At 36.0% G+C, this 72,089-nt stretch overlaps 1 protein-coding gene and 1 non-coding gene across 3 annotated transcripts; one reads left to right on the top strand and one right to left on the bottom strand.

Moving 5' to 3' along the window:
- Nucleotides 1–24,635: 24,635 nt before the first annotated feature.
- LOC140886473 (leucine-rich repeat receptor protein kinase HPCA1-like) lies at nt 24,636–29,971 on the top strand. Of its 2 annotated transcripts, XM_073293056.1 has the most exons (19): nt 24,636–24,952; nt 25,070–25,190; nt 25,262–25,333; nt 25,506–25,580; nt 25,672–25,743; nt 25,860–26,021; nt 26,098–26,172; nt 26,487–26,558; nt 26,640–26,711; nt 26,808–26,876; nt 26,985–27,059; nt 27,140–27,211; nt 27,315–27,449; nt 27,555–28,033; nt 28,122–28,280; nt 28,361–28,497; nt 28,629–28,848; nt 28,919–29,154; nt 29,287–29,971. In XM_073293056.1, exons 1-19 carry the CDS (start codon nt 24,871–24,873, stop codon nt 29,758–29,760), a joined length of 2,859 nt encoding a protein of 952 aa, XP_073149157.1. In that variant the 5' UTR covers nt 24,636–24,870; the 3' UTR covers nt 29,761–29,971. The 2 variants fall into 2 exon arrangements, with proteins under 2 accessions (XP_073149157.1, XP_073149158.1); XM_073293057.1 differs by lacking the exon at nt 27,315–27,449.
- Nucleotides 29,972–41,055: 11,084 nt separating this feature from the next.
- On the bottom strand, nt 41,056–41,166 carry LOC140894147 (small nucleolar RNA R71). The gene has a single exon (XR_012153695.1). It is a non-coding gene; the product is annotated as a small nucleolar RNA R71 (small nucleolar RNA).
- Between the last annotated feature and the right edge of the window lie 30,923 nt (nt 41,167–72,089).

Raw genomic sequence — 72,089 nt, 5'->3', positions numbered from 1 at the left:
CGCATGTTTAACCAGTGAAGTGTAGCGAGGTATTAGATATCATGGATATCTGTTGGACCATTGCACGATATTAGGTGTTTATGGAACTTGACGGTTCTTAAGTCTTGATAATCTTATTGATAGAGCATTCACTCTCTTATTTTTTTTGGAACAAACTTGTATAACATGCTTTTCAGCAATCGACTCCATCCGGGTTGCGAGCGAGATGTTTGAAATCCTATTCATCTTGTGTTGTGGCTAAGTTTGCAGATAAAATGAGGTTAAGCCTTGAAAAAAAAAATCTAGTAAGGCATCAGTTCCATCCGGGCTATAGACGAGGGGATTGAAATTCGAATCCTATCTAGTTATAGCTAAGTTTGCGGGTAATTATTGGGACTGTCAAAAGATCTAGATAATTGGTGCGTATTTTGCTTGAGAGAGTTTATGTTTTGTTGATGGATTGTTGGGAGGAGAGTTCTTGATTGTGAGGCTTATACTGAATTGTTATAGGTCGGCGAACAGTCTTGAAACTTTGTCTTTTGAAGTTGCATGTAGCTGGGATAACATGACACACACACACGTTTGCATTCGAATGAAGGTGTATCATTGATGATTGAGAGTAGCTATGAACTTGTTTTAAATGTCAGTGGTTTCCTCTGAGGCTATGTTGTGTTGATCATTCTTGCTTGTGTATTTGTTTTGTTTCATTTTGTTTTGCATGACTTACTCGAGGGCGAGTAAGGAGTAAGTGTGGGGGAATTTGATAGTTATGTTTTTAGTGCATTTGTTAGTGTCATTTTGTTGTTGTTTTGCATTTGTTTACGTGTTTTATTTGTGCATTTTGTTCGTATTTCATTTTCCGTGTTTTCATGATTAGTTTCCCGGTTTTGTGGTTAGGTTGTACATTTTGGCGGGACTAGGATAGAACTTTGGAGTCATGGAATTGCTGGAAAATATCTGAAGAATTTGCGCCGCTCGATATGCAGCTTTTAACCGATCGAGCGGGCGCCTATTTGATGAAGACAGTAGCCTTTGGATTTTTGGCCGCTCGATCTGCAACTTCTTACCGATCGAGCGACGCACGTATTTTGAAAACAGAAGGTTGGGAATTTTGGCTCGCTCGATCGGCCAATGTTTACCGATCGAGCGAGCATCGCTATTCGGGAAGAATTTTATAATTTTGGAAATTTTGTTATTTTGGACTCTAGGCTTTATTAGGATTTTAATTCCGTTTTAGGGAGATAATTATCAGAATTTGGAGATCTCTAAGGCGGCTAGGTTTTATTCTTTAAATCTCTCTCTTAAGTTTTCTTCTCTTCTCTTGAATTTTTCTTGAGTTTTCATGAACCGTTGTAGCTAAACTTTTATACTTGGTTGAAGGAGACGAAACCTTGATATAATTTATTCATGAGATTCGAATTGCAGTGTTTAATTCTTGTTAAGTATCAATATTTGATCTGGTTTATTTCATGCTTGTGTGTTTGATTATTAGATTGATCACCTGATAATTCTTTTGTACAATCTATTGCTAAATTAGAATTCAAATCCGTAATTGTTTGAATCAACTAATTTGCGAAGCAACTACGTTTGATATTTTCTGCTGTTGAATTTATTAATTCGTAGGGTCAAGTATTGACTAGGCTAAATACAACCACTGGTGTTTGTGTTGTCTAGGTTCATCAGTTTTACTAGTTTGAATGCTATCGTAAATTTGAATCTAGATCGCTAGAATCCGGGTTAATTTATTGGTAAGGGTTAATCTAGAATGTTGTTTTCTGATTAGCTAAACTTAAGGTAAAACAAGAATTTGATTTTCAATGACGAATATTTAATATGATTAATTATTTTTAGGGAATCAATGATTGAATGAATGAATATCAAGGGTGTAGTTGACCAATACCAAGTCTCGTCTCTTATTGATTTCTCTTGTTTAATTTTCAATCTTGCATGTTAGTGATTATATTTATTTTAATTGCTTAAATTTTCAGTAATTAATCTCAAACCTCAAAACACTACTTTTTATTTTACTTAGGACAAATTAAATTTACCTTTTCTCGTGGGAACGATCCCTACTCGCACTACTACATTTTTCATTGTTTAATCTAAGTTGGGTTAATTTGGGCGCGACACGACTAAGCACTACCAAAAACTGTTGAGTCGGGAAAAATCATTAGAAATAAAGCTAGATTGATAGCTCAAGGGTATACACAGGTTGAGGGGGTGTAATTTGATGAAACCTTTGTTGTTGTTGCCCGCATTAAGTCAGTCCAACTTTTGCTTGCTATTTCATGTAATATGGGAATGAAACTTTTTCAAATGGATGTAAAAAGTGCCTTTTGAATGGGAAACTAAATGAAGAAGTTTATGTGAAACAACCTAAAGGGTTTGAGGATCCAAATCATCTTAATTATGTGTATAAGTTGAAAAAGGCATTGTATGAATTGAAGCAAGCACCACGTGCATGGTATGGAAGATTAACCGAGTACTTGTTTAATATTGGATTCAAAAAAGGTGAAGTTGATAAGACTTTATTTGTGCAAAAGTTTCAAGGTAATATCTTAATTTGCCAAATTTATGTAGATGATATAATTCTTTGTGCTTCAAATGACAAACTTGTTGATGATTTTGTGAAGTGCATGTGTTCTACATTTGAAATGAGCGTGGTTGGGGAGTTAACTTATTTCTTGGGTTTGCAAGTGAAACAAATGCATGATGGTATATTTTTGTGTCAAAGAAAGTATGCTAAAAATTTGGTGAAAAAGTTTCTGAATGACAACACTAAACACATGCGTACACCTATGGGGTCTAATGAAAAACTGTCTAGGGAGGATGTTACCGAAGGTGTTGACAACACCCTCTACAGAAGCATGATTGGCAGTCTTTTGTATTTAAGTGCTACTAGACCTGATATCATGTATAGTGTTATTTGTGCGCTAGATATCAGTGTAACCCAAAAATTACTCACTTAAAGGCCGTGAAACGTATACTGAAATATGTGGCAGGTACCTTGAATTTGGGTTTGTGGTACACTAAAGAAACCAATTCGAATTTGGTAAGGTTTAGTGATGCTGATTGGGCTGGGGATTTAGATGAGAGAAAGATCACTTCGGGAGGATGTTTCTACTTGGGGAATAACCTAGTGTCTTTGTATAGTAAAAAACAAAATTGTGTCTCACTTTCTACTGCCGATTCTGAGTATGTTGCTGTCGGTAGTTGTTGCTCACAACTCCTATGGATGAATCAAATGTTGAATGATTATGGAGTTAAGAGTGATACTCCCATTGTGTACTGTGATAATTCTAGTGCCATTGATATAACCAAAAATCCAGTACAACACTCTCGAACCAAACACATTGACATTAAACATCACTTCGTTTGAGATTTGGTCGATAAAAGCATGATCTTAATTAAGTTTGTTGGAACAAATAACCAATTAGCTGATATATTCACAAAAGCTTTGGATTTCAAGAGATTCTCCAGTCTAAGGAAGTCTCTCAGTATGTGTGCATTATAGACAGAACAAAGATGTTGTCCGAAGTGTTGCCAACACTCTATGACAACACCTTTTCATGCATGTGCATTTTTAGGTTCATTAGGCATATTGCATTCATGCATTCATTCTGTTTTGTGATGTATTGGATACCTTGTAACCATCTACTGTTTTTCACTCAGGATTCTTTGCAAAATGTTTTACAGTTTAATATGGATTAATTGAAGAAGAGTTCTGACTAAGTCACAAAGTAGTGGAGGGATGTTCGTGTATTCCATGATTATGTCCCAAATAAAAAGTGACTTTGCAAAATCAGAATCTCAAAAGAAGAAAAAGATTAAACTTGAATTGAGTCAATCATCAAATTTGATTGAAAATCAGAAGCAAATGGAAAAATCTATTTAAAGGGGTCCATTGAAGATCGTTTTTTTAGTTAGCAGGCTACCACTTCTGTAATAATGAATTGGATACCAAAATTTTTTTGAATCCTGAAGTTTTGCTAGAAGATGTTGCCAACATCGTTGAAAACACCTCATTTTTCAACATATAATTTTGCATGTGATCACTTTTTATTTTTATGTCACACTCTGTTTTAGACATTTTTAGAACATGCATATTTTTATTTGTGAATATCTTTGGCCAAAAGGTTATTAATTCTGATCGAACAATTTTTTGATTTTTGCCCTATCCACTGAATTTTTGAATTTGAATGGGACTGGATTTTGTTTCAGTGGTGTTGTATTCTGATGAGGAGTTAAATTTGGAAATATTTGGTAAAATATTTTTGCCTAGATTATCGGTGAAAATCGAAGAGATTTGTTTCCTAATTCAATTCGATTTGTTACCGTTTTGGAGTGTTACCGTTGGGATTTTTTTATCGTTAGAGGGGCTGTAATTCGAGTGAGAATAGGAAAGGATGTGTGTGTGATATATATTTGGGTTTGTATATGTTTTTGGAAATACAATATTACCTTGTTTCATTCCTCGCACCTCCTTATTCTTATTGTTCCCTGTTTCTAAATTGCCCTAAATTTTCTTTCGAACTTTCACTCTCAGAAATTTAATGGCAAGAAAGAACTTTTATCCTCAAGACATCCGCTCTGAGATGTGATTTTTAGGGAATGCTGCGGAAGGTGTTACAACACCTCCGTCACCACACCCCGTGAATGAGCAAGCCATGATTCCAGTTTCCGAGGAGGCTGTGCCTCTGGATGTTATTTCTCCTGGAGAACCTGGAAACTCTTTTGATGTGGAAAACCTACCATACATGACTGTTTTGAACAAGGTGTTTCCTTCGAAACCCTTGACTCGCCGATCCAAACGTCAAGCCGGATACAATTCTGACTACACTGCCTCCAAAAGATTTTGAGGGAAGGTTCAACCATCTAGACCTTCTCTGGTGGACACTGAATTTGTTGGAGAACGACGATCAGATCAATCAGAATTGATACCCGGTGCAGCGGAAGTTTAAAAATTTTATATGGAACGATTCCATAATGGGTATCAAAACTTTACGATTAAATTGTGTGTGTAAAAATTAAATAACAATTATAAATTTTTACCTCCAATCTCGAATCGAGATTATGGACACCAACAGATTGCTCTGCTCTTGTTGTATATCCCAGGAACTGATGGACGAACTGTTCTTCAATCAGGTCCACGAACAGAGATTTAATCCCTCTGATAGATTGCACTAGAAAATCTATCAGAAGTTTCTACGAAGAGAATTAACGAATTTGATCCGTTAAACCAGACTGTAATTCAAAATTCACAGGCTGGATTTTCCCACAGAGAGAGGGAGGGGGGGCGGCCACTTTTTAATAAAACAACTAGGGTTTTTGAAAAATTGTGAGCCTCTGTTGTGTAATTTCTGTACTGCAATAACTTATTTATAATGTGGGCTGCTAACAGCTTAGGGCCCATTAGTCATAAGTTCAAGCCTGACAAGCAAAGCCCGCATGTTCAGAAATTAATATAAAATTCATCGTGACTCTGATTGATAAACCGATTTTACCAATGTTCACAGAAACCATTTCTGCACCTTTTAAAGTCAAGATAAATTTTTCTGAATCCGAATTCAGTGATTTCCAAAAATGCCCATCCCTATGTCATTTTAGGAAATCTTACTCCTCTACTCTTAAATAAGAAGTCCCACTTCTTTGTTCATTAAATTTAACTCTTTAAATTTAACTATCTCAACGGGGATTAAAAATTCATTACTCTGTGTGACCCTCAATGGTTCAGGGATACAGCTAGCCGTGGGCTCACAACTCCTTGTGACTCGGAACAACAATTTCCGACTTGCCCATCGAATCATGGTAAGAGCGCCTAGCAACATCGCCCCATGATTCCCTAGGTATCACTGATAGTGCCTGCATGAACCAATAGATTTTGGTTAGTGTACAGTACGGTCCCTTCATCTATATATCCCGATCGAATCAACAACCATTGGTAAATCGAGAGTCGTTCGAGATTCGATAACTATGCAACGCATCTTGAAGATCAAATAGTGACATCGCATGTGCTACTAAGAAACCATTTCTTAAAACACATCATGTACTCTGGCCAGAGATTCGTCACACTAATATCTCCTCAGATTGCATAGGTTATCCACACTCGCAAGTATGTGGTGAATCCTTGACAACAAAGCATCGACTCCTATATGTGTTGTAACTGTACCCAATCCCGAAACCTGATGACCCCAATAGAGTCGGTAAACGAGTCAAAGCACAGTACTAACATATAGAGTCTCAATGATGTTTCAAGTAGTAAGGACTAATGGTGTACAACCAAAACCGCGGACTTTATCCACTCGATAAGTGATAACCACTTGGAAAGTACGGATAGGATAGTTCGATCATTCATCATATGAATATCCATTTTCATGCTTCGAACATCTCTATGTTCCCTACCAATGAAACGTGGTACTCTGCATCGCAAATGCTAATCTCAAACTCGAGCGATCCTTATCCTTATTATCGGACGGCTCAATAGACTAGGAACAGTTTTGAATATACAGTGACTATAAGATGTGTTTCATGATAGACATCCCCATGTTCTACCACATCTTATATACACTATAGTATATTCAAGGTCTTTATCAAAACAACAATAGTATATCACAGTATAACAATATGAAGAAAGATAAAGTCATTGCCATTAATAAAAGTGTAAATTATATTAAACAAAAGATTGTTTATACAAAGAGTCATCAAAGCCCTTAGCCACAAGTTGGCTCACCGGGCACCCACTCTTTCAATCTCTCACTTTCCCTAAAGCCAACTAGTCATACTACGTAGACCCATTGCTTCGCGATGTTTGTCAAATAATGGTCCTGACAAGGGCTTAGTAAGTGGATCAGCGATATTGTCTGCAGAGGCCACTCTTTCGACAGTGATGTCTCCTCTTTCCACAATCTCCCGGATGATGTGGTATTTCCTCAGTACGTGTTTGGATCTTTGATGAGACCTTGGTTCCTTTGCCTGAGCAACGGCACCCGTGTTGTCACAGTACACCGGGACTGGACCAACAACTTCCGGAATAACGCCCAACTCTTGGACGAAATTCCTCATCCAAACGGCCTATTTAGCAGCAGCTGATGCTGCAATGTATTCTGCCTCAGTGGTGGAATCCGCTGTGGTGTCCTGCTTGGAACTCTTCCAAGAGACAGCACCGCCATTGAGCATGAACACAAATCTAGAGGTTGACTTCGAGTCATCCACGTCACTTTGGAAGCTAGAGTCGGTATAGCCTTCCAATTTTAGTTCTCTTACTCCATATACCATGAACATATTCTTAGTCCTTCGTAAGTACTTAAGAATGTCCTTCACGGCTTTCCAATGCATTTGACCGGGATTAGCTTGATATCTGCTCGTGACACTCAGAGCAAATGCTACATCTGGTCTGGTAGATATCATCCCATACATGATACTACCAATGGCTGACGCATATGGTACATGTGTCATTTTCTCTATCTCTTCATCAGTCTTGGGACACATAGACCTGGATAGAGAAACTCCATGACACATGGGTAGATGTCCTCTCTTGGACCCATCCATTGAAAACCGTTTCAATATGGTGTCGATGTAGGTTGCTTGAGTGAGTCCTATCATTCTCTTAGATCTATCTCTATAGATCTGTATCTCTAGAATATAGGATGCCTCACCCAAATCCTTCATCGAGAATCTACCTGATAACCATATCTTTGTTGACTGCAAAATCCCTACGTCATTCCCAATGAGTAGGATGTCATCAACATAAAGTACTAAGAATGTCACAGCATCCTTAACTACTTTCTTGTACACGCATGGTTCCTCCGGGTTCTTGATGAAACCAAAATCCTTTATTGTTTCATCAAATTTCTGGTTCCAACTTCTTGATGCTTGTTTTAGACCATAGATTGATCTCTGAAGCTTGCATACCTTATGCTCGCTTCCCATGGATGTGTATCCCTCAGGCTGCGTCATATAGATCTCTTCCTTAATGTTTCCATTAAGAAATGCAGTCTTCACATCCATTTGTCATATCTCATAGTCATACCAAGCAGCTATGGCCATAACGATTCTTATGGACTTGAACATTGCAACTGGTGAAAAGGTTTCATCATAGTCAACTCCTTGTCTTTGAGTATAACCTTTCGCCACCAATCGCGCCTTGTAGGTCAATACCTTACCATCAGGCCCAAGCTTTCTCTTTTAGATCCATTTACACCCTATTGGAACAATTCCATCGGGAGGATCTACTAAAGACCAAACTTGATTTGTATGCATCGAATCTATTTCCGACTGCATAACTTCAAGCCATAAATTTGAATCCGCATCAGAAATTGCTTCCTTGAAGTTTCTTGGATCACATCCAACATCGGGTTCATCTTGATCCCCTTCAAGAAGAAGACCATATCGAATAGGAGGTCTAGAAGTCCTCTCGGATCTTCTAAGTATAGGCGTGTCCATCAATGGTTCCTGAGGTGTAGGATCATTATTTTGTATTTCGGGTTCTTCTCGAATTTCTTCGAGTTCCATCATCTCGCCTTTCTTATCCAATAAGAACTCCTTCTCCAAGAAGGTGGCATTCCTTGAAACAAACACCTTTGTTTCAGCAGGATGATAGAAATAATATCCGATTGAATTCTTTGGATACCCTACAAAATAACATAAGGTGGATCTACTATCCAACTTATCTCCCACTGTCTGCTTCACTTAAGCAGGACATCCCCAAATCCTCAAGTACGAATACTTAGGAGCTTTGTCATTCCATAACTCGTATGGTGTTTTGTCCACTGCTTTGGTGTCGACGTTGTTCAACAACAACACCGCCGTTTCAAGCGCGTAGCCCCAAAACGAATGTGGAAGCTCAGTGAAGCTCATCATGGATCGAACCATGTCCAACAAAGTTCGATTACGACGCTCCGATACACCATTCAGCTGTGGTGTCATAGGAGGAGTCCACTGAGAGAGAATCCCATTCTCTTTCAGATAGTCCAAAAACTCGGTACTTAAGTATTCTCCACCTCGATCCGATCGAAGTGCTTTAATACTTTTACCTAGCTTGTTTTCTACTTCAGCCTTGAATTCTTTGAACTTTTCAAATGCTTCAGACTTATATTTCATTAAATATAAATACCCATACCTTGAATAATCATCAGTAAAGGTAATGAAGTAGGTGTGGCCATATTGAGTACCAATTCTAAATGGACCACAAACATCTGTATGGATCAAATCCAACAGATTTTGACTACGCTCAGGTTTTCCCTTAAAAGGAGATTTAGTCATTTTTCCTTTCAGGCAGGACTCACAAGTAGGTAGAGAGTTAATATCAGACATATCAAACATGCCCTCTCCCACTAGCTTGTTCATCCTCCTTGAGGAAATATGACCTAGCCTAGCATGCCAAAAGTTTGCCGGGTTTTGACTATCGATTTTCCTTTTGTTTGTTGTTACCGGTTTATCAACATAATTTATTGGAACGTCTTTTAATTTTAAGTTATATAGATCGTTTTTAAATTGTCCACTTTAAATCAAACATTCATTCTTGTAAATATTGCAAATCTCATTCACAAAATTACAAGAAAACCCATCTCTATCAAGCATAGAAATAGAAATAATGTTTTAATGAAATCTTTGGCACAAATAAAAATATCTTTCTCATAATACAACTTAAAATTGGTTTGCAAAATTAAACAAATATTTCCCATAGCTATGGATTTAACTCTGGAACCATTCCCGAGCCTTGACTGGGTCTCACCCATCCTTAGCCTATTACTTCTTGTCATCATTTGCAACTCATTGCAAATATGAGATCTACATCTGGTATCCAATACCCAAGAATTAGTATTAAGAAAAACATTTATTTCAATGTAAAACATACCCTTTGCAGTTCGCAACTGCTCGAGGTATTCCTTGCAGTTACGTTTCCAATGACCGGGTTTCTTGCTGTGATGGCAAACTTGTTTAGACTTGTCCAATTTTGCATGTAACATTTGGCCTTGAGATCATGGTCCAACCATTTCTCTAGTTCGGCCAACCTTTCGGCAGTTACATCATCCGGGGCTGTTTTCGGAAAAGCCTTTTCTAACACTTAGAAAATCTTTTCCGAACTTAGGACAATCTTAACTTATGGAATCATTCTGTATTGTTTGCGCCAGTAAGTTTGTTTTGTTGGAGAATTGAAACATGTGGATTACGAAGATTCATCATAATGATATACTGAGATGAAACAGACAATTATCGATGATTGTTTAATTAATTTACTAAGACATAAAATAGGCGAAATTTATTTTATGAATCTCACTCCCACTATTTTAACGATTTCACTACCCTCTAGTGAAAACGGGAAACTGTTTTCCTTAGTGAGAACATGGAGTCCAATTGACAAACTATGGTCCCGAATAATATCAGCCAACCATAATTTTCAAAAGGTAGAGCCCAATTGCTTCCAAAGCAACCTCCACGTTTTTACCTCATGTCCAATAAGGGCCCAATAATATGACGCTGTTTATTGTGACATGTCAAGATGACCCATCAATATTAAGTTGTGATGGAAGGTCGCCATGTGGATCCCCCAATAATATGAGCCGATCCCATGGGAGTTCCACCCAACTTACAACATGTGTCGATCCAATGTACAGCTTTCCGACGAACGGGCCCCCCCAATAATATGAGCCGGACCGTATCCGCGGGTAGCATCTCATACATTGATCGTTGATGGAAGGTAGGAACATTTAAACAATTTTAAATTTCCTTTATTTATTTTGATATCAATTTTAAATCATATTTAAAATGAGGGATTTTAATTTTTGAAAATTTGTCTCATCATTTTAAAATTTTGTATGCTTGCCGGATTCACACAATTTAGTCTAAAACATGCATACAACAATAATATCATATATTATATAGGATGATCGATTCCATTTCTAATCGACCCGTGGTTGCCAATCACGAGTCTTAGTCCAATCCTAGGTAATATGCAGGTATGCAATGCAATCCTATTACATTGAGCTTCCAATTTACATTTCTTCAGTCTTTATTGTCTGTTGGGCCCACCTCCGTCTTCAAATCTTCATCTCCCACTAAGTCTAATGTATTTACAATAAATAACCATGACAAGTAGGGGATACATTTCAAGGGGTGGGAACGGGCCATAAACCAGGCCCACTTTTATTACATAAGACAATTCATATTGGGCCATAAACTAGGCCCATTAATAAATCCAACAACAATAAAAACAAATGTAAATTCCTAACATACACCTACAAAATTGGTCATGGCAATCGATCATCCTTATCCAATAATATTTAATTTAAAATTAATTTATTGGATAACATGCAGTGGAAATTTAAATTAAAAGGATAAAATCATATTCCATATATAAAATCTTATTTTACATACAAAATCATATTTTATCTTTTTATCAAATAAAATCATATTTTACATATAAAATCCAATTTTATACATAAAATCATATTTTACTCAATATATCCATAAGATCATATCTTATCATCAATTGTACCAAAAATAATTAATTTCATAAAAACTGATTTAACGGATAAAATTTATAAATTTTCAAAAAATTCAAATTTATCCAAAAATCAATTTTAAAATTTTTGGACTCGAACAATTCGATCCGACCAAAAAATAGAATTTTAACATATTAAAATTTTAATTTTAAAATTAAAAATTAATTTTTCAGCGGGCCGCCCGGGACGTTCCCGGGCTGCCCGCGCCCCAAAAGGGCTCGGGCCGGGCAGCTCGGCTGCCCCTAGGGCAGCGACGATAGCTGCCCTGGGCAGCGTCGTGCGCTGCGCTGGGCAGCGTCGTACGCTGCCCATGTTTTTGCCCGAAAAATTTTTAATTTAAAAAAATTTATTTTGTTTCAAAAACCGAGGCTTAAAAATTTTTTGTACAATCGATTAATTTAATCGCTTGATCTGAGCAACCTGGCTTTGATACCACTGTTGGAGAACGGCGATCAGATCAATCAGAATTGATACCCGGTGCACCGGAAGTTTAAAAATTTTATATGGAACGATTCCATAATGGGTATCAAAACTTTACGATTAAATTGTGTGTGTAAAAATTAAATAAAAATTATAAATTTTTACCTCCAATCTCGAATCGAGATTATGGACACCAACAGATTGCTCTGCTCTTGTTGTATATCCCAGGAAATGATGGACGAACTGTTATTCAATCAGGTCCACGAACAGAGATTTAATCCCTCTGATAGATTGCACTAGAAAATCTATCAGAATTTTCTACAAAGAGAATTAACGAATTTGATCTATTAAACCAGACTGTAATTCAAAATTCACAGGCTGGATTTTCCCACAGAGAGAGGGAGGGGGGGAGGACACTTTTTAATAAAACAACTAGGGTTTTCGAAAAATTGTGAGCCTCTGTTGTGTAATTTCTATACTGCAATAACTTATTTATAATGTGGGCTGCTAACAGCTTAGGGCCCATTAGTCATAAGTTCAAGCCTGACAAGCAAAGCCCGCATGTTCAGAAATTAATATAAAATTCATCGTGACTCTGATTGATAAACCGATTTTACCAATGTTCACAGAAACCATTTCCGCACCTTTTAAAGTCAAGATAAATTTTTCTGAATCCGAATTCAGTGATTTCCAAAAATGTCCATCCCTATGTCATTTTAGGAAATCTTACTCCTCTACTCTTAAATAAGAAGTCCCACTTCTTTGTTCATTAAATTTAACTCTTTAAATTTAACTATCTCAACGGGGATTAAAAATCCATTACTCTGTGTGACCCTCAATAGTTCAGGGATACAGCTAGCCGTGGGCTCACAACTCCTTGTGACTCGGAACAACAATTTCCGACTTGCCCATCGAATCATGGTAAGAGCGCCTAGCAACATCGCTCCATGATTCCCTAGGTATCACTGATAGTGCCTGCAAGAACCAATAGATTTTGGTTAGCGTACAGTACGGTCCCTTCATCCATATATCCCGATCGAATCAACAACCATTGGTAAATCGAGAGTCGTTCGAGATTCGATAACTATGCAACGCATCTTGAAGATCAAATAGTGACATCGCATGTGCTACTAAGAAACCATTTCTTAAAACACATCATGTACTCTGGGTAGAGATTCGTCACACTAATATCTCCTCAGATTGCATAGGATATCCACACTCGCAAGTATGTGGTGAATCCTTGACAACAAAGCATCGACTCCTATATGTGTTGTAACTGTATCCAATCCCGACACCTGATGACCCCAATAGAGTCGGTAAACGAGTCAAAGCACATTACTAACATATAGAGTCTCAATGATGTTTCAAGTAGTAAGGACTAATGGTGTACAACCAAAACCGCGGACTTTATCCACTCGATAAGTGATAACCACTTGGAAAGTCCGGATAGGGTAGTTCGATCATTCATCATATGAATATCCATTTGCATGCTTCGAACATCTCTATGTTCCCTACCAATGAAACGTGGTACTCTGCATCGCAAATGCTAGTCTCAAACTCGAGCGATCCTTATCCTTATTATCGGACGGCTCAATCGACTAGGAACAGTTTAGAATATACAGTGACTATAAGATGTGTCTCATGATAGACATCCCCATGTTCTACCACATCTTATATACACTATACTATATTCAAGGTCTTTATCAAAACAACAATAGTGTATCACAATATAACAATATGAAGAAAGATAAAGTCATTGCCATTAATAAAAGTGTAAATTATATTAAATAAAAGATTGTTTATACAAAGAGTCATCAAAGCCCTTAGCTACAAGTTGGCTCACCGGGCACCCACTCTTTCAGAATTTTCATCTAGTGATGCAAGCGACGATGAAGATTACAAGCTGGTGCATCGAAAAAGGGGCAAAGATAGTGCCATGGAACCATCTGTTCCGACCATTCCAGTGCCTTTTGAATCTGAGGAACAATCAAAGGTGAATTCCTCTTTTGATGATGAATCCACAGAGTATGAGACTCCATCTATTATTGTTGAGAAGAAAGATGCATCTGCATCTGTTCCTGTTTCTGAGTAGCCACCCACTGCTACTCCTCTTGTTTTCTCGGATGATGAGGAGGCTTCTATAGCCAAATTCTTGGTTGGAATGAAGACTTCCAAAAGCAAGAAGCCTTCTGCTGCTGCTCCTACTCCCATTCATGAATCCGATGATGAACGCGATGAAGAGATGCTTCAAGAGTATGCTGATAACCGTCCTCATTCCTCTGATAGTTCCAGCACCGACTCGAGTAAAGACTCAGATGCTGAAAAAGAATTGGAAGAAGAGTCAGATTCTGATGACTCTGAAAAATATGAAGAGGATGTTGAAGAAGGTGTTGCCGACACCCTGGACAACACCTTGGGTGAAGAATATTGGGTAAATGAGTCTTACTTTTCTACTTTTTACTCTAAGGAGATTGCTGATTGCTGGGATAAGTATGATGACCATGAGTTCTTTGAGGAACACAATATTGATTTGGAGAGCTATGGAGCTCAGAATATGGTTCGATTCTTTGAGGTAAGAAACTTTCTTGTCATTGTCACTACTGATGGTCCGTTGTGAGGACTCGGTTCTAAATATCTAATCTCGGATTAAACAACAATTAAGCATACAATATCCAAGATTAAAAACAATAATTTTTTTAAGGAATAGGGCCTCGCTCGATCGGTAGGATTCAACCGATTAAGCGAGCAAAGAAATGTAAACTCCCTGCCCAGAAGATAATCATGTGCCGCTCGATCGGTAAGATTCAACCGATCGAGCGGGCATGCAATAAAACTTGTCCACAAGTCCATCGCTCGATCGGTCAATCTTTACCGATCAAGCGGTGACAGCTCTGAGCAGAAAAACAGCAGAAAAACTTGCCCAAACTCAATCCAAAACATGCAATTCCAACATCAATCTAGTCTCATACAATACATGGTAGTTCTAGAGTCGTACAATAATCGAACTAGTAGAACATGCATCAATTCTAAGTTCTACAACATAGTACAAAGATGGGTAAAAATACAATCTATGTTCGATTACATAAATGACAATCCAAACCACCAAGTCCCCACTTCTATCAACTCAACCACCTAGCCATGTAATCTCTGACTCGGTCCTGCCCCACCTGTTGCCAAGTACACATACAAACAAAGATAACAGCCGGATAAATCCGGTGAGAATAATATTCCCAGTAAAAGAGACTAAACATTTAATCCATGTAATGTATCAAATCCTGATATATATATATATATATATATATATATATATAGAGTTCTTTTATGGTGCCCAACTCTATATGCCCAACTCTATGCCCACCATGTACAATATGTGATAAGTCAACTCATCAATTGTGTTGGTCAACTCACATATTGTACATGGTGGGCATGGAGTTGGGCATATGAGTTGGGCACCATAAAAGAACTCTATATATATATATATATATATATATATATATATATAAATATATATATCAGCAAGACAAATAGTCCATGCAATCTAAATCAATTCCAATACTCAAATCATAACAACATGATTCAAGATGCAATACAATGCTTTGCATGTCTTTAAAATCGGGTTCTCAAATATGATAATTCCAAGAAACGATTCTCTATTCCGGTTGGGATCCCGAGGACAAAATATCACACAACACACCGACTCTTCCGATCGAGGTGGAAGGTGCATATTTCGATCCTCTAGACTCTGGGGCATTCAATAGAGAGTTGATCGACAAATGGTAGTAAATCTCCCACCAATGCCACTCAACTATAATCCCCAAAACGTCTAAATCTCTTGGGCCTCCATGCCCTCAAAAACAACAAAATAAGCTCAATATGAATGCAAGTGTAATTCAAACAAACAAACAAACAAACATATACTTCAAGTAGCATGCAAGTATGTGATTTTCCCTAGGACACTCGAATCATTTCGGATTTGAGTTAATCGTCATATTCCATTCTGAAGTCATCTTGTACCTTTCTCGATTTGAATTATCTTCCAATCTCGATCAAGCTACAATATAAAGAATTCCAATAAAAATCCAATCGAATAACATTCACACAAAACTATCTTCGAATAAAGAACCATACTATACCGTCTTCAATCCTCCAAAAATCTGAACTACGAACTCTTCTGAGCTTATCGGCCTTCAATCTATCTGTAAAGAAGTAGTCAAAGATCGAGATTAACATGCAACTCAATCGAAGACTTGGCTCAAACAATTCAAACCGATTGACAATCCAAAACTCAAACCGGCGGCATAACGGCTATAAATTTAACTATCCGAAATCACAGACATCAATATATCAATCTTAACAACTAAAATCAACCATAATTCATCCATTTCCATCCAAACCCATCAAATCCCAAAAACACCATTATCGAATTATACTTCCAAAATTCATAACAAATCCGAACGACGCTCTATTTCAAAACCGACTGAGAATAAATGATCAGAACTCGATCAAGAATAACATATCCAAAACTCATTCGATTCTAACAACATCCGAAAAATGAAGTGTATCTGATCGAAGAAAAACTTACGATAGAACGGAGCTCTCGCAGCCGTGATCGCGAATATATCTTCAGAATGAAATTCTATCGGACGGATCGAGCTCGGGAAGAATTCTGGAAGATTGGAATCACGTTTGGAGCGCCTCCAATGGAGTTGAGGCGGTGGGAGGGTTGATGGATGAAGAAGGAATAAGTCAGCACTCCTATAAATATCTAATTAAGTCCAATTTTTCATTTTAGTCCCTGAAAATTCCAAAATTGCACTTTAGTCCCTGATCATAAACAATTAGGCCCTCAACTTCTAAAATATCTGATTATCTCAATTAAGCTCAATTAAGATAATTTTGGAGCGTTACAATTCTCCCCCTCTAAGAAGATATTTCGTCCTCGAAATCAAATACTGTTCAATCTCATAAGCTAAGGGATAAAACCCAAACCTGCAAAAGAATTCAACTCTCAGAATTAAGTCCAGAAAATGTTGTCTCCAATCGAACTCTAATTCCCAAATCTCTTCTTTAAATCGGTAGCAACTTCCCTGCACTAAAACAAATTGAATCGGTTTGTCTCAGAACTGCTTCTAATTCAGGTCGAAACTCTGAATCAGTCGTCTCAAGCAATTTGTCATCTCAACAATCCAGTCTCATCAGCTAAAGAGCAAGAAAAATTTGATCTTGTAATCCAGTAACAAGGATCTGGTGATAATCTGCATCAAAAGACGAAAAAACACCTCGGGAGAACCAGAAAGAGACGGGAATAAAACACGTCTGTAGGCAAGATCGCCCATCGTCTTCAGACTGTAGTGTGATTCAATCAATCTCCGAGATGATTTCTATCTCTCTTCTCATCTCTAACACTCCTCTGAAAATCGAAATCTTCAAAAAACACAGGTCTCACCGAAAATACGAATGTCTGCATCTAAACATCCGTATACTCCGACCGTCTACTCCAAGTCGTCCTCATTCCCAACAGAAATCTTCATATGTTAATCCAAACCTCGAAATCACATCTAGTCTCCGAAGAGGCTTTCGTTATTCCAGTATATTGGAGTACAACTGATATCCTCAGAACGACGGATAGCCAGAACAGATGTGATTTCGAGGTTTGGATTATACTGGCTATCCGTCGTTCTGAGGATATCAGTTGTACTCCAATATACTGGAATAACGAAAGCCTCTTCGGAGACTAAACCATAAGAAAGAGTACCTCAAAGATCTCTGTCTGAAAATAATCCATATCCGACAAACCAAACAATCTGACAAGATTCTTATGGAATATTTATCATTTGAACAGGTCTGAGAATCGCTCTGTATGAAAAATAGTAGCAGATTTCATCAATCGATCAATCAAACTCGAATAACAACTCCAGCTCAGACTGATCATAGTAATCTCATAACGAATCCATCAAACATGATCTCTATCCCATTCTGAACCAGAATAAACTATACGACAGACCGTCAGGTCGTTCTCTTTCTGCTATCAACTGTAGACAGCTCAGAACATCGGAAAAACATATCTCGAACGTTGTTCTTCATCTGCTTCTAACAAAACTGACTCTGATCATAAAAAAATATTTCGATCATCTGAAAGAATACTGAATAGACTGCAATGTGCCAATCTCAAGATACGATGTCTCCATCAGAAACATCTGGCACAACAAATTCTTAAACACCAATAAAGCATCAACACCAACCCGAATCTCAGACTGGTTCAGTTCTGAATTTATTCAATGAATACTGTTAAATCGAATCAAATCTCTGAACGATCTTGATCTTCTCAATCAATTTTGATTTGGCTCAAAAGAAAAAATGCTAATAGAACTCCTATCTGCTTCAAATTCTAAACCGAAAGTGCCGAATTCATCAATCAAGGAGAAAGCCGATAGTAGATAAAATAAAAACAGATCTTTCGGCTCAGAGCATCAGCTGCTGCATTCAATCTCTCCGGATAGAATCAAATTCCCAATCAGAACTTCCTCAGTGTCTCTAATCATTTTCTCTTTCTCATACTCGGTTCGTACGACAAAACAAGCACTACAATCTTCTAAGATAAGGGAAAGATAGCGAAAATCTCCTCATAAGGGAAAAGATGTCAGATCTTCCAATCCATAGGATCGTTGCGAGCTCAAAGTTCAGATTCAGACATTGAGTCTCCAGTGTCTTCAGCTGTCTCGATTCTCAAGCTAATATGTGATCCTTCTAAACATGAATATGCCTCACATCTCAATAAGAAGAAGTGCAAAGCACCGTAGATCATCAATCCGAAAGAATAAAGAATACTGAAGCACTGATTAATCTCTTCTACAATCAATAAGAACTGGTCTCATAAGATTAAGTCCAAATAGAAGAACATAATCTGTGAAGTAATCGACTTCACCAACGATAAGAATCACTCGAAGAATCAGGGATAGAATTCATAATCATCCAATCTCAGATAAGGACGTTGATCTAAATCAATTCATAACGGCTTCAGCCTCGAGGTGATCAGCAAAATTCAATATCCAGATAAAATGATTGAGAAAGACAACTCGATCCCAACAGAAAAAGACGTCGATAGAAAAGCGTAACTACTCGGCACGCAAATCTGTAAACATCTTTCAATGAATCTGAAAGATCAGTACGACTCTTCAAACGGATATGAATTCCACCGATACGAATACTCACTAATTCATCTAACATATCTGGAAGATTCGGCTTCCAAAATTCCTAAATGCTAAAGGAGCGTCTGTCAATTCAAACGGCATTACAAATTCAAAGCGGTCGTACCTCGATCTGAGTGCGGTCTAAGGAACACTTCCTCTCTCTCTCAATTGCGATGTCCTGTCCTCAAGTCAGAGTTATCTCGATCTGGAAATCAAAGTTATCTTGATCTGGATTATCTCATCCGAATCAACTTAGACCCATTCTATAACCACTAGTAATCAACCAATTCGGGTTACAATTCAGAACATCGAATGCGCTTTGAGAATTTCCCCCGCACGATTCTGTAGTAAACAGTTCATCTATAGAATGATATCAAAGAAATCCTTGAATCAAGAATTCTTACCAGAGGATTTCCACTCTTCTAACGATTCAGATCTGAATCTGGAAACTTTTGAACGCATTCCTCAGTTGCTCTGCACTTGGTTAAACAGTTCAACGGATAATAAAATTCAAATCCTATAACCTAAGTACTATATTGTCTAGTTCAATCTTATTCCCATTCAAAAAACAGGAGTTGCAACTAAAGAACCCAAAATCTCAAGAAGTAGGGAATTCATCATCTAGATTCCTCAAAAGAAATAAGGGGACTCACCCAAAATTCATCAGTCATAAAAACAGAGAAACCCAAATTCGAACGGTTACCTGCTAAGTCATCTTCAATTGCAGCTCTAGTCTGCAGATCCTCGATTAAGAGCAAAGACTAAAGTCTGTTGCATCATAGGTTGATTCACATCCTGACTACCTCCTAATAAATTCTGATGAGGTAGTTGAAAAAATGAACCACAGAAGCTTACCGTCTGGCTGAACCATCGGTCTAAAATAACTCCTCGACCGAGATCCAATGGTATTACGCTGAGAAAATATCCTCGCGTAGTGTCCTATCTGATGGCGGATCAAGCAACCACCATAAATCCCCAGAAAATTCTCAGTGAGGTGTCGACCTCCACAGTTATTGCAAAACATTCCAGAAGATTCAGAATTCTATCCTGAACCAAACTCTATCGATCCGTTGGGGCTAGAAGAACTTCTCCCAGACTTCTTGAATCGCTTTCCTCTTGGTTGTAAATGATCCCTAGGGATATTTCCTCTATATCCAATCGATTTCTAGAACGGGATCTGTCGAATAAAATCAGTTGTAAATAAATTCCAAGAAACAACCGTACCTTGATTTCTCCAAGGCTTCCTTCCTCGAAATCTACCAATCTTTGGCCATCCACTGAATTAGGTACACAACTAACCGAATTCGTTGGTCGTCGCTGTATTCTTGAGAATCAAACAATTGATCAAATTCCTCTAACCATCTTTCACACAAGAATGGCATTTCTAGTATTCTTTAGAGCCGACGGTTAAAACGACTGAAATCTCATCAATAAAGCTTCAATCAGTGCGGAAAAGATATCTATCCGATCAGTCGCAGTATCACTCTATCCTGTCTGGATTCTATGCAGTTCGATTCCTGTTCTATATAAATCAAGAACATAAATTCCATGCTCACAAGAGTTAGGACACAATTACCTCGATCTTCAAACATTCGGTGTCCAAAACCTCTTCCTCGAATAATTCAATCATCCCGAGAAAATTCGAACCAAGAATCCAAGCAATTGATATCTCAAGTAAATCATGCTTTAGAAATTTAAATCACATAATCATGTAATTCAAATAATTTTCAATCAATAAAGCATGCTCGCATGGTTTTTAATAAATCAAATAAATAAATCAAACACATGCGAGAATTCAAGTCATGCAGACTCGATCTACCCCGCTCACTCTAATTCAGTCCAAGAATCTTATCGCTCTGATACCACTTAATGTGAGGACTCGGTTCTAAATATCTAATCTCGAATTAAACAATGATTAAGCATACAATATCCAAGATTAAAAAAAATAATTTTTTTTAAGGAATAGGGCCTCGCTCGATCGGTAGGATTCAACCGATTGAGCGAGCAAAGAAATGAAAACTCCCTGCCCAGAAGATAATCCTGCGCCGCTCGATCGGTAAGATTCAACCAATCGAGCGGGCATGCAATTCCAAAAACAGAAACTTGGCCACAAGTCTATCGCTCGATCGGTCAAACTCAATCCAAAACATGCAATTCCAACATCAATATAGTATCATACAATACATGGTAGTTCTAGAGTCAAACAATAATTGAACTAGTAGAACATGCATCAATTCTAAGTTCTACAACATAGTACAAAGACGGGTAAAAATACAATCTAAGTTCGATTACATAAACGACAATCCAAACCACCAAGTCCCCACTTCTATCAAATCAACCACCTAGCCATGTAATCTCTGACTCGGTCCTACCCCACCTGTTGCCAAGTACACATACAAACAAAGATGACCTCTGTCATCATAGGTGGTTAAGTCACAGTGTTTCCAGCTCATCCTAAAAAGCTGCCAGCTGCTAAGCTCACTTTCATGTACTCTGTTCTGCACAAGACTTCGGTGAAGACATGGAATCCATCTGGAAATTCCACAGTTGTCACTAAGCATCAGGCTCCAGTCTTGTACGCCATTGGAACATGAGTCAATTTTAATTATGGCCGACTGGTGTTTGACACAGTCATGGCCTTTCAGACTGCGCACAACCAACTTTGAAGCTGCCTTATCCATCACTCATCTACTCCATGTTGCTGTCTCAAGAGATTGAAAAAGATGATGATGAAGTTCTTATTGAACCCGGAGAGCTACTAAAGATTGCACCTTCTTTGCTACGAGGAAACAGAAAGATAGACCTACCTTGGTCTGAATCAGGTGTTGCTGCAGGTGTTGTGGTAGATGTTGCCAACACCTCCTCTGTCACTGCAGTTTTTGCACCTTCCTCTGCTGCTCAAAACGTAGATACTGGATTTATTCAAGCTCAATTGATGCATGCTGAGCAGAAGATCACACAGGCTAAAGCTGATCTAGCCTATTATGAAGGGTTGAAGGCTCACTGTGAGAATTTGCTTAGTGGAGCTGGCTCTTCTGGACAAAAAGGGGGAGAAGAAAGTGATGCAGCTGAAACTGACAAAGATGTTGTTGATGATGATGGCTCATCTGAGATAAATCAATTCTAGTTTGCTTTTGTTGGTTTAGTTTTTTTAGTTTGTTTTTGTTTGTTGATAAGTTGTTTTTTTTACCTGCTCTTAAATCAAAACTGTGTTTTTTTGTTAAGCTCTGCTATGATGTTTGGTTCTCTTTTTACATTTGCTTATTTATTTGAAGTGTTGTAGCTAGATCTTGCCAACATCTCGTGACAACACCTCTGCTTACATTTAGGGGGAGAATCTAGTTTAGTATTCAGGGGAAGTTTTGAATAAGGGTGAGTTAAGTTGATTTTTTTTAATTAAATGTGTTTTGTTCAGAAAGACAAAAAGAGGGAGATTGAAAGGAATATTTTATTCCTAAAATTTCTCAAGTTTTGAAAAATATTTTATTAAATATCTTTTGTCTTTCTTGGACATGAAGTAACGTTTATATAAGTGATTTATTTCCTTAGGTAAGTTGATTTGAGATATTGTTAAGCTTATTATAATATTTATCATATCATATCTAAAGTATATCTTTCTTTATTTGTGTAGATTTGATATAATCAAATCAAAAAAATCCTACGCCTACAAGGAAACATGTTGAAGAAGTATTCTTGTGCTATTTAAGGAGATGGACGTGCAACAAGGGAAGAGACCGAAAATTAGAGAGACCGACCAATCGAGATTTTATTAATAGCTTCACATACGTACGTTGAGAAGAGAACTGGAGATCTTCTGAAGCTCACATCGGTCGTGAGTACTTGAAGCCTTGAAGAACACTTGAAGATCATTGATTGAGAAGTATGATGCCCACGTGTTTTGGCTTCAATGATTTTTCTCCTTGTCTCGTTTTTATTATTCTATCTTGCATAGAATTTTTAGGACAACTTTTATTGTGTATTTTCTCACGTGTGTTGAGAAAATTGATTTTACAATAATTACTAGTTTTAGGGTTTGTAAAACTCTTTGAATTATCTTTTCTAGTGAAAGTTTTGCCCTGAGGCGCTGCAAGAGTATTTTATACTCTTGCTTAAAACAATTGAGTTTTTTATTTGGTTGCTTGTTTATTTTATTCACGCTTAAATTATATTCCGCTGCAAATTATCTAAGGTGTCATTGAAGGTGTTGTCAGCACCTTGTGACAATATCTAAAACTGTTTATGTGCAACCCTTATTTTCTTACATTTTTAAATTTTTTATATTTTTTTTTTACAATCGGGAATGAATTCATGTTTATTTTTCGAATTTAGGATTTATATTTTCTATCAAATTTTGTTTTGATTACAGATTATGTACGCGATGTTCTTCATCAATTTTTTGGATTTTTTCCATCAAGTAACATTTGCTCCTCACCGTGTGTAGTTTGTGTTCAATCGAACCAAAAACACATTATTTCTGGTTGTTGATTAACCGGTGATTTTTTTTTTAATTTTTTTTTGCTTTATAAATTATTGTTGGATCGAGAACAGAGTATGAGATGAAATTTAATAAATAACCGTCAAAATTGATACGATCCGTTTCCAGTAATTCACACACAAAATATTAAGATAAATGCAGAAATTAAAGAACACAAATATTTCCGTGATTCGGCCACAAAAGTGCCTAAGTCCATGGGCGGAACAAATCATATTGAGAGACTGGAACTGAGATTTATAACCTGAGCTTACAACTCAAGAACACTACACAAATCTCACTGAAATCAAAGTTTAAGACCCATTTGATCCCTCAGTATCTGTATATAACCCCTTTTGAACTCACTCGCGAATTTGCCAAAATTCTCTCTATTTCTACTTCCATCTGACTTATATATTTCTAGGAGACTGGTCCTAACCGCCTAACTGCATCTCTAACAAACTAACAAACTGGAACTGACTCGTTCGGACGACTGAATTGCTACTGGCCAGTTGACCGCCCAAGTTGCACATATATTCAGTTGAGTATACTCGATTGACTTCATACTTGACCGACTTCAGTTTTGGCTTCCTCAACTGCTTCATTTAGTTGAGCTTACGTCTCCATTTGAGATATTCCTTAGCTGATCCCACCAGTTGTCTTGGTGTGCAGTTGAGCTTGTGACTTCAGTTAAACTCGGCATTGAGTTGCCACTTCCAATCTCTGCTCCTCACTTTAGTTTTGGTCCCCTGGACCTAGTCCAGCCATGCAGCTTTACAGACACTTCAGTTTCAATAATTATAATATATTATTGCCTACACTGAACCAAAATCCTAACTCTGATCCTAGCTAATCTCTTGTTGTTACTTGCTACAGCCATATGTAGGGAGCCTCGTGATTCGTGGGGTCAAGATATATATGTCGTATTGTAATAAATAGTAGATGAATGAGTGTTGTTTTAACATACACAATTTACTCGCGAGACCGAAACAGCAGCAAAAGTAATACAAACTGGTGTAATAAATGCAGTGCATAGAGTAATTTTATATATATCTTCATCTTGAATCAGTCCACATGAAGAAGTAAATGGATTGGGCCCTCCCAAATTATTGGACAAAGTGATATAAAATGAAAAGTAACACGGAGCTAGAGCTATCACTGGTCATCTTTGTGTTTCAGATTTATAATTAACAAAATATGCATCTTTAGGCACACTGCAGTTCTTCTTTGTTTTCTTTTCTTCAGACTCGAGGGAGTATTCTTACAAATATGTGAAGTTATATGGTTTTGTTTTGATCACTAAATTATGATGTGGAGAATTCATCTGCATTTGCTGGTTGCTTTAGTTCAAGTTTTAAGAATAGGAGCATTGACAAATCCAGATGACTGTAAGTCTAATATATATAATCATCTTGTGTTCAAGAATTGGAGTCCTTTGGTAATTAGTGTTGATGCCACTTTTTGATTTGAATTTACCAAATATTGCTTACAAATCTGTGACGCAGCTGCTGCTCTAAATGCTCTGAGAGATCAATGGAATAATGTACCACCCAACTGGTCTGGGGCTGATTCTTGTGGAGATGGCTGGGAGGGAATTACTTGCACCGAGGATCGTGTCGTCTCCATGTAAGCCTTTGTTGTTCTTCATTAGGAGACCAATAGCATATCATATGTTTCATCCGAATATCCAATTTCAGCACATTGGCAAGCATCAATTTGAGTGGTGGGCTAACATCAGACATCCTCGGACTATCTGAGTTGCAGATCCTGTAGGTTTCTTTCTTTAACTTCATTTTACAAATTTGTTTTGAACATAGACATCTTGTGGTTATCAATGTTCATGAATATGAGATTCATGGCACGTCATTAATATAGATTTGGAACGACTATCAGTATCCTGATGCCGGTTCGATTAACTTCATATCCTGATTTTATATATAGGGATCTGTCATACAACAAAGAACTGACTGGACCACTTCCTTCATCATTAGAGAACTTGAAGAACTTGACGAGCTTGTAAGGAAGATCTTTCAGACATTTTAGCCACCAGCTGATGCACATATATATTACTCCCATTTTAAGAAATTTGTCACATGCATTAATGCAGAATGCTAGTTGGCTGTGGATTTTCTGGTCCTATACCACCATCCATCGGATCTCTACAAAAGCTGGTTTACCTGTAAGGATTCTAGGATCTTCGGAAGTCTTGGTCAAGCAATATTCACTTATAAAGTTCAAACAATTTGTTTCTTTGCTAGATTCCTAGTCTAAATTTTTTCTTCATGTTATTTGAAGGTCTCTGAATTCGAACAACTTCATTGGCGATATACCACCTACTATTGGATATTTATCACGTCTACTTTGGCTGGATATAGCTGATAACATGATTACTGGAACTATCCCTGTCTCCAACGGAAGCACACCTGGTCTTGATATGCTCGTTCACACGAAACACTTGTACGCAAATTCTCTAAATTTCTTTTACCCAGTTTGATATGGATTACCTTAAGTCGAATTGTGCCATTTTCTGCAGTCATTTTGGGAATAATAAGCTGTCTGGTGAAATACCTCCTCAGCTGTTTAGCTCGAATTCGAGTCTTATACATTTGTAAGTACTTCTAACTATCTCTAAACTGATTATATACAGTGAAACTTGTGTATTTACTGCTACCAATTTTATCTTTAATTTGCGCATGATTTTAATCCAATATAGGGATTACATGCTTACCAAAGAGGGATATATCAATTCTATTTAGCATGCTTTGCCAGAAGATTGCTTTAGCTAGCTAGCTAGCTGTTCTAGACTCCATGGTTTCTTTAAATAGAGTAGCCTAATGCCACTCAACTGGAGTTTTTATGTGAAAAATGAAATTTAATCAAACATTTATGTGACTTTTGTTCTCATAATGTTTATTTTAATAGGCTTCTTGAAAACAATCGATTAACTGGAAGCATCCCTTCCACTCTTGCGCTTACAACGTCTCTGGAGGTGGTGTAAGTACCACTAACCAATCTATTGAAGTAGCATTTTATAGGTGCCGTTTGAATTAATGTTCTTTTCTTTGTTTTTCACAGACGGCTCGATAGGAACAGTCTAGGTGGTTCCGTTCCAGACAACTTGAACAACCTCGCCAATGTCCAGACGCTGTAAGTAGTAAAGAAATTAGTACTGTTTGATGTTTGTCCCTTTTCCAATGAATGGAACATATGCTGTAGCATCAACATGTTCTGTTCACATTTCAGGTTTCTGTCAAACAATCAATTGACTGGACCTTTACCCGATCTCAGTGGCATGGTAGTGCTCAACGCCGTGTAAGTCAAACTCCGGTTAACGAGCTTATAAATCAGTCCATCTTGAGTTCGATATACATGATGTAGAATGCAGTGATTAAATATACATGATTAATCATGTCATCGCAGGGACTTGAGCAATAACTCCTTTGATGCAACAGACATTCCACCATGGTTCTCTTCATTACCGTCCTTAATGACACTGTACTTCTCTCACTTATCTCTTTCTGCTGAGAGGTTTTCGCAACGATACCACGAGCTTGATGTAGTAACCGAACTTGCAGGATTATGGACAACACACGAATTCAAGGGCAAATTCCCATTTCCATGTTTAGCATTCCGCAGTTGCAAACTATGTAAGTGAATTCTGGTCATTTTGATGTCTTATTTCATCTGAACGGCTCTAGTTTCTACATTCCTCAGTAATGATCTTGTGCAATAATTTTTTACTTACATCAGTTCGTTGAAGAACAATCGGGTCAACGGTACCTTGAATATTGGCTCAAATTATAGCAGCCAACTACAGCTGATTGATTTAAGAAACAACTTTGTTGATGCCTTCACTCTACGACCTGGTTACAGTATTCAAATCATGTAACAATGCACGTCCATTCGTTATATGAAGCAATGCGAAAATCAGGAGAACATTCACTCTCCCTTTAACGAGGTTTTTGTGTGCGTGTTTTAATTAATATACAGACTTTTAGGTAACCCAGTATGTGATGAAGGCGGAACCGAGACTTACTGCACCACCACTAGGCAGCCGAGCGCTCCATACTCAACACCGACAGAAAATTGTTTACCTTATAGCTGCAGCTGGGCTCAAATTTCAAGCCCAAAGTGTAAATGTGCATATCCATATTCAGGGGAAATGGTTTTTAGAGGTCCTTCCTTCTACGGCTTTGGAAACACATCACTTTATGAACTTCTCTACAAGAAACTGATGCTTACATTCGGGACTGAAGGTCTTCCGGTGGATTCAGTTTCTTTAAGTAATCCAACAAAGACTATAGATGACTACCTTATGTTGAATCTGCAAGTTTTTCCATCCAACCAAGAATATTTCAATAGAACAGGGATTTCCAGAATTGGATTTGCACTAAGTAATCAAACTTTCAAGCCACCACATGGATTTGGACCGTTTTATTTCACTGCCAACAAGTATGAATACTTTGCAGGTAAAATGGTGAACAACATTCAGAATTGTAAAATATGAGGAAAATTACAAAATTATGTTTTTATGTGGATTTTCTTTTCATCCTTCAGGATTGACCACGGGGTCGCATAACTCATCAAGCAATATAATTATCATTGCAGCAGCCGTCGGTGGCTCGGTCCTCTTTTTCCTATTACTTCTTGCAGGAATTTATGCTTTTTTCCAGAAGAGTAGGGCTGAAAAGGCAGCCAAAAAGAGTGATCCTTTTGGTATGTTTCAAATCATCTTGCCTTAATTTCTGCTACTTTTATATGTCCCAGAAGTGTGATCATCTTTTTCATCAATGCAGCATCCTGGGACCCGAATACAGACAGTGGTGGAGTCCCTCAGATCAAAGGAGCAAAATATTTCTCATTTGAAGAACTTAAGAAATGCACAAATAACTTCTCAGAAACCAATGATATAGGAACTGGTGGATATGGGAAGGTTAATTTTAGGACATTCCTCCCCCTAGTATAAATTATAATCATTTGGGAATCTTTTTTATTTGAAAATCATGCTCCGTCGAATCTTGTTTTCGGCATCATTTTAAATTTTAATTTTCATTCACTTCTCAGGTATATAGAGGAACTCTTCCTCATGGACAGTTGGTTGCTGTTAAAAGAGCTCGGCAAGGATCGATGCAAGGTGGTTTGGAGTTCAAAACGGAGATCGAGCTTCTCTCCAGGGTCCATCACAAGAATGTTGTGTCTCTCGTGGGATTTTGTTTCGAGCAAGGCGAACAGTTGCTAGTGTATGAATACATCTCAAACGGCTCGCTGAAGGAAAGTCTCTCAGGTACTTCTAAAGGAAAATAACTCTTGGTGTCACATCCCTAGTGGTTGTTGATTAATGCAACTCATTGCAGGGAAGACAGGGATCAGATTAGATTGGATGAGGAGACTTCGAATAGCTCTTGGAGCAGCACGCGGGTTGCAATATCTGCACGACCTCGCGAATCCACCCATCATACACAGGGATATCAAATCAAACAATATATTACTAGACGAACGAATGAATGCTAAAGTAGCAGATTTTGGTCTCTCTAAACCAATGAGTGATCCTGAAAAGGGTCACGTATCCACTCAAGTTAAAGGCACAATGGTTAGTAAACAAATCAATCTCTAGAACTCAAAAATGTCGCATAGATATATGTGAAAGATTACATATTTTGTTTCCAATCCTGTTCTTGTTCCAAAGTTCAATCATAAAAAGTTGTGTTCTTTCTGAAACCAGGGATACTTGGATCCTGAATATTACATGACACAACAATTGACGGAAAAGAGCGATGTATACAGCTTCGGGGTATTGCTACTAGAACTTGTAACTGCAAGAACTCCTATTGAGAAAGGTAAATACATTGTTCGGGAAGTGAAGCAAGGCAAGGACAAAACTAAGGACATGTACAACCTTCATGGCCTTCTCGACCCAATCATTGCTTTGAGCATGCCACCAAGAAGTCTCGAAATGTTTGTTGACCTGGCTTTGAGATGTGTTCACGAGGCAGGCGATAGCAGGCCGCCTATGAGCGAGGTGGTTAAAGAGATGGAGCATGTCATGGAAATATCAGGTTTGAATCCTAATATCGAATCCACATCGTCGTCAACGAGTTATGAAGGGACGAGCAGAGGCTATGATCATCCTTACAGCAATGAGAGTCTCTTCTCTTTCAGTGCCGGTAATCTCCCTTCGAAGTTGGAACCCAAGTAAGGCTGCTCTATGCTGTCAATGAACCTGTAAATTTTGTATTTGGATGATTCATAGTGATACATGCATGCAGCATCTTGCATGGCATGATGTGATGTAGATGTTAGAGGGGAAGAATGGTAGCTACTCATGTAAACATGCAGGAGACAAGAATTGAACATCTGTTATTAATATTGCAGCTTGTATGAGTGAACAAATGAACACTTGTTTGTTATCCTCTGTATTTTATAAATCTGAAACTAAATTCATGAAGTTAATAAACACAGTGGTGGTTGATAAAATGCTACCGTACTTCATTCACACATTTAAGAGTGTGTATTTCAACACACGAACAATTTAATAACAATATTAATGTTAACAGTGTTAATGAGACAAAACATGGGTGATTATTACATAAATTGACAAAACATGCATGGATGATTGTTACGTAACTAGGTAAGAACAATGTGTTGCACGTGAACAGTAAACAAATGTAACCAATTTATTTATGGTGATGTTACAAGTAGTTGTTATCAACTCATGTATCAAACTATCAATTCAGTTCAAAAAAAACTTATGCATCAATTATTATATTAAATAATAGGCTAATTACAATTGTCGCCTTTCAAAGCATTATATCAATTATTTTCGAAAACTTTGAAGACGGAGAAACTATATTAACTAAATTTGTTTGAATTAATTTTTTAACTTACTGTTAGTGTTAAAAAATAATAATAAAAATTCAATTTTCTGGATTAAAATATTTGTTTTATTTATTAAAAAAAACATGTATAATCAAACACGCAATACACTAAATAATCTATTCTTTTTTGTTTTTGGTTTTAAAATTATTCATTGCGTGGTAATAATATTTTGATATCATATTTATTTTTTAATATCTTGAAAGCTGAACTATATCCTTTTAAAACGGTTTAGCAATCGAGAAGTCTTCCTACTTATAAATGTTTTCCAAGGTAATGCGTCGTCTCTTGTTCTAACAATTAACATCATAATTTGATGCTGAGATAATAACTTGTACATCCTGTGAACAAAATTTATTTGATCATATCACCTCATATATTGTTCGGGTACCTTTGGAAGCCCATATTTTAATATTAAAAAACACCAGATTTGGATGTCCGTAGATTAATTAATTGAAACTTAAAATTTTATATTTTTATTGAGACAATGTTAATAGGAGTCGTGACAACCATGACTCTGTGCAACATTAAAGATGAACTACTACTACTACAAATATATGAGTTTTGAATTGCGAATAGCTTTGATTCTCCTTGTTTGTTTTATTTTGTCAAAGATCGCTTGGGGTATTATAGTAGTTGTTAGATAGTGATATAGTAATCTTAATTTTGGTCATGACATCTATATCAGATCAAATTAAAATCAAGAATGATATTCGGTCTGATGTTGAGAACATAACGTATCCCCAATATTATCAAACCACCTAGGTCACTTAACAAACCAGGTCAGACCAAGTTATTTGGACGTCTCCCAATCAGTCTTGGTAGTCGAAGACAAAGACAAATTGGGATAAAGACGTTACATTTCGTACTCGACAACATTCAAATTGTTCCACTATCTTTGGAAAGGATACGAGTAGTATCTGCAGAGATGTCGGATGTTTGATGATCCAATGCCCATCGGATATATTTTTGAACGTTGGACAAATCTTCTATAAATACCCGATGATGTACATCAACAAGGGCACGCACTTCGAGAATCTTAGTTCATTAGCTTTCTAAGCAGTCATATTTCAGATCAAATTTAAGTGTTGTCACAGTTGCTATACTAGATCAATTGGAGTGTTCAATCAAACAAGTGTTTGTAGCATTTACATTCATAAAATGTTCTGAATTTATAGTGTGTTGCTAGGAGTTCCTTTTAGGGGTTGATTGAATTTGATTTGTGCAAATCGTTATATAAATCAAATTCTTCTAGTGAAAATACTTCTAAAAACATAAGAATGAGTGACGTAGAAGTTTTACCTCCGAACATCCATAAAAAATCTTTTGTTCCTTGCTTTTACTTACTGCACTATTTACATTTTGTTTACCTTAAGCTATATAGTTCAATTTGTATGTAAGATTATTTTCGCTTGACCAGATCAGATCTTATGATTGACCAAAATTTTTACAATTAAGTTGGTAACTCCTCTTGATTGAAAACTGAGTATTGAAAAATATTTTTAAGTGTGTAATCACTCTCCCGCTCCCTGTCTACACACATTTCGATCCTAACAGATAGTCTTACTAAGATCAAATTAATTTGTTTCTATTGTAAGTTCTAATTATTTACATGACTATTTTCCTTCTTGCAATGATAATATGTTTAGCGTATGTAATTGTCCATCTCTTGTTTAGATAAAATATTCACGTCATTTCTTCGGATAGTTATTGCCAATATTTTTTCTATATAGTTTTCACATTCTGCTCAAATGTATTATCTTTTAAAAAATTTTCACAAATAAATTATATCTTCAATTTTTGAAAATAACTTTAATAGTCATCTAGCCTTATTAATTCAATTTTAAATTATTTTAGTGAAACAATATATCCTACACGTTAATATATTTTTATTACTTAAATTTTAATATTTTAGAACAAAAAAAAAATTTATTAAATAATTTTTAATAGTTAATTTTAATTGAAAATATTCCCCTTTAATTTTGACATTTTGGGAAATTTTTTCATTGAAAATATAAAAAAAAAGAGTGTAAATAAATTTTTTTAATATTATTTGAAAGTGAGTGTAAGTAACGTTCCAAAAATTTTAGAATAATGCATGTATTTTCTTTTTGTTTAATTGATGGTCGAACATAAACGGCTAAAACATGTAATTTATTTTCTTAAAAATACTGAACATAATTCGTCAACCCAAACGGCATAACCAAAAACTCATAATGCCCATATCGAGTTCTGAGAGCCGTTTTCTAAACATCTCCATCTTTCACCCTCAAATGATATTGGTAGCCTAATCTCAATTCAATCTTCGAGAACACCACTGTCTCTTGCAACTGATCGAACAAATCATCTATTGTAACACCCAGTATTTTTAGTACGTAAATTCGCATGCATAATTAGGGATTTTATTTATTTAGAATTTTAGATTATGGGTTAAATAATTATTTGAAATTATTTATGCATGTTTTAAGTTATTTTTAAGCATTTAACACATAATTAGTGATTTTCACGATTTATGAAAATTTACTTATTTTATCGCGTAGACAGGACCGTGGACGGACGAGATGACAACTTTCTTCCAAAATTATTTTTATGAGTTTTTTAAGAGCCCAAAAATATTATTTTGAGTTTATCTCCTCAAAATTATCAGTAATTAATTTTATATATTTTTAGGAGTCCGTTTTTATCCAAATTTAGCCAAAATATTGACTTTTAATTATCTTTAAAATTCCCTAAAATAAATATTTCGGGATTTTAATTAAATGTTAGTTAGAATTTTTAAAAGTTAGGATTATCTTATTTATGTTATTATCTCCCTATATTAGTTATTAAAATCCTATCTACCCAAATTAAATCCTAAGTCTACCCCAAAACTCACGCTCAATCCCTTTCTCTTCAACCTAGCGGCCTTCTCCACTCTTCTCCTTCCCCATTCAACGACCAAAAAGCCTCAAGGACTCCATTGTTGATCGATTTTTCAAGCTCCAAGGTGGTTGATCATCGCCCCGTCGTCCCGGAATCGTCATCTACGCCTTCTTCTTTTCATTCTACGGTGTAAGGCATGTTTCCTTCCTTTATTTCGCACCTTTTCAGTAAGTATATTTGTATGTGTGTTTGCATCAGGAGAATTTTCGATCAAAGTCTTGCACAAACATGGATTGAATTTTCGAACTTTTGTTTGTAAGCGCATGGTTTGCTTGGGTTTTTTTTTTTCATCATCTCACGTTTTTATTTTAGCATGGGCGTGTATGGCTGCTAGGCCAAGATTCATGGATGTCCTAGGGTCCCTAAACTTGGGCTAGTCGATCGGTTAAGGTTGGAGAAGGGCTGGAATGAAACAAATCGAATTCTGTCATGGGTGGCTCGCGCAGGTTCTGGGGCTGTGGGAGAATGCTTCGTTCTCCCTCCTCCGGGCATGGTTTTGGGTAAGGTTTGTTGCATTGGAAACCCCTAGATGTTGGCTAAGTTTTTCAAGTGGTTTCACGATTTTTGGTGGTTGAAGCGAGTGGCACGATCGAAAACGCTGCCACTGCTCCTACCTGCGCGCGAATAGAGAATAGCCATGGTGTAGAGCTTCATGTGAGGGCTGTAGGTAACGGTTTGGGCTGGTTCTTACCTTGTTGGAAACATCTTGAGGTGGGCTAGGTGTATGGGGTAGTGCTCCGGCCAGGGGCGGCCGGAGCACGGTGGCAACAGCCATGGAAGGCTGCTGCGCGCAAGACCGAACAGAATTGGGAAAAGGAAGTAAGGGTTCGGGTTTATGGTTTTTAAGTTGGGTCCGGGTCGGGTCTTGAGTCCGGGTCGGGTCCAATAAGTCATGGGTCATGTCTAGTGGGTCCGGGTTAAGTTAGTCGGGCTCGGGTATTTTTATTTTTAAGTTATTATTTAGTTTAAGTGTTTAATTGGGCTTAATTAAGTAATTAAATTAAGCGGGCTACCCAGAAATATTTTATTGGGCTTGAATAAATTAATTGGGCTTAGAAATGTATTTTTGGGCTTAAGTTTGTTAATGGGCCAGTCTCAGTGTTAATGGGCCAGAATTTAAGAAAATGGGCTTGAGTGTTAGGGCCAGCAGTTCAGCACAAACCATGAGAAATTGCATGTGTCCTAAATATATATTTAATTATTTTATGCATGAATGTTTTTTAGTATTTATATGTTAGTATAAAAATTAAATTAAATATATATGAAGGACACACATTTTATTTAAGTACATGCATTCATGAAATAATTTTATGGCATGATTTAATGTTTAAGGTTGAGCTAGAAAATAATTTTTATGTTGGAAGTTGAAGTAGTGTGACAATTTAAGGGGGACAAGTCCCCACATGTTAAGGGTAGTTTACTACCAGTAAGAGGTGATTCGTCACCGCCGCGTACGTTGGTTTTAAGAGACTGATCAGTCGAACCTTTTAAGTTTAAGGTTACACTACGGATATGACCATGCGATGTTAGAAAAATGATATGCTCAACAATGTTATGTATGTATTATATGATTATATTTAAGTTCAAGTTTAAGTAAGATTTTAAGTCATAATTCATGATTTTTTTAAGCATGTTCATTCATGTATTCGTTATGTATTAGTATTCCAGTGATTTAAATTATTTTAAACCCTTGTTATGTTAGCATGTTGGGCCTCTAGGCTCACTACACTCACCTCAAGATGACACACTTGGTCTGATGAATCCCTTGTCTAATTGTTCCTGCAACTGGTCCTTCAGCTCCTTCATCTCAGTCGGTGCTAACCTTTATGACACCTTAGAAACTGGCGTGATACAAGGTACCAAATCAATCCCAAACTCCACTTCTCTGGATGGAGGAAATCCCACAACATCATCAGGGAACACCTATGTAAAGTCTCTCACCACTGCTACTTCCTCCAATTTTGGTCGAGACAACTCCTGATCCCCAGAGATCCTTTCTAAATAACCCAAACATCCTCTGCTCAATAATTGTCATGCTTTACATGCAGGAATCACATGAGGCAAACTCAGCCTTGGTGTAGCATAGAACACAAACCATTCCCCGTTCCGTGATTTAAAAGAAATCTTTCATTGCTTATAGTCTATGGTAGCCTCATGCTAAGAAAATCAATCCATCCCAAAGATTACATCGCAGTTTGCCATACCCAACAACAAAATCTATATACAACTCATGATCCTTCAGAAGAATATTGCAATTCTTCAGTATATTGTCATTGTTCATTTCCTCCCCTGAAGGCAAAACACCTTATAACCCGAAACCAACCTATCTGGTACAAACCCTACTTAGCAACAAAACTTGCAGATATGAAAGAATGTGTAGCACTCGAATCAATCAGAACATAAGCAGGAAAACCGGGAATATTATTCATACCTGTGACAATCGCAGAGTCTGTATCCACCTGTTCCTATTTCATTGCAAAAACTCATCCCTTAACTGGCTCCTTGGATTGGTTACAATCCTTCACGAAATGTCTCGGCTGCTTGCAGAGAAAGCAGACACCCGATCCCATCATACACTGGCTTGGGTGAAACCTTCTTTACTTTTGACACGTAGCTCTGTTGCCGATCTTAGGGGCATTTTCGGCTGGTGGTCGTGGCCCTTGAGGCTTAGACTGAATTTCCAATTGTTGTTGCTGCTGCTGTTGTGGCCTCCCTTGGGATGGAACATGATACGGTCTCTTCATGTTAGGCCCGTGCTGGTCACGACCCTACTAGCTAGCCCTCTTGCTCTGTGCCTCCTTAATAATGTCATTTTTATCCTTCTTCGCTAGCATCGCTTGATTCATAGCCTCTCTATAAGTGGCAGCCCCACTCAATCAGACATCACAACGGTTGCTGGATTTAGCCCCTCCATGAAGTGCTTCAACTCTTCTTTTGGTTTCTCCAAAATCAAGGGCACAAAGTACCGTCCCCTCTCAAATTTTTTGAAATACTCGGCAATACTCATGCTTCCCTGACGAAGCTCCAAGAACTCTTGTAACGCCCCAAAATTATCTTAATTGAGCTTATTTGAGTTAATCGGATATTACAGAGTTCAAGAGCCGACTTGATTTTGATCAGGGCCAATTTTGCAAATTTAGGAAATTTCAGGGACTAAAGTGCAAATTTGGGATTTTATATATTATCTACACTTGGTTTGACTTTCTTCACTTCCCATCATCTTCTTCCCAACGCCCTCCATCGTTAACGCCCCAAAGCCATTTAAAGCTTTCAGATTTCAGTTTACGGTCGATCCGTCCGTTGGAATTTATTTCTGAAGGCAGTTTAGCGATCACAGCAGCGAGAGCTTTGTTATATCGTAAGTTTTTCTTCGATCAGCTAGACTTCTATTTTCGGATGTTGTTAGAATCGATTGAGTTTCGGTTATGTTGTTCTTAAACGAGTTCATATAGTTTATTCTCATTCGGTTTTGAAATAGAGCGACATTCGGAATTGTTATGATTTTTGGAAGATTATTTCAAAAATTGAGTTTTGAGATTTGAATGGTTTGAGTTGTTTTTTTTGTTTTAGCATTGAATTGAGTTGTTTGAGATACTGTACTACTGTCTGTGTTTCCGGTTTGATCAGTGTATAACCGTTATGCCGCCGGCTTGAGTTTTTGGGATTTTGAACCGTTTTTTAGTTGTAGAACTTTGCTATTGAGTTTTGATCGTCGTTGTTGACTTTCCTTGCCTCCGTACAGATTTTTTTGGATTTTTTTGAGCCCAGAGTTATCAGCAGTCGATCGTCGAAGAGTTGGACAAAGAGCGGTAAAGAGTTTACCTTGAGAGTTTTTGTTGTTTAGGTTGTATAGATTTTGATATAACCTCTTTTGTAGCATATCCAGAGTTGGAGCTACTTGCATTGAAAGGTACAAGCAGTCATCGTTTAGCAAGATTGCATACTCGAGACAGTTGGTTCTTGAGTTTTCCCTTAAAATCACATTCTTGCATCAATACTTGTTCTAGCATGTGAAACTTGTATTTTGTTGTTGATTGAGCTTTTGTTATATGGCTTAATTTTTATGTTTTCCTTATGCATTCATCTTGAGCCAAACCATAGATTTCAGCGGGCAGAACGAACCTTTTTATTTAGACGTTTTGGGGGCTATGTTGTGAGTGGTCTGGGTTGTAGAAGTTCACCTAGTGTCAGCATACTCCTCATAGTCGCACCAAAGTCTAGGGGATTAGGATACGTGGCACCACCTCGATTGGGAGAGTCGGTGAGTCGTTACGTGATAACATTCTCGGGATCCCAAAAGCATAGCAGCAATCCCTTGTTTATCAGAGTTGATATCCCGATTTTAAAGACATGCATTTCATTACATTGATATTGAATATGTTGTTGTCTTGAAAGCATGTTTGTTGTTATATTACTTGTTATTGCATTTTATGTTGCTTTTACTGGGAATATCATTCTCACCGAAGTTATCCGGCTATTTCTTTGTTTTGTATGTGTACTTGGCAACATGTGGGGCAGGATCAAGTCAGCGAATACCTGGTTAGCATCAAGAGTGAGAGATAGAAGTGGGACTCGGTTTAGAAGTCGAATCAGCATGTCAATCTAGTTTATGATTTGAAGCATGTTAGAACTCGAACTTGTTGTTGTTTGTAGTTTCTATTATTCGAATATTATGGATTGAATGTCATCGTTGCATGTACTATAAACCTTGTTATGCATCTTGATGTATTGGACTTGAGCATTTGGCAAGTTTTCTGCTGTTTATTTATCTCTGTTCTGTCACCGCTCGATCGGTAAGATTTAACCGATCGAGCGATGACATTTGTGCCAAGTTTCTATTTTGCATTTGAGTGGCCCGCTCGATCGGTCGAATCTTACAGATCGAGCGGAGCTGGTGTTCTTCGGGCAGTAACTTTAGCATTTGTTGCTCGCTCGATCGGTTGGATCTTACCAACCGAGCGAGACCTTACCTAAAAAAAATTATTGCTTTTAACCTTGGATTATTGTATGCTTAATTATTGTTTAATCCGAGATTAGTTGTTTAGAATCGAGGTCTCACAACTCTGCTGGACCCTTAGTTTTGGTGATCACAAATCCAGGTAAAAGTGCTTGAACTGCTCAACAGGATCTTCGAACTGCTCAGAAAACTATTCGGACTGCTCTAAGTACGAAATGCTCAAAGTTCGAGCTGCTCAAAGTTTGAGCTGCTCAAAGTTTGAACTGATTATTTGAATTACTCAAAACATTAAATATTTCTCGTCAGCTCAAGAAGACACTTCGAAGATTTTCAAGAGAGAATTTATTGAACTAAATTAATAAGCCGCAAGGTTTAAATATCACTCCTCTTGGATCTCGTCTCGCATTTATGAAGACTCTCGGAAATATAAAAAATATAGTTCAGAGAGAGATTTAAGTCATCTAGAAGAATGTTGCAAACGATGAATTTAAATACCAGAGAGAAGCTTCAGTAAAGAAGTTGGTGAAGATTGATGAAACTTAAAATTTGTAATTATTTATATGTTAAAAGTTGTGTTTTAAAATTAAAGTTTCATTAAAATTATGAAGTTGTATTATTTTAGTGTTATGTGCTTATATTTAAATGTTTTACGAAAAATGTTGTATTTTATGGTTTGCGCAGGTTTGGTAAAAATAAAATTACTCAGGCTACAGAGGTCATAATAGAGTAGTCTCAAATCATGTAGAATCACAAAAGAGGCATTTTCAACTTTGTAGAAGACAAGAAATTCCAAAAACCTCATTAAGATGATCAAAATAATCAAACATCAAAATGGAGACAGATTTACTTTTACTATGACCAGCTTAGAGTAAAAATATCATAACTATTTCACCTTTACCCAAAAGAGGTGAATCATATGTTCAAACATATCTACACAGAATTTCCTACATGTTCTATGCTGAATAGAAAGGCTGAATCGGTGGTTTAAGGCATCAAACATTCCAATTAAAGTTGGGTCAAGGTATTGACATTCAAGGAGACAAGCACCCATCAACTTTACTATTCCACATTTAATGAGCCTTGGACTCTTACTCTCATTTGACCTATAAATAGATGTGTTGTATAAGCTTTGAAGTGTGCAAAAGTGTAGAGAAATTCCTCACTTGTAAAATAAATGTTGTGTGTGTAAGAATAAAAATTTGAATGTACATATTTCTCCAAGTTTAAGTATGAAATTTCTTTTATCCTTACTCTTGAGTCTTATGTTCATGGCAAGCTAAATCCTTATATGTCAAGGTGAAAAGGTTTCATTGTTGGTCAAGTAAGATTGTTTATATTTTGTATATTCTTCCCTTTCTATTTTTATTTTGTTTTACTAATTGATCTTTATTTGTAGGTATAATTTGGATGATTTATTGTTATCTATTTACATCAAATACTTGGTACCTTAAATGTGGTCACCTTGATTTGTTGTCTAATATGATACAATAAATACTACAATAATTATATACTATAAATATATGTATCAATTTGTAATAAAGTCATATATATTATTTAGACAATAGCGTGGCTCTGCCGATTGTTCTAAATAATATATTGTGATTTGAACTAACATTTACTTTTATGTAAATTTATATTTATGCATTTATATATATTATGGGTACCATGTATTAAATATCGGTTAATTTGATATTAATATAGTGGAAACTATATTATATGATATACTTGTTTAAATATTTAATTTTTCTTTTATGTTTATATTTATGCATCTATATATATATTATGGGTACCATGTATTAAATATCGGTTAATTGATATTAATGTAGTGAAAACTATATTATATGATATACTTGTTTAAATATTTAATTGTTCTTTTATGTTTATTCTTATTTTAGTTTCTGTTATTTATTTTTGTTAAGCAATCTTAAATAAACCAACAATGAACCTTTGAAACTTTGACAATTTTATTATTTGTGTATTTGAAGTTTTATAATAATATTTCCATCTATAATATATCATTGCTAAAATTAAACTTACAGCATCCTCTCCGTGGATCGATCTCGTACTCTCGAGTATATTACTTGCAGACAACCTACACTTGAATGAATTACAATTTAAGTTGTAGCAAGTTTTTGGCGCCGTTGCCGGAGAGGTATAAATTAAGTTTATTTTTTGTTATTTATGTAAATAGTATGTTGTTTTTAATTGTATGATTGTTTAGAGTCGTAAACAAAGTGGTAGACTTGTTCGAGTATCTGAAAATATTTTAAACATGGCGGATAATTCTAATAATCAAGATGATAATAATAATAATTTTTATTATTATTATTATTATTATTATTATTATTATTATTATTATAATAATAATAATGAAGAACATGAACAACCAAGAACACTTAGGCACCATATGAATTCAATAAGAACTAGTACACTATCTTGTTTAGTTTTTCCTCTTGACGCATCTAATTTCAATTTTAAACCTCAAATTATTCAACTTTTACCAAATTTTCATGGCTTAGATTCTGAAAATCCATATTTTCATTTAAGAGAATTTGAGGAGGTTTGCAACACTTATAATGATCAAAATTGTAGCATGGATATTGTTCGATTAAAGCTTTTTTCTTTTTCCTTAAAAGATAAAGCTAAAACATGGTTGCAAAATTTGAGATCAAGTTCAATAAGATCATGGGAAGAAATGCAACAACAATTTCTAAAAAAGTTTTTTCTTTCCCATAAAAGAAACTCTTTTAAAAGACAAATTACAACTTTTTCTCAAAAACTAGGGGAAACATTTTATCAATGTTGGGATAGATATAAAGAGTTACTTAATACATGTCCACATCATGGTTTTGAAATATGACGGATAGTTTCTCACTTTTATGAAGGTTTAATACCTAAAGATAGGAAAATGATAGAATTCATGTGTAATGGAACTTTTGAAGATAAAAACCCAAATGATGCTATGGAATATTTGGAGTCATTAGCAGAAATGCTCAAAATTGGGATAATATAGGCTCAATTGAACCACCAAGTAAAATCAATAATTCAACAAATGGGGCTGGTATTTATCATCTTAAAGATGATGTAGATATTCAAGCTAAACTTGCATCTTTAGCAAGAAAAATCGAGTCATTAGAAATAAAAAAGAGCGATCAATTAAAAAGTGTTCAAAAAATTCTTTTTCATATATGTGATACACATGATCATCTCACAAAAAATTGTCCAAATTTTCCTTCATTTAAAAAATGTCTCCATGAACAAGCCAATTATGTTAACAATTTTAAAAAACCAACATTAGATCCTTTTTCACAAACATATAATCCTGGTTGGAGAAATCATCCTAATTTTAGTTCGAGGAACAATAATAATGCACAACATTCACAACAACATTTTCAAAATAACCAAAATCATCAAGGTTATGCTCTTTATATCCCACCTCCAAGAAAATATTTTGAGATGAAATTCATGCTTACATTCAAAAGCAAGAGTCTATCAATATTCAAAACATTCAATCTATGAATGATTTGAAAGAAACTCTTGCAAAATTTGCATCTGCACTTAATATTCATGAAAAAAAAAAATTACATCTCAACCACAACCTAATCCTAAAAATAAAGATAAATTTGATCAAGTAAAAGCTGTTATTACTCTTAGAAGTGGTAAAATAGTTAATGATACTTATAGTGATGAAAACAAAGATCAATTAAACTCAAAGATTAAGGATTTAAATCTTGATACTTTTGAGAAAGATGATGCTTTGAGTCCTAAAATTAAGAAAGTTGATGATAAATTATCTGAAGTAATATGTGAGTCAAATAAACATCTTCCTCTTCCTCATGCATTAGTAAATAATAAAAAACAAAAAAATTATTCGGATATTTATGAAGTTTTTAAACAAGTAAAAATAAATATTCCATTATTAGATGCTATTAAACAAGTGCCTTCTTATGCAAAGTATTTAAAAGATTTATGTACTGTGAAAATACAATTCATGTAAAGAAGAAAGCATTTTTAACTGAGCAGGTAAGTTCTATAATTCAAAATAATTTTACTTTGAAATATAAAGATCCTGGTTGTCCAACAATTTCATGTATTATTGAAAAAAATAAAATTAAAAAAGCTTTGTTAGATTTGGGAGCAAATGTGAATTTACTTTCTTATTCAGTTTATGAAAAACATAACTTGGGAGATTTAAAACCTACATCTGTTACTCTTTTACTAGCCGATAGGTCAATTAACATACCTAGAGGTATCGTAGAATATGTGTTAGTTCAAGTCGATAAATTCATATATCCTATGGATTTTATTGTCTTGGATACACAATCAATAGAAGTGCATAATGAAATTCCAGTAATATTAGGACGTTCATTTATCGCAACTTCAAATGCTTTAATTAATTGTCGAAATGAAATAATGAAATTGTCTTTTGAAAATATGACTTTAAAACTTAATATGTTCAATTTAAGTAAACAATCAAGTATCAATGAAGATGAAGATGATAATGCAATAGAAAATATCATGGAAGAATGTATACAAGAATAAAACTTAAATCAACAATCTAATGTTTGTTTGGTGAAAAATTTTGATTCGGAAAATATTTTTGAATCAAAATTATTTGAAAAAAATAGTCAACTTGAAGAAGAAAAAAAATATAGTAGCCGATCATTTATCAAGAATAATTTATGAATCATCTCAAAACGAATTACCAATAAATGAAAAAATTTCGGATGATCAACTATTTTATGCTACTACTATGCCTTGGTTTGCTAATATTGTAAATTTTCTTGTGACAAATAAAATTCCTTCTCATTGGAGTTCACAAGATAAAAATAAATTCTTGAAAGAGGTCAAAAAATTTTATTGGGATTATCCTTATTTGTTTAAGTATTGTCCTGATCAAATTTTTTGATGATGCATACCCGACAATGAAGTAAGTAGTGTCATTAAATTTTGTCATTCTGAGGCATGTGGAGGTCATTTTTCGTCAAAGAAAACAACTGCAAAAATCTTTCAATGTGGATTTTATTGGCCTTCTTTATTCAAAGATACGCATTCATTTTGCAAATCTTGTGAAAATTGTCAAAAAATGGGTTCAGTTTCAAAACGAAACATGATGCTTTTAAATCCAATCATGATTATTGAAATATTTGATAGTTGGAAAATAGATTTTATGGGTCCATTTCCATTATCATTTGGATTTACTTATATTTTAGTGGTTGTCGATTATGTTTCAAAATGGATTGAAACAATTGCATGTAGAACTAATGATCATAAAGTTGTGATAAAATTTTTGAAAGAAAATATTTTTAGTCGATTTGGAATACCTAGAGCTATAATCAGTTATGGGGGAAGTCATTTTATAAATAAATTATTTTCTTCGTTGTTAAGAAAATATGGTATTACACATAAAGCTTTTACTCCATATCACCCTCAAACGAATGGTCAGGTTGAACTTGCAAATAAAGAAATAAAACAAATTTTGGAAAAAAACGGTCAATCCAAATCGAAAAGATTGGTCTTTAAGATTAAGTGATGCATTATGGACATATAGAACTGCATTTAAAACATCATTGGGGATGTCACCATATAGATTAGTTTTTGGAAAGCATTGTCATCAACCTGTTGAAATTGAACATAAGATTATTGGGCAATTAAAGAGTTTAATACTAATTTAGATAATGCATCTAAATTAAGAAAATTGCAATTAAATGAACTAGAAGAATTAATAAATGATGCATATGAAAATGCAAAGATTTATAAAGATAAAACAAAAGTCTTTCATGATAAAAATATTATGAGAAAATCTTTTGAAATCGGACAAAAAGTTTTACTTTATAATTCTCGCTTGCATTTGTTTTCAGGAAAACATAGATCATGATGGTCTGGACCATTTATTTTTAAATTTGTCTATCCTAATGGTGCTGTTGATGTTGAAAATCCTAAAAATAATAATGTATTTAAAGTTAATGGGCAAAGACTTAAACCGATTATAGAAAATGAAATTCTTAATGATGAGTTTATGCCTTTATATTATCCAAATTAATTGTTTCTTATATTTTCATTTTATTTTTGTAGAATTGAGTTCACTTCCCGGTTAAGTGGCGGATACGGTACTCCGTGACTTCTTTTAGTCGGTTTTATTTCAATTTCCTAAAATAATTGAAAAAAAAATTCTTTATTTTCAAAATGAATGAAGCTATCAAAGAACATGGTAAATATTTTCCATCTGTTTCTAAAAAAGTTCTGAGAATGATTTATGAAGGCAGATGTGAAAGATTGAGAATGCTTAAGCAAAAAGGAATTCCGGAGAATATTCGTCTTATAATTGAAGCCAAGGTTCGATTAGGTGGTGAAGTTTCAAAATTCTTGTTCGAGATATTTCTGGACTAGGAAAAAGCATCTATGCGAAGAAAAGGAGGGCCAAGAGGTTAGATGTTTGTCATAAATGTGCCAGATGCACTTATGATAGACGATGCAGATCTTTGGGATATGTTTCCACAAATAGAGAAGATAAAATTGATTTCATTAAGAATGGGCTGAGTAAAGAGTCATTAGATGATATCTCATTGACTCTTGAGACGCATTCTAGTGGAGATGTGCAAGGTCAACTTCTCCATTTAGGAAACTATTCCAAGCGCAGTGTCATGATAATGGTCTTGGAAATCTGACTAAAAAAGACCCTATTTGCCAACTTATAAGACAATTGGATGGTAAGTCAACCCTCAACTCATAAATATTGAATCCCTTTCTGGACGTAAACTAGAGGAACACTGTGAGCCATAATCACATCACTGTTTATACGCATGCATGCTATTATTATATATTATTATTTTTACTGTTTTCATCATTCTGTTCACACCTGTATTACTATTTCTGTCGTATTTCTTGTTTCCCTTATAAAAATCCCTCAATTGTCTCTATATTTTTGTAGAAAAGAAAAAAAACATAGCAGGATATTCTTCACAAAAATTGAAAAATATTTGTGTCTTTTGTTGTTCTAATACTGGAAAGAATGAAATATATGTTGATGCAGCAATTAATCTTGGAAAAAAGTTAGCAGAGAAAAAAATTCACTTGGTATACGAAGGAGGCAATATTGGGTTAATGTGATCTATTTCAACAGCAGCTCATATTGGAGGTATTCAGGTTTTGGGTATTATTCCTACAGCTTTAGTTGAAGGAAATATTACAGGTGTTACGGTTGAGAAAGAGTTGAAAGTTTCATCAATGTACGAGAGAATAACTAAAATGATAGATAATTATGATGCTTTTATTGCCTTACCAGGTGGCTTTGATACTTTAGAAGAAATTTTTCATGTTATTTCTTGGGCACGACTTAATATCCATAATAAACATGTTGGCTTATTGAATATCAATAACTATTATGATGATTTGTTGACTTTTCTTAATGTAGCTGTAGAACAAAATTTCATTTCAGAAAATTCACGAAGGATGCTCATATCTGCTTCGAATAAAGACCAATTAATTGATGATCTCCAAGATTTTGTTCATCAACCTGATTCGGCTATAACAAATATCAATTGGTCTCAACCAACTAATTAGAAAAGAAAACTGGATCATTGATTCAACATGTCACGAAATGGTTTGTGTTTGTTCCTCATCTTCAATAAATTCCAGATGATATCTCTTTCATCATGTACTCTTTACTTTTCTTAAAAAATTAAAAAAACAATGTCATATTCAGGTTTGGGGGAGGATTTATCTTTTAAAAAAAATTTAAAATTTTAAAAATGTAAAAAAAATTCTATAATAATATTTATTTTTTCTTTTTCAATGGCAGAGTAAGGAGTCAAAAAATCCTGACATACATTAGTTTTTATTTATCATATTATCACAATAGATTAGATTTTTATATTCCGTATATATTTAAATTGCAAACTACTAATAAAATGAAGTCTTTTTGTATAGATGTTTATTTATTCTTCTTTTTATCAATTTAATAGAAAATATATAATTGATGGGATATAAGTTATAAATAATATATAATTGTGTGTTTTCAAATAACATATTTTCTAAAACTTTTATGAGTATATAGTTAAACTGATATTGATTGAATGAATAATAACATGTATAATTGAAGGAATAAATTTGTAAAAGTGCAATCTATGCTCACATAAATTTTGTGAGTGAGAGGTGAGAATTGAGAAAAAAACTTATAAGATTTTATTGATTATTAAAAAATGGTTGATTACTAGATTAAATCCATTTAAAAAAAATTGTGCAAATAAAAATTGGCTGCAAAGTTGTTTGAAGTTTGATTGTAAAGATGTAGAATATTAATATCTCTACCATAATTATCAATGTAATAGATTTACCTTATAAAAAAATAAACAAATAAATAAACTTTGAAAAAAAATGTTACTTTTTCAAAGTTTATTGGAGGTATTTGGTTATGTAAAATTTTTTTTGCAGCCAACCAAAAAAAAAGGAAAAAATAAAAAAAATAGAAAAACAAAAAAAACAAAATGGGTGTACTCTTTGTAAATTATCCTATCTTATTTTCAATATTAGGTTATTTGATTTTCTGCTTTACTAGCCATTTTCAATGAGTGTATAATTTTCTTCCAACTTCATGAGTGAAAAACAGCTATATATGAAATATCATAACCCGAGAGAATATGGAGTTGAGATTTTTACATTAATATTCCTGATGATATACATGTTATGAAAATGATTTCTATTATCATTTTAATTATATTATTCTCAAAGTTTTAAGAAAATATTTATATAAAAAATTATATATATTTAATATTTTGATATTGTGTGAAATATATATGTATAACCCATCCAATTATATATTAATATATTAGTTGATAAAAATATTTAAAAATAAACATATAATCACCTTATAAGTGTGTTTTAAAATTTCAAAGTTTGTAAATTTGAATATCTATATTAAGGAATAAAAATCTAAATTGTGATTTTATGATATTTTATTACTAAGGGACTAGTAATTAGCTTGTTTGGGGTTGTAATGAAACTTAAAATTTGTAATTATTTATATGTTAAAAGTTGTGTTTTAAAATTAAAGTTTCATTAAAATTATGAAGTTGTATTATTTTAGTTTTATCTGCTTATATTTAAATGTTTTACTAAAAATGTTGTATTTTATGGTTTGCGCAGGTTTGGTAAAAATACAATTACTCAAGCCACATAAGTCATAATGGAGTAGTCTCAAATCCTGTAGAATCACAAAAGTGGCATCTTCAACTTTGTAGAAGACAAGAAACTCCAAAAACCTCATTAAGATAATCAAAATAATCAAACATCAAAATGGAGACAGATTTACTTTTACTATGACCAGCTTAGAGTAAAAATATCTTAACTATTTTACCTTTTACCCTAAAGAGGTGAATAATATATCCAAACACATCTCCACAAAATTTTCTACGTGTTCTATGTTGAATGGAAAGGTTGAATCGGTGGTATAAGACATCAAACATACCAATTAAAATTGGGTCATGGTATTGACATTCAAGGAGACAAGCACCCACCAACTTTACTATTCCACATTTAATGAGCTCTGGACTCTTATTCTCATTTGGCCTATAAATAGATATGTTGTATAAGTTTTGAAGTGTGCAAAAGTGTAGAGAAATTTCTCACTTGTAAAATAAATATTGTGTGTGTAAGAATAAGAGTTTGAATGTGCATATTTCTCCAAGTTTAAGTATGAAATTTCTTTTATCCTTACTCTTGAGTCTTATGTTCATGGCAAGCTAAATCCTTATATGTCAAGGTGAAAAGGTTTCATTGTTGGTCAAGTAACATTGTTTATATTTTGTATATTCTTCCCTTTTCTATTTTTATTTTGTTTTACTAATTGATCTTTATTTGTAGGTATAATTTGGATGATTTATTGTTATCTATTTACATCAAATACTTGGTACCTTAAATGTGGTTACCTCGATTTGTTGTCTAATATGATACAATAAATATTACAATAATTATATAATATAAATATATGTATCAATTTGTAATAAAGTCATATATATTATTTAGACAATAGCGTGGCTCTGCCGGTTGTTCTAAATAATATATTGTGATTTGAATTAACATTTACTTTCTCGCAACTAACATTTATTTTTTCGTAACTAAAATTTATATTTTCGCAACTAACATTTAATTTTCGCAACAAACATAAAAAATCATATATTTTATTTAGACAATAGCGTGGCTCTGCCGGTTGTTGTAAATAATATATTGTGATTTGATCTAACATTTACTTTTATGTCAATTTATATTTATGCATTTATATATATTATGGGTACCATGTTTTAAATATCGGTTAATCTGATATTAATATAGTGGGAACTATATTATATGATATACTTGTTTAAATATTTAATTTTTCTTTTATGTTTATATATATTTTAGTTTCTTTTATTTATTTTTGTTAAGTAATGTTAAATAAAGCAACAATGAATCTTTGAAGCCTTGAAAATTTTATAATTTGTGTATTTGAAGTTTTATAATAATATTTCCATCTATAATATATCATTGCAAAAATTAAACTTACAGCATCCTCTCCGTGGATCGATCTCGTACTCACGAGCATATTACTTACAGACAACCTAAACTTGGGTGAATTACAATTTAAGTTTTAGTAAAGAACACAAAAAAAATATAAGAAAGCTATCTCTCCGACCATTTTGATTTTACAGATCTTGCTTGCACACAAAGACCACATATTCAAGCTACTTGTTAGATCATCTAAAAGATCATCAAGGGCATCAAGACAACTCTCAAACTGCTCATTACTTGAAGTGTTGAAGCAGATTTGCTCAATAGTTTGAATCTACAGATTCATTCAACCAGGATTTGTTTCACGTGTTGCTGATTAAGACTTAGTGTCTTATTTGTGTTTAGTGATCTTAGAAAAAATTCTTTTAATGAAATTTGTTCAAAATTACACAAGAAATAGCTAAGGAAGGAAAAGAACCAGCAAATATTGGAGATGAATGCTTTAAAAATTGTTGAGAGTTTTGAGAAAATTTAAAACTGCTTTAGGATGTCGATTACTGATAGTAAGGGTATTAGTACAACTTAGTGTTCTATTTGTGTTTAGTGACCACTTATTTGTTTTCAACCAGCAAATTACACAAGGGTTTAGTGATCTTAAAAAAATCTTTAATGAATCGACGATAAAACCCCGCATGACCTAAAAACTTCGAATGCCCTTGATATTTTTCGGTGGTGAAAGCTTCTCAATTGCAACAACTTTAACTCGATCCACCTCTAATCCCTTTGAGGACACTCTATGTCCTAGAACAATGCCTTCTTGGACCATGAAGTGACACTTCTCCTAGTTAAGAACTAAATTCTTCTCTTGACATCTCTGCAACACAAGGGAAAGGTTGTAAACAATGATCAAAGGAGGAGCCAAATACCGAAAAGTCCATAAAAACTTCCATAATTTCATCCACCATATCTATAAAAATAGCCATCATAAACCGCTAAAAAATAGTCGGTGCATTGCAAAGACCAAATGGAATCCTTATGAAAGCAAACGTGCCATAAGGACGCGTAAAAATGGTCTTTTCCTGATTTTCTATTGCTATATCAATTTGGTTATAACCTGAATAACCATCTAAAAAACAGTAATAACAGTAGCCAGCAAGTCTATCAAGCATCTGATCAATGAAAGGAAGTGGAAAATGATCCTTACGAGTAGCCTTATTCAACTTCCTATAATCTATACAGACTCGCCAACCAGTTACTGTGCATGTTGAAATTAACTCATTATTTTCATTCTTGACCATAGTAATCCTACCTTTCTTAGGCACAAATTGGACCAGGAAAACCCAACTACTATCAGAAATAGCATAAATCACACGAGCATTCAACAATTTCAAAACTTCATTTTTAAAGGCCTCTTTCATGGCGGGATTCAACCGCCTATGATGATTCACACAAGGAGTATAAAATTCCTCCATCAAAATTTTATGCATGCATATAGTTGGACTAATACCCTTAATATCAGTAATCGACTATCCTAAAGTAGTTTTAAATTTTCTCAAAACTCTCAACAATTTATCTTTTTTAGCCACAGTGAGATGAGAAGAAATAATTACCGGACAAGTCGACTTTTCACCTAGGAATGCATAGCATAAGTGTGCTGGTAATTCCTTGAGATCATGAGTTTCTACGGTTACCTCATTTACATTATTTTCCAGCACTTAATTTTCCTTAGAACTCACCACCTTTTCTACTAGAGCACCATCAAGAAACGCTTCTTGTTCACAAAGCTCCAATCCTCTTCTTTTTCAGCTTCCTTGTCCGCAACAAAGCACCTCTCCAATGGGTCATTAATTTTTGCACATAATAAAGGATTATAAGAATCAATAACTTCAATGCTTTTACAAGTACTTACCTCGCTTGGCCCTCTCATGGCATAGTAGACGTTAAAAATTACACCTTCTCCATCAGCTCTAAGGGTGAGCTCTCTTTTATGGACATCTATCAAGGCCCTTGCAGTCGCCAAAAAAGGTCTCCCAAAAATTAAAGGAGCTTCTTCATCTTCTTTCATATCTAAAATCACAAAGTCAGCAGGAAATATAAATTTATCCACTTTTACCAAAACATCTTCAACAACTCCCCGTGCATATGTGATGCTTCTGTTAGCTAGCTGTAAGGTGATGGTGGTCGGCTTTACATCTCCAAACTCCAAGCTCATGTAAATAAAAAAAGACAGCAGATTAATACTTGCTCCTAAATCACATAAATCCTTATTTACTTTAACACCACCAATAAAACAAGGGATAGTAAAACTCCCTGGATCCTTAATCTTTTGTGACAGCTTCTTTTGTAGAATAGCATTGCACTCTTCAGTCAAGTTTAAAACCTTGTTCTCTTGCAGCCTTCTCTTCTTAGACATCACATCCTTAATAAACTTGGCAAAATTCGGCATCTTCTCCAAGGCCTCAGCAAAGGGAATACTGATGTGTATCTTCTTAAAAATCTTTAGAAACTTGGATAATTTCTCATCCAAGGCCTTCTTCTTAAACCTTTGTGGATATGGAAGATTTGGATTAAACATTGGTTTATCCTCAACTCCACTCTTCTTTTCCTCAACAATTATCTCTTCAACCTCAGAATTTTCAGCTTCCTTCAACTTTTCACTTTCTTCTTTTCTTCCTTCAACCCCTAATTATTTTCCACTCCTCAAGGTAATAACCTTGCATTGTTCCTTCGGATTTACCTCTATATTGCTAGGAAACTGGCCTCTATTCTGATCCTTCAAAGCATTCGCCAGCTAGCCAATTTGAGTCTCCATGGATTTCATCATGGCACCCATATTACACATGTGCGTCTCCATGCTATCAATACGATTCTATGTTCGCGCCACCTTCTTACTAGATTCAGTGACAAAAGTACTGACCACATCTTATAACGAAGGCTTTTCCCTCACCCTTGTTTGTATTGAACCCCGGAGGAGGATTCAACGCATTTTTATTGTTGGCATAAGAAAAGTTCTCATAATTACGCAAGCCAGGGTGATAAGTATTAGGAACAGGATTACCTCGATAGCCTCCTTAACCTCTTTGATTGATGTATTGAGCTTTTTCAGGAGGAAGTGCCTCTTCAATAGCTACTGATGCGCCTGTTGAATTCGCAATGCTCACTTTGTTCAATGCAGCCACCTGTGTAATTAAAGCAGACATTTGGGCGGAGATAGATGTGATAGGATCAACTGCATACACTCTGACAGACTTCTTGACTCTCATTCATTCAAACGACCATTGAAAACTATTAATAGTCAACTTTTCTAGCATTTCGTAGACCTGAATAGGGTCTTTAGAAAATATGGTACCTCCAGCAGCAGAGTCCACTGACATCCTAGTAGGCGTATTCAAACCATTTTAGAACAACTCAATTTCTTCCCAGTCTGCAAAATTATTATTAGGACAATACCTCAGCAAATCCTTGTATCTCTCCCATGCTTCATATAACTGCTTTGAGTCATGCTGCCTGAAAGTACTAATCTCGATCTTCAGTTGAGTATACTTGGCAGGTGGAAAATACTTCGCTATAAATTTGATAGTCATATCCTCCCAAATGGTTATACTTCCCAACGGAAACGATTGTAACCAACTTCTTGCCTGATCCTTGAGAGAAAAAGGGAACTAAATCAAACGAATAATATCCTCAGACACACCATTCGTCTTTACCGTATCAGTGATCTCCAAAAATGTCCTCAAGTGCAGATGAGGGTCAGCAGTAGCACTCCAATTAAATTGGTTCTGTTGAACCATCTTTGATATGAATTCTTATGAATGAAAGGGAAGTACGATTATAACGAATCGCACCCTCAATTCGAATACAAAAAAAATCAAATATTTTGTCCAGACTTTTGAAACAAGTAACAGATTTGGATCTCCACCTGTAGTTGAACCCGTAACTGGAAACAGAATATCACAATAGAAAATAATCAATAATTTAATTAGACCTTCAAAGGAACCTGTCTTTGACAACCCAAGTAAAAAATCGATTGACAAACGCCACAAAGTTAAAGAACTTTGATAAGTTTGATTTTGAATAAAGCACAAAGCTTCAATAAATTTCTAGAGAGAATTTTATGTATTGAGTAAGCAATAATAAGAAAATCTTAATTGTTATTCAATAATGAATGTTTGTTGTATTTATAATACAACTACAAAATAATAAAAGATATCACAAAATATATCTAAAGATATAATAATATCTCCTAAAAGTTTACTAGTAGGAATAAAAGACTCAAAATAGGCAAAACAATACCAAAATACTAAGATTCCCGAACACACACACAAACACCTTTGATGTGTGTAAAAGTCGATCGCGCGGGCGCGCAGTGTCACGACGCATGCGCGCATTGGTTGCGCAGGCAAGGCGCGGGCACGCAAGGACTAAGGCGCGGGCGCGCTGCAGTTTCGCACAATCTTGTCAATTCAGCACTCGTACGCGCGGGCGCGCATTAGGTTCTCAAAACAAGGCGTAGGCGCGCGGAGAGATAAGCGCGGGCGCACCGTAGCTTCGAATTAGATCTTCAATTTCTTCACTTTCTTGACCTCCTTTGACCTCAATAAGATTATAACATCCCCCAAATTGAATATTAAGAAATCCAACGCCCTCTTGTGACTTTATCATTAAAGATTGAAGTGCTTCCTTGAACCTTTTAACTCGGCCTCTCGTAACTGGTCCTCGTGATATCTCCAATGGATCTTTAGCCACTTGATTAGCATGCGAGTCATCCATGATCGCATCATCCTCCCCTTATTGAAAAGGATTTGTCCTCAAATCTTGATCATCACCTACATCAAACGGAGACAAATCAGAAACATTTATGTATTGAGTAATCAATAATCAGAAAATCTTAATTGTTATTCAATAATGAATGTTTGTTGTATTTATAATACAACTACAAAATAATAAAAGATATCACAAAATATATCTAAAGATATAATAATATCTCCTAAAAGTTTTCTAGTAGGAATAAAAGACTCAAAATAGGCAAAACAATACCAAAATACTAAGATTCCCGAACACACACACAAACACCTTTGGTGTGTGTAAAAGTCGTTCGCGCGGGCGCGCAGTGTCACGGCGCAGGCGCACATTGGTTGCGCAGGCAAGGCGCAGGCACGCAAGGACTAAGGCGCGGGCGCGCTGCAGTTTCGCACAATCTTGTCAATTCAGCAATCGTACGCGCGGGCGCGCGTTAGGTTCGCAAAACAAGGCATAGGCGCGCGGAGAGATAAGCGCGGGCGCGCCGTAGCTTCGAATTTGATCTTCAATTTCTTCACTTTTTTGACCTCCTTTGACCTCAATAAGATTATAACATCCCCCAAATTGAATATCAAGAAATCCAACGCCCTCTTGTGACTTTATCATCAAAGATTGAAGTGCTTCCTTGAACCTTTTAACTCGGCCTCTCATAACTGGTCCTCGTGGTATCTCCAACGGATCTTTAGCCACTTGATTAGCATGCGAGTCATCCATGGTCGCATCATCCTCCCCTTTTTGAAAAGGATTTGTCCTCAAATCTTGATCATCACCTACATCAAACGGAGACAAATCAGAAACATTGAAAGTAGCACTGACATTATACTCACCTGGAAAATCTAATTTGTAAGCATTGTCATTGATCCTCTGAAAGACTTGAAAAGGTCCAATCGCCTCTTGGTAACAATTTAGAACGCCGCTTCTCCGGAAAACGCTATTTCCTCAAGTGAAACCAAACCCAATAACGAGGTTCAAACACGACCTTCTTTTTACCTTTGTTTGCTTACTTCGTGTATTGCAAGTTTTTTTTCTCAATATTTGCTTTCACTTCTCATGCAAATTTCTCACAAACTCAGCCTTTTTCTTTACATCCATGTTAACCCTTTCACTCATAGGCAAAAACATTAAATCCAACGGGGTTAAATGATTAAAACCATATACAATTTCAAATGGAGAAAAATTTGTAGTAGAATGCACACTACGATTATATACAAACTCAACAAATGGAAAACATTCCTCCCAACTTTTCAAATTCTTTTTAATTATAGCACGTAACAAAGTTCCTAATTTCTTATTAACAACCTCAGTTTGAACATCCATTTGAGGATGACATGTAGTCTAAAATAGTAGTTTAGTACAAAGTTTGCACCATAAGGTTTTCCAAAAGTAGCTCAAGAAACGAGTATCTCTATCAGACACAATACTCCTAGGCATGCCATGCAATCTAACAATTTCATTAAAGAACAAGTCTGCAACATGAGATGAATCATCGGATTTATGACATGCAATGAAATGAGCCATCTTAGAAAATCAATCAACTACCACAAACACAGAATCCCTCCCCTTCTTAGACCTTGGTAATCCTAAAACAAAATCCATAGAAATATCGACCCATGGTTTACTAGGAACGGGAAGTGGAGTATACAATCCATGTGGTTGTGTCTTAGACTTAGCTTTCTTACAAGTCACACACCTCTCACAAATATTCTCAACATCATGCATCATTTGTGGCCAATAAAAATGTTCATGCAAAGTGTCATAAGTTTTAGCCACACCAAAATGTCCCATAAAACCACCCCCATGTGATTCCCTAACAAGTAATTCACGAATAGACGCTTTGGGCACACACAAATTATCTTCCTTAAACAAATATCCATCATGCATGAAAAATTTATCCTTTGGACCATGCAAACATGACGCATAAATTTCACCAAAGTCAATATCATTGGCATACAACTCCTTCACATACTCAAATCCCAAAAACTTAGCATCTAGAGTAGATAGAAGCACATACCTTCGTGATAGAGCGTCTGCTATCACGTTTTCCTTCCCTTGTTTGTACTTGATAATGTAGGAAAAAGTCTCTACAAATGCCACCCACTTGGCATGTCTCTTGTTCAGCTTATTTTGTTCTTTGAGATGCTTCAAAGACTCATGATCCTTGTGAATCACAAATTCTTTTGGCCTCAAATAATGCTGCCACATTTCAAGCACACAAACCAAGGCATAGAACTCCTTGTCGTAGGTAGGATAATTCAACGCTGCTCCACTTAGCTTCTCACTGAAGTATGGAATTGGTCGTCCTCCTTGCATCAAAACACCTCCAATTCTTATATCTAACGCATCACATTCAATTTCAAATGTATTAGTAAAATCAGGCAATACAAGTAAAGGAGAATTAAGTAATTTTTGCTTAATAATTTCAAAAGACTTCTCTTGCTACTCGCCCCAATGGAATGTAACGTTCTTCTTGATCACTGCAGTCATAGGAGCTGCCAAAGTGCTGAAATCCTTCACAAATCTCCTATAGAAACTTGCAAGACCATGAAAACTCCGAACTTGACCAGTAGAAGTAGGCGTTGGCCAATCTCGAATTGCACTTACCTTGTCCTCATCAACTTTGACACCTTGAGCACTTACAAGAAAACCAAGAAACACAAGCTCGTTTGTACAAAACACACACTTTTTCAAGTTAACATACAATTTTTCAGCTTTTAGTGTGATTAGCACAATTCTTAAATGTTCAACATGCTCATTCAAACTTTTTCTATATACCAAAATATCATCAAAGTAAACCACCACAAATTTTCCAATGTAAGCACACAAAACATGATTCATCAACCTCATAAAAGTACTAGGTACATTAGTTAACCCAAATGGCATAACCAACCACTCATACAACCCATACTTGGTTTTGAAAGCAGTTTTCCATTCATCACATTCTCTTATCTAAATTTGATGGTAACCACTTTTAAGATCAATTTTACTAAAGATGCTAGAACCATGCAATTCATCCAACATATCATCTAGTCTAGGAATAGGATGTCTATACTTGATGGTAATGTTATTAATGGCTCTACAATCCACACACATTCTTCATGAACCTTCTTTCTTAGGAACCAACAAAACAAGTACAACACAAGGAGATATAGACTCACGCACAAATCCCTTATCAAGAAGTTCACTTACCTGCCTTTGTAGCTCTTTTGTTTCCTCTAGATTACTCCTATAAGCTGGACGATTCAGCAATGCACTTCCGGGAACAAGATCAATTTGATGTTCAATTCCCCTCAAAGGTGGTAATTCTTGAGGTAGATCCCCCGGAAATAATTCTTCAAATTCCTGCAAGAGAGAAATAACACTGCTCGGAAGATTTCCGGCTATATCGCTTGTGTTAAGGAGAATCTCCTTATAGAAAATTAACACAGGTGGAGTATGCACATGTAAAATCTCTCGCAACTCACTCTTTTGGGTCATACATATTTCTTTTCAGCCTCTTTTCTTTCTTTCTTTTTTAATCTTTTTCCCTCTCATTTTTTTTCTAAGGTCACCTCACTTTTTTGTTCACTCTTTCTTTCGGCCTCTTCTCTCTTTATTTTTTTCAAATTGTCTTCCAACACTTGCTTTGGAGTCAAAAGTAACAATACAATAGACTTCTTTCTCAAGGTAAAAGAATAACGATTTTTAAAACCATCATGTATCACCCTCCTATCAAATTGCCACAGTCTATCCAACAAGATATGACAAGCTTGCATAGGCACCACATCACACAACACTTCATCTACATACTTACCAATGGAAAATGGTACAACCACTCGCTTATGCACTCTAACCTCCGAGCTATCATTAAACCATTGTAATTTATATGGTTGAAGATAATTTATAGTAGGCAAACTCAACTTTTCCACAAGCTCATAACTCGCTATATTAGTGCAACTACCACCATCAATAATCACATTACACACTTTATTATTCACAAAGCATCTAGTATGGAATAAATTTTCCCTTTGATTTTCTTCCTCCTCCTTTTGCTGCACATTCAACACTCTTCTAGTCACCAACAACTCTCCAACCACTGCATCATATCCCTCATCATCGGGATCCTCCAACGCAGGAATACCATCAAAAGTTTCCTCCTCACTCTCCGACTCAATCTCACCACCAGCATTCATAATCATAATTTTTTTATTAGGACACTGACTGGAAATATGACCAACACCTTGACATCTAAAGCATTTGATATCTCTAGAACGATTAATAGGAGTTTCAGATTTAACTTGCACTCCTTGCTTTGGTGTTTCTTGCTTGGTGTCAAATTTTGGTTTGGACATTGGCTTGACATCCTCTCGTTTAGCAACGTTTGGATGCCAAGGAGCAGAAGAACCTCCAACAGTAGAATTTTGACCCATGCCCCTTATTTTGAGTTGTTGTTCCACTTTCATGGCAATTTGCACCATCTCTTCAAGATCCATACAATGTCTAATCTCCACTTGGTCTTGAATTTCCCTATTCAAACCACATAAGAACCAAGTCATAGTTGCTTCACGATCCTCTTCAATATTAGCCCGGATCATAGTAACCTCCAACTCTTTGAAATAATCTTCAACACTCTTTGGACCTTGCTTCAAATTTTGCAGCTGCCTAAACATGTCACGATAGTAATAACTCGGCACAAATCTCTTCCGCAAAATTTTCTTCATCTCCTCCCATGTCTCAATAGGACGCTTTTGATTCCGCCTCCTAGAAATAACAAATTGATCCCACCAAATAAGAGCATAATCCACAAACTCAACAACCTCCAATTTTATTTTTTTTTGAATCACTGTAGTTGTGGCAGTAAAATATGGACTCCACTCTCATCTCCCAGTCTAAGTAAGCCTCCGGATCAGATTTCCCATGGAATGAAGGAATCTTCATCTTAATTCCAGTAATATTCCCATCTTCCCTTCCCTCTTCAATGTATCTTCCATGCCTCACTTCCCTTCTATTTCTTACACCCTCTTGATCTCGTCTATTTCTACCCCAATTCTCACCAAAACTCGCATCATCCTCACTACCACCAACTTCAAGTTTACTTATTCTCTCATGCACTGTCTCCAATTCGGCCCTCATTGCTTCCCTCACCATTTTAGACAAATCATCTATTTGGGTCTTGGAAAACCCTTGGCTAGAACTATCCTCTCCTTCTTTATTTGAACTCATTGTACCTGCAAGAAACGGTTATTAATAAAATTACCTCACACAAATTCTCACAAATCACTCCAAAAAAAATTCACTCAATCACTCTTTTCTTTCCACTCAAAATTTATGTTGAAGGGTTTTTTTCTTTATGAATTTGTATCAAACTCACAAATCCAAAACTTGTAGACGCTTGAAAACTGACTCCCACGGGTTGCACAAAAACAAGAAGAAATTTATGGACTTGAATTTCTGACTTGCACCCAAGGATGAACAAGAGAAAAATAATTAATTGACCACAAGCTATCTCGCTTCTTCAATATATTTTTTTTTGAAGCTTTTTCGGTCCTTCAATAATTTTTTTTGACCGATTTTTCCGCTATTTTTTTTGACTTTTTTGATTTTTCTATTTTTTTTGACTTTTTTCGAGATAACTTGTAGCAGAAGACATGAAAAACTTGGGCGACAAGATTGAAACAGAAACGACTTAGAAATTTGAAATAGAATAGACTCAGATGAAGAACGAAAGATGAATAACGAAGAACACGAAGAACGAAAAAATAAGATACTTACTTGATTCAAAATCTGGCTTTGATACCAAATGATATGAATTCTTATGAATGAAAGGCATACACGATTATAACGAATCTCACCCTCAATTCGAATACAAAATAAATAAAATATTTGTCCCGACTTTTGAAACAAGTAACAGATTTGGATCTCCACCTCTAGTTGAACCTGTAACTAGCAACAGAGAATCAAAATAGAAAACAATCAATAATTCAATTAGACCTTCAAAGAAACCTGTCTTTGACAACCAAAGTGAAAAATCTATTGAAAAATGCCACAAAGTTGAAGAACTTTGATAAGTTTGATTTTGAATAAAGCACAAAGTTTCACTAAAATTCTAAAGAGAATTTTATGTATTGAGTAATCAATAATCTGAAAATCTTAATTGTTATTCAATAATAAATGTTTGTTGTATTTATAATACAACTACAAAATAATAAAAAATATCACAAAATATATCTAAAGATATAATAATATCTCCTAAAAGTTTCCTAGTAGGAATAAAAGACTTAAAATAGGCAAAATAATACCAAAATACTAAGATTCCCGAACACACACACAAATACCTTTGATGTGTGTAAAATTCGATCGTGCGGTCGCGCAGTGTCACGACACGGGCGCGCAAGGAGTAAGGCGTGGGCGTGTTGCAGTTTCGCACAATCTTGTCAATTCAGCACTCGTACGCGCGGGCGCGTGTTAGGTTCGCAAAACAAGGCGCGAGCGCGCGGAGAGATATTTGCGGGCGCGCCGTAGCTTCAAATTTGATCTTCAATTTCTTCACTTTCTTGACCTCCTTTGACCTCAATAAGATTATAACATCCCCCAAATTGAATATCAAGAAATCCAACGCCCTCTTGTGACTTTATCATCAAAGATTGAAGTGCTTCCTTGAACCTTTTAACTCGGCCTTTCGTAACTTGTCCTCGTGGTATCTCCAACGGATCTTTAGCCACTTGATCAGCATGCGAGCCATCCATGATTGCATCAATCTTGATCAATGTCGGCTTCAGCTCAAAATTATTGGCATTTATGGTTTCTATAGCAATTCCAGAGTATTGAGCCTGAACAGTAGGCCGGAAGTGATCTCGAATTTGCACCAAGGGAGCCTGTGGTGGATTATTTTCAGCAATCCTATTTAGTTCTTCTCTCCTTGACCTTCGCAAAGCTCGTGCAGTTCGTTCGATCTTCGGATCAAAAATTAGAGAATTAACGCTTTGAGATCTTCGCATACACTGCACTAAAGAAGAATTAAAATAAATCAATTACCAAAAATAAAAATAAAGAAAACTCTAAATTAAAATCTAGACTAATTGGTAACAATACTAAAATAAAATAAAAAATTTACTCCCCGGCAACGGTGCCAAAAACTTGTTGCATATTTTTGTGCCCGCAAGTGCACGGTATCAAGTTTTAATAAAAAAATAAGTAAAGTATCATTCCCACGAGGAGTAGTATGAAAATTATTTAGTACTTGTAATTAAAATAGTCCAAAATTTATTCAAAAAATTAAATTAAGAGTTTTGTCTTTCAAACTTTAATAAATAATAAACTTTAACAAATTTAGAAAACCGAGCACACAAATTCAGATATTAAATTAAAGAGAGAAAATGGTCTAGAGGTTTTGATTTCACCTGGTTTCGACAACAAATACTCTTACTTTTCATGAATTCTATTCAATTAATAGTCAATAACACTTAGATTTTTCTATTTTCATATCCCGAACAACAAATAGAGTGTATCAATTAAACTTCGATTCCAATATCGCTATTAAAAATCTAGACTTAATGATATATGAAAAGCGATGTTCTTCCTAAAGATCCGTTAACATTATACACTCTCCCGAGCTATATAAACATTTAACAGTGTAATTTCTTTGGTCCTATTCAAAATTCCCTCTCCCGAGCAATGATTTTTGAATAAATATATTAATTCAATTATTGATCAATTAATTAAAAAGACAATCAAATCTAGAAAAAAACAATTAATCTAAGAGAATTAAATTCAATAAAAAAATTCATAAAAGTGTGTACACCAGGCTACGTCAACCTCTAGACTAAATGAATTTAGTTCATAATCAAAGATAAATAAACACAAATCATGTTTTTCAATCCAAACATCAGATCAATAATAAAAAATACTTAAGTAAAGAGTAAAAAATCCGAAGATGCAGTGTCGTGTCAGGATGATGCAATCTTTGTCTATGTTGCTGTTGTTCTTCACGTTTGGCTGCTCTTCAAGTCTCTCAAAATCTCTCCTATGCATGTGTTTTGATTTCTGAGTGTTGCGGCCGCTCTCCCCTCAATTTGATCTACAAAAATCCTTTTTATATGTTGCTTGAAAGCCCATCGATGAAGTCCAAGAATCTAGAGTTTTCAGATTTTCAAACTCTGATTTTTTTCCGAAAATACACAGCAGTGCAGATGCTCTAAAAATCAAGAGTAGGTGCGCTTTGCCTTTCTTATTTATGCGCATATGCGCTTCCCTTGTGGCACAGATGCGCTGGATCCTTTCCCAATTGTCTGTCTTTTTGCGCAGACTTCCTTTTCCGTAAGCACAGCTGCTCTTGCTCTTAATTCCTCAGCGCAGACTTGCTTGCTCTTAAGAGCATAAGCGCTTGATTCTTCTTTATCAACGCAGATGCAAATCACCTTAAGCGCAGAGGCGCTTCATGGAATTCCCCTAATCTGTTTTTCTTTGCTTCTTCTATCAAACTTTTTTTTCTTCTTTTCTTCTCATTTCCTCTTTTCTTCACCATCTTACAAACATTCCTACATGCACACAAACAACAACTAAAATGCATAAATCCGCTCGAAACAAAGCAAAGTTCAATTAAAATCATAAACAAATTAAGCGCATAAAATGCACTTATCAATTTTCTAACATAATTGGAGTCGATTTCTTTGTCCGATTAATCATATTAAAATCTCTTAATCACATTTAATATTTTAACCTCATAAAAAAAGGATTCCGGTTACTACACTGAGCATATGAGTTTTTCATGTATTAATATGTTTTTATCCTTTGGTGTATGAATCTTGAATGTATTTGAAAACTTCAGCTCGGTTGATCAAAAAGGTGTTTCTGCTGTTTCCCGTGGATGTAGGTCATCACTTAGCCGAACCACGTAATCTTGATTGTGTTTTTACTTTCTTGATAGCTCCAATGCATGGTGTTGAATTGTGATATGTTTTTGAATCAATTTCTCATTCATAAACACATACTAATATTGTTGTATGTTCTTGCTTGGTCTGTTGAGATAATTAAATTTTTTTACTGTAGAGATAATCCTACATTTACAATACTATTATCATTATCTTTTGTTAAGTTAACTAATTTCGTTTCGAATTTTAATTATTCAAATGTACGTTTCCTATGTGGCGCACGTGTATTAATATTTATAGTATCTATATAATGTATACATGACAACGTGAAAGAAATATTTTATTTCTAAAATTTCTAAAGTCTAAAAAATTTAGAAGTCTTTTGCCTTTCTTGTATATGAAGTAACTTTGAGATAATTCCTTATTTAAGGAGATTGATATATTATTGAGTTTATCATATCTAATTGTTTTGTTTCTCAATCTATGTAGATTTGATATGATCAAGTCTAAGGAATTCTATGCATGCAAGGAAACAATGTAAAGAAGGATTCTTGCCTCTATATTGAAGAAGGCGTGCACAAAGAACCGATATACCAAGAGACGACCGTGAGAGTTTTGTTGGATAACTGGCGGTCAGATCAATCACGATTGATACCCGGTGCAGCGGAAGTTTAAAATTTTTTTATCATGGAACAATTCCATGGTGTGGGTATCAACCATTCAACAATTAAATTATTGTGTGTGTAAAATTCAAATAACAATTAATTAAATTTTACCTCCAATCTCGAAGCGAGATTAATGGACACCACACAGATTTCTCTGCGCTTCTTGTATCTCCCAGGAACTGATGAACTCCTTCAATTAGGTCCACGAATGGGGTTTAAAACCCTCTGATAGATTGTACTAGAAAATCTATCAGAAGTTTTTCTGCGAAGAGATTAAACGAATCTGATTCGTTATTCCTGACTGCAATTCAAAAATCACAGACCGGAATTTTCTCTGACAGAGTTAAAGGGGGGCGGCCGAAAACTTGAGAGGAGGCTAGGGTTTATTTTCGAAAATCCTGTCTCTCAATAATGACCTGTTGTGTGTAATTTCTGTACTGCAATAACTTATTTATAATGCAGGCCACTAACACCTTAGGGCCCATTAGTCATAAGCTAGGGCCCGACAAGCAAAGCCCGCACGTTCAGAAATTAATATAAAATTCATCGTGACTCCGATCGATGAACCAATTTCACCAATGTGCACAGAAACCATTTCTGCACATTTTAAAGTCAAAATAAATTTTCCTGAATCCGAATTCAGTGGTTTCCAAAAATGTCCATCCCTATGTCATTTTAGGAAATCCTACTCCCTTACTCTTATTTAAGAAGTCCAACTCCTTAGTTCATTAAATTTAACTCTTTAAATTTAACTATCTCAACGGGGATTAAAACTCCATTACACTGTGTGACCCTCAATGGTTCAGGGATACAGCTAGCCGTGGGCTCACAACTCCTTGTGACTCGGAACAACACTTTCCGACTTGCCCAACGAATCAAGGTAAAGCGCCTAGCAACATCGCCCCATGATTCCCTAGGTATCACTGATAGTGCCTACAAGAACCAGTAGATTTTGGTTAGCGTACAGTACGGTCCCTTCATCCATATATCCCGATCGAATCAACAACCATTGGTATATCGAGAGTCGCTCAAGATTCGATAACTATGCAATACATCTTGAAGATCAAATTAGTGACATCGCATGTGCTACTAAGAAACCATTTCTTAAATCACATCAAGTACTCTGGCCAGAGATTTGTCACACTAATATCTCCTCAGATCGCATAGGATATCCACACTCGCAAGTATGTGGTGAATCCTTGACAACAATGCATTGACTCCTATATGTGTCGTAACTGTACCCAATCTCGACACCTGATGACCCCCATAGAGTCGGTAAACGAGTCAAAGCACAGCACTAGCATATAGAGTCTCCATGATGTTTCAAGTCGTAAGGACTAATGGTGTACAACCAAAACCGCGGACTTTATCCACTCGATAAGTGATAACCACTTGGAAAGTCCGGATAGGGTAGTTCGATTATTCATCCTATGAATATCCATTTGCATGCTTCGAACATCTCCATGTTCCCTACCAATGAAACGTGGTACTCCGCATCGCAAATGCTAGTCTCAAACTCGAGCGATCCTTATCCTTATTATCGGACGGCTCAATCGACTAGGAACGGTTTTTAGAATATACAGTGACTATAAGATGTATTTCATGATAGACATCTCCATGTTCTACCACATCTTACATACACTATAGTATATTCAAGGTCTTTATCAAAACAACAATAGTATATCACAATATAACAATATGAAGTAATATAAAGTCATTGCCATAAAAGTGTAAATAATATTAAACAAAAGATTGTTTATACAAAGAGTCATCAAAGCCCATAGCCACACAGTTGGCTCACTGGGCACCCACTCTTACAATCTCCCACTTGCCCTATAGCCAACTAGTCATACTACGTAGACCCATTGCTTCGCGATGTTTGTCAAACAATGGTCCTGGCAAGGGCTTAGTAAGCGGATCAGCGATATTGTCTGCAGAGGCCACTCGTTCGACAATGATGTCTCCTCTTTCCACAATCTCCCGGATTATGTGGTATTTCCTCAGTACGTGTTTGGATCTTTGATGAGACCTTGGTTCCTTTGCTTGAGCAACGGCACCCGTGTTGTCACAGTACACCGGGACTGGACCAACAAATTCAGGAATAACGCCCAACTCTTGGACGAACTTCCTCATCCAAACGGCCTCTTTAGCAGCAGCTGATGCTGCAATGTATTCAGCCTCAGTGGTGGAATCCGCTGTGGTGTCCTGCTTGGAACTCTTCCAAGAGACAGCACCGCCATTGAGCATGAACACAAATCCAGAGGTTGACTTCGAGTCATCCACATCACTTTGGAAGCTAGAGTCGGTATAGCCTTCCAATTTGAGATCTCGTCCTCCATACACCATGAACATATTCTTAGTCCTTCGCAAGTACTTAAGAATGTCCTTCACGGCTTTCCAATGCATTTGACCAGGATTAGACTGATATCTGCTCGTGACACTCAGAGCAAATGCTACATCCGGTCTGGTAGATATCATCCCATACATGATACTACCTATAGCTGACGCATATGGTACATGTGTCATATTCTCTATCTCTGCATCAGTCTTGGGACACATAGACTTGGATAGAGAAACTCCATGACACATGGGTAGATGTCCTCTTTTGGACCCATCCATTGGAAACCGTTTCAATATGGTATCGATGTAGGTTGATTGAGTGAGTCCTATCATTCTCTTAGACCTATCTCTATAGATCTGTATCCCAAGAATGTAGGATGCCTCTCCCAAATCCTTCATCGAAAATCTACCTGATAACCATATCTTTGTTGACTGCAACATCCCTACATCATTCCCAATGAGTAGGATGTCATCAACATAAAGTACTAAGAATGACACCGCATCCTTAACTACTTTCTTGTACACGCAAGGTTCCTCCGGGTTCTTGATGAAACCAAAATCTTTTATTGTTTCATCAAATTTCTGGTTCCAACTTCTTGATGCTTGTTTTAGACCATAAATTGATCTCTGAAGCTTGCATACCTTATGCTCGCTTCCCATGGATGTGTACCCCTCAGGCTGCTTCATATAGATTTCCTCCTTAATGTCTCCATTAAGAAAAGCAGTCTTCACATCCATTTGCCATATCTCATAGTCATACCATGCAGCTATGGCAATTAGGATTCTTATGGACTTGAACATTGCAACTGGTGAAAAGGTTTCGTCATAGTCAACTCCTTGCCTTTGAGTATAACCTTTAGCCACCAATCGCGCCTTGTAGGTCAATACCTTACCATCAGGCCCAAGCTTTCTTTTGTAGATCCATTTACACCCTATCGGAACAATTCCATCGGGAGGATCTACTAAAGACCAAACTTGGTTTGTATGCATCGAATCCAATTCTGACTGCATAGCTTCAAGCCATAAATTCGAATCCGCATCAGAAATTGCTTCCTTGAAGTTTCTTGGATCACATCCAATGTCGGGTTCATCTTGATCCCCTTCAAGAAGAAGACCATATCGAACTGGAGGTCTAGAAGTCCTTTCGGATCTTCTAGGTGCAGGCGTGTCCAGCAATGGTTCCTGAGGTGTAGGATCGTTATTTTGTATTTCGGGTTCTTCTCGAACTTCTTCGAGTTCCATCATCTCGCCTTTCTTATCCAATAAGAATTCCTTCTCCAAGAAGGTGGCATTCCTAGAAACAAACACCTTTGTTTCAGCAGGATAATAGAAATAATATCCGATTGAATTCTTCGGATACCCTACAAAATAACATAAGCTGGATCGACTATCCAACTTATCTCCCACTGTCCGCTTCACGTAAGCAGGACATCCCCAAATCCTCAAGTACGAATACTTAGGAGCTTTGCCATTCCATAACTCGTATGGTGTTTTGTCCACTGCTTTAGTGTGGACGTTGTTCAACAACAATACCGCCGTTTCAAGCGCATAGCCCCAAAACGAAGGTGGAAGCTCAGTGAAGCTCATCATAGATCGAACCATGTCCAACAAAGTTCGATTACGACGCTCCGATACACCATTAAGCTGTGGTGTCATAGGAGGAGTCCACTGAGAGAGAATCCCATTCTCTTTCAGATAGTCCAAAAACTCGGTACTCAAGTATTCTCCACCTCGATCCGATCGAAGTGCTTTAATACTTTTACCTAGCTTGTTTTCTACTTCAGCCTTGAATTCTTTGAACTTTTCAAATGCTTCAGACTTATATTTCATTAAATATAAATACCCATACCTTGAATAATCATCAGTAAAGGTAATGAAGTAGGTGTGGCCATGTTGAGTCCCTACTCTAAATGGACCACAAACATCTGTATGGATCAAATCCAACAGATTCTGACTACGCTCAGGTTTCCCCTTAAAAGGAGATTTAGTCATTTTTCCTTTTAGGCAGGATTCACAAGTAGGTAGAGAATTAATATCAGACATATCAAACATGCCCTCTCCCACTAGCTTGTTCATCCTCCTTGACGAAATATGACCTAGCCTAGCATGCCAAAGGTTTGCCGGGTTTTGACTATCGATTTTCCTTTTGTTTGTTGTCGCCGGTTTATCAACATAATTCACTGGAACGTCTTTTAGTTTTAAGTTGTATAGATCGTTTTCAAGTTGTCCATTTCCAATTAAACATTCATTCTTGTAAATATTGCAAATCTCATTCACAAAATTGCAAGAATAACCATCTCTATCAAGCATAGAAATAGAAATAATGTTTTTAATTAAATCTGGCACAAATAAAACATCTCTTAACAATAATTTAAAACCGTTCTGCAAAGTCAAACAAACATCTCCAATGGCCATAGCTTCAACTCTGGAACCATTCCCGAGCCTCAGCTGGGTCTCACCCATTCTAAGCCTGCGACTTCTTGTCATCACCTGCAAATCATTGCAAATGTGAGATCCACATCCGGTATCCAATACCCAAGAAGTTGTATTAAGTGACATGTTTATTTCAATATAGAACATACCCTTTGCAGTTCCCAACTGCTCAAGATATTCCTTGCAGTTGCGCTTCCAATGACCCGGCTTCTTGCAGTAATGGCAAACATCCTTGGATTTTCCATTGTTTGAAGCCTTGTCTTTTGCTTCTTCTCGGGCTCGACTTTCTTGGGTGGGGTAGAACGTTTCTTGCCCTTCATACTTGGCCCCTTCTTCGCAGAAGATGAGGAGCCCACCAAGAAAGCTGGCTTATCCTTCTTAAGTGTGGATTCATATGTAACGAGCATATTGACCATCTCTTCAAGGGTGGCCTCTATCTTGTTCATATTAAAATTTATCACAAATCCATCAAATGAAGAAGGAAGAGACAGAAGCAATAAATCCACATTGAGTTCATGCTCCAACACCAAATCTAGGGTCGCCAACTTCTGTATGAGCCAAATCACTCGTACCCCATGATCACGGACCGAAGTCCCTTCACGCATGCGGCACGTCATCAACTCCTTAACAGTAGCGAACCTTTCAGCCCTCGACTGAGCCCCAAAAAGTTCCTTGAGTTGCGTGTGAATGTCAGCAGCATTCACCGTGTCCTCAAATCGCCTCTGGAGTTCATCAGACATCGAGGCTTGCATATAGCATTTGGTCTTGATGTCATGGTCACACCATGCATCAAGTTTGGCCAATTCCTCCGGACTTATGTCAGCTGGTGCTTCCTTCGGAGGTGCTTTCTCTAACACGTAGAGCATTTTGTCCGAAGTTAAGACAATCTTCAACTTCCGGAACCATTCCGTATAGTTGGCGCCAGTCAACTTGTTTTGTTCGAGGATCGAGAATAATGGATTTCGCGAATTCATTGTATGAAATACTGAAAAGAAAAACAGACATATATCAATGATTGTTTAACAATTTACTAAGACATAAAATAGGCGAATTTAATTTTATGAATCTCACTCCCACTATTTTAACGATTTCACCACCCTCTAGTGAAAACGGGAAACTTTTTCCTTAGTGAGAACATGGAGTCCAATTGACAAACTTATGGTCCCGAATAATATCAGCCAACCATAATTCTCAAAAAGTAGAGCCCAATTGCTTCCAAAGCAACCCCCATGTGTTTACCTCATGTCCAATAAGGGCCCAATAATATGACGCCGTTTAAAGTGACATGTCAAGATGACCCATCAATATTAAGTTGTGATGGACGGTCGCCATGTGGATCCCCCAATAATATGAGCCGATCCCATGGGAGTTCCACCCAACTTACAACATTTGTCGATCCAATGTACAGCTTTCCGACGGACGGGCCCCCCAATAATATGAGCCGGACCGTATCCGCGGGTAGCATCACATACATTGACCGTTGATGGAAGGTGGGAACATTTAAACAAATTTAAATTTCCTTTATTTATCTTGATATAAATTTTAAATCATATTTAAAATGAGGGATTTTTAATTATAAAAATATTTGTCTCATCATATTCATTTTATTGCATGCTTGCCGGATTCACGCAATTTATGTCTAAACATGCATACAATCATAATATCAAATATTATATAGGATGATCGATTCCATTTCTAATTGACCCGTGGTTGCCAATCACGGGTCTTAGTCCAATCCTAGGTAGTATGCAGTATGCAATGCAATCCTATTACATGTGCTTCCAATTTACATTTCTTCAGTCTTTATTGTCTGCTGGGCCCACCGTCTTCAAATCTTGATCTCCCACTAAATCTAATGTATTTACAATAAATAACAATGACAAGTAGGGATACATTTTTAGGGGTGGGAACGGGCTATAAACCAAGCCCACTTTTATTACATATGACATTCATATCGGGCCATAAACCAGGCCCATTAATAAAACCAACAACAATAAAAACAAAATGTAAATTCCTAACATACACCTACAAAATTGGTCATGGCAATCGATCATCCTTATCCAATAACATTTAATTCAAAATTAATTTATTGGATAACATGCAGTGGCAATTCAAATTTAAACAAGATAAAATCATATTTTATATATAAAATCTCATTTCACATATAAAATCATATTTTATCTCTATATCAAATAAAATCATATTTTATCTATAAAATCCAATTTTACAAATAAAATCATATTTTACTCAATATATCATAAGATCATATCTTATCATCAATTGTACCAAAATAATTGATTTCAAAATTCAATTTACGGATAAAACATTAAAATTTTCCAAAAATTCAAATTTATCCAAAATCAATTTTAAAATTTACGGACTCGAACAATTCGATCCGAAATCTCGTGAACCAATCAAAAACAATTTTTGACCGGACCAAAAATAAAATTTTAACATATTAAAATTAATTTTTAATAAAAATATAATTTTTCCCGCGGGCCGCCCGGGACACTCCCGGGCCGGCCCGCACCCGGGGCGCGGGCCGGGGGCAGCCCGGCTGCCCCCTTAGGGCAGCAACAATTGCTGCCCTGGCGGCGCCTGGCGCCGCCGCTGGGCGGCGCCGTGCGCCGCCCTGGGCGGCGACGGTCGCCGTCCTGGGCGGCGCCGTGCGCCGCCCGGGGCAGCAACAATTGCTGCCCCACCGGGCAGCGATCCAATCGCTGCCCGGGTTTTGCCCCGGAAAATTTTTTTTTTTTTATTTAAAAATATTTATTTTGTTTTCCAAAAACCGAGATTCAAAAATTTTGTACAATCGATTAATTTAATCGTTTGATCTGAGCAACCTGGCTCTGATACCACTGTTGGATAACTGGCGGTCAGATCAATCACGATTGATACCCGGTGCAGCGGAAGTTTAAAAATTTTTTATCATGGAACAATTCCATGGTGTGGGTATCAACCATTCAACAATTAAATTATTGTGTGTGTAAAATTCAAATAACAATTAATTAAATTTTACCTCCAATCTCGAAGCGAGATTAATGGACACCACACAGATTTCTCTGCGCTTCTTGTATCTCCCAGGAACTGATGAACTCCTTCAATTAGGTCCACGAATGGGGTTTAAAACCCTCTGATAGATTGCACTAGAAAATCTATCAGAAGTTTTTCTGCGAAGAGATTAAACGAATCTGATTCGTTATTCCTGACTGCAATTCAAAAATCACAGACCGGAATTTTCTCTGACAGAGTTAAAGGGGGGCGGCCGAAAACTTGAGAGGAGGCTAGGGTTTATTTTCGAAAATCCTGTCTCTCAATAATGACCTGTTGTGTGTAATTTCTGTACTGCAATAACTTATTTATAATGCAGGCCACTAACACCTTAGGACCCATTAGTCATAAGCTAGGGCCCGACAAGCAAAGCCCGCACGTTCAGAAATTAATATAAAATTCATCGTGACTCCGATCGATGAACCAATTTCACCAATGTGCACAGAAACCATTTCTGCACATTTTAAAGTCAAAATAAATTTTCCTGAATCCGAATTCAGTGGTTTCCAAAAATGTCCATCCATATGTCATTTTAGGAAATCCTACTCCCTTACTCTTATTTAAGAAGTCCAACTCCTTAGTTCATTAAATTTAACTCTTTAAATTTAACTATCTCAACGGGGATTAAAAATCCATTACACTGTGTGACCCTCAATGGTTCAGGGATACAGCTAGCCGTGGGCTCACAACTCCTTGTGACTCGGAACAACACTTTCCGACTTGCCCAACGAATCAAGGTAAAGCGCCTAGCAACATCGCCCCATGATTCCCTAGGTATCACTGATAGTGCCTACAAGAACCAGTAGATTTTGGTTAGCGTACAGTACGGTCCCTTCATCCATATATCCCGATCGAATCAACAACCATTGGTATATCGAGAGTCGCTCAAGATTCGATAACTATGCAATACATCTTGAAGATCAAATTAGTGACATCGCATGTGCTACTAAGAAACCATTTCTTAAATCACATCAAGTACTCTGGCCAGAGATTTGTCACACTAATATCTCCTCAGATCGCATAGGATATCCACACTCGCAAGTATGTGGTGAATCCTTGACAACAATGCATTGACTCCTATATGTGTCGTAACTGTACCCAATCTCGACACCTGATGACCCCCATAGAGTCGGTAAACGAGTCAAAGCACAGC

The sequence above is a fragment of the Henckelia pumila genome, chromosome 3, assembly GCF_033568475.1.
Source record: "Henckelia pumila isolate YLH828 chromosome 3, ASM3356847v2, whole genome shotgun sequence".
NCBI classification, from domain to species: Eukaryota; Viridiplantae; Streptophyta; class Magnoliopsida; order Lamiales; family Gesneriaceae; genus Henckelia; species Henckelia pumila.
This window is presented reverse-complemented; position numbering and strand designations above follow the sequence as displayed.

What these genes read in the sequence shown, in the direction of transcription:
- LOC140886473 (XM_073293056.1), top strand. Translation starts at nt 24,871, where the DNA reads ATGATGTGGAGAATTCATCTGCATTTGCTGGTTGCTTTAGTTCAAGTT. An exon ending in AATTCGAGTCTTATACATTT is followed by an intron (nt 26,173 to 26,486) that starts GTAAGTACTTCT and finishes TTATTTTAATAG; the next exon opens with GCTTCTTGAAAACAATCGAT. An exon ending in ATTCCGCAGTTGCAAACTAT is followed by an intron (nt 27,212 to 27,314) that starts GTAAGTGAATTC and finishes TACTTACATCAG; the next exon opens with TTCGTTGAAGAACAATCGGG.